The 72,089-nt window shown below is 36.8% G+C and overlaps 2 long non-coding RNA genes and 1 other non-coding gene across 11 annotated transcripts; 2 read left to right on the top strand and 1 right to left on the bottom strand.

Moving 5' to 3' along the window:
* The first annotated feature begins 3,315 nt into the window (after nucleotides 1-3,315).
* LOC127123805 (uncharacterized) lies at nucleotides 3,316-10,424 on the top strand. The gene is made up of 4 exons (XR_007803606.1): nucleotides 3,316-3,360; nucleotides 9,492-9,683; nucleotides 9,761-9,828; nucleotides 9,992-10,424. It is a non-coding gene; the product is annotated as an uncharacterized LOC127123805 (long non-coding RNA).
* Nucleotides 10,425-12,707: 2,283 nt separating this feature from the next.
* LOC127123771 (uncharacterized) lies at nucleotides 12,708-24,668 on the top strand. Of its 9 annotated transcripts, none has more exons than XR_007803601.1 (4): nucleotides 12,708-12,757; nucleotides 20,071-20,262; nucleotides 23,908-23,975; nucleotides 24,139-24,668. It is a non-coding gene; the product is annotated as an uncharacterized LOC127123771 (long non-coding RNA). The 9 variants fall into 9 exon arrangements; XR_007803598.1 differs by lacking the exon at nucleotides 20,071-20,262 and adding an exon at nucleotides 23,611-23,802 and having other exon boundaries at nucleotides 12,711-12,757; XR_007803603.1 differs by lacking the exon at nucleotides 12,708-12,757 and adding an exon at nucleotides 16,230-16,279.
* Nucleotides 24,669-42,986: 18,318 nt separating this feature from the next.
* On the bottom strand, nucleotides 42,987-43,093 carry LOC127116122 (small nucleolar RNA R71). Its single transcript, XR_007801103.1, has one exon. It is a non-coding gene; the product is annotated as a small nucleolar RNA R71 (small nucleolar RNA).
* Nucleotides 43,094-72,089: the final 28,996 nt, after the last annotated feature.

Raw genomic sequence — 72,089 nt, forward strand, 5'->3', positions numbered from 1 at the left:
ATTTACCTAAAGTCTTTTATCATACTTAATCTCCTGTATGTTGTTTTGTCTCAATCAGATTAATGAGTGAAGAAACAACGTTGGTCCATCGACTATCACTTCAGATCTGAGCATATGGATGCCAATAATTTGGCTTTATATTTCTACAATTTATATTATGTTTTGCGTTATAGTTGTGATGTGAAACCTACATCAAAATCGACTGTAATTTCTTTGATTAAAATGAGCAAAAGAATCTACGATAAAAATGGTTATAATGAGAATTTTTATTTTTATTTTTATTTTTATTTTTTATAATAGTTTATTTTGAATTCATTTTATATGTCTCATAAAATAATTTTTTAAATATTTTATTTGAATATGTAGGTTTTATCCTGATATGTCCCATTTTTTGTTAGATTCAGAAATGAAACTATCATTAAATAAATATGAAGGTAATATACATGTTTATGTTAACATGTGTTACAAAGATTTTGGATCAAGTTTGTAATTTTGCCTGCATGAAATTTGATGGTTTTCTCCTTTTTTGTTTCAATTGCGATTTAACTTTACAATAAATTATCCAAATTATGCAATGTAAATGATTAATTCATATAGGATTATTGCTGCTAAAAGATGAAAGGAGTAGAAAAGGAACTATGAAAAAGAGTTAGAAAAGAGAGTTGAATTACTTAAAATTAAAATTGATAATATAACTATTGAGAATTTGATGGCGATGGTAAAGATATAATCTTAAATTCATTTTTAAAGATCTATATAATAAAAAAATTCTTTTATGGCTATAAAGCTATGCAATTAAATGTACACATGAGATGTCGAAAATGAATCATAATTAAAAGGAATATGCTAAGATGAAGATGAAGATATGGGAGAAGATGAAGATAAAGATGATGATATGAGAAGATGAAAGTGATAAGGTTATGTAATAAGTATATTTCCCAGGATGTTTGGTCAAAGACAAATGCCTAGCCGAGTGCCCCGGCGCTTGTAACATTGAAGTGATGAACATGTGTTTGTACTGAATTAAATGGATTTTACAATACCAATGAATCATAAATATTATTTATCGTATTATATCATAAAATATTTATTATTTCTTATAGAAATTGTTTTAATTTATATTCTCCATACCATTAACGAAAGATAATATTGTAAAGTCCTTCATAATTTCTACTTTTAATATTATGATAAATAAATATAATAGTACCCCTTAAAAGGATAAACCCGTGTAACTTTTTTTTGCAGGTGATTTATCAAGAAGTTCCATTGAATATTAACATGCTTTTAATGACAATAATTATTCAAGAAGAATGTTACTTGAAAACGTGTGATGTCACATGCAATTATACATTTATATTTATAGTAGCAAGTGATAGAATAGTAAGGATATCGAACCCATAGGAAGTTGAAAGTAACTTAACTTTATTTGCTAAAACTATCTTTTGTAAATGATAATGAAGAAGACTAAAATAATGTATGGTTATCACAGGTTCAGTTTGATGGCAAGCAAATTCAAGAACAAGATAACAAGAGTAAATATGTTCTATGATGGAGAGCATGTTGGACAATGATCTATTAATATGATGTGTTAGACATGTGCACATTATGTGTTATGTCGTGCCAAGAAAGGTCAGAAAGTTATCTAATGGTGTGTCTCTACATCGTCATAAAGATATATAATAAATTAAGGGGACAAATCTATAATCCTTGAATGTAACTTTAATGCATGTATGGTTTTATTCTGAATATCCTCTAAGATTGAAGCTAAATATCTCTAAACAAGTTAATCTAGTGAATAACTCTATCGTACTATTTTCAATAAATTTTAATATGAAATCCACTTATTGTTGGATATCTCACAGCAACAAGCTTGCAACTCTTTCTAAATTGATCATTCAGAAAAATAATTTACAACAGTTTCACACATAATAAAATGAATCATTGGAAACACATAATTCAACTTAAATGACTAATTGATGTAAACTTCATATAGGTCACCATAAAAGGTTTTAGCTCACAATGAGTTTAGTACATACATCAACACTGGTTCCAAACTTGAACATTCCGAACCACATAATGAAAAAGTGAATACCTAAGAGTATATTTTCATTTTCGTGCAATTGTTAATCAACAAGAGACAGCTTCTGTCACGCCAGATACTTGTATATGCACTTGGAATGATGAGAATGGGAAGTTCTTCAGCTTGTTCAACTCACTCTCTTCACCGGTCTCTATGTATTATCTCTCTAGAATTTTGAACTACTTTCCTTTCTTCAAAGATGTCCTTTTATAGTTATATCCCACTAGGGTTTTACATTGTCTTGGATCATGGCCTTTGTGAGAATTCATGAATTGTAGCTAAAAGAATCAAAATAATTCCCTATAATTCTTCTATTTCGTGCCCCTGCAGAATCTTGTATGATTAGCATGTGGGGGACAAGGTGTAACGTGACAAACTTGTGGCTAAGGGATTTATGCGCTCGTGGTTGAATCTATCCTTTGTAGCAGCAAGGCGCTGTAGTGGATGTAATATGGTGGAGAGTTTTGTTTTCAAGAGTTTGTTACTTCCTCTTGACCTTTTAATAAGATTAACTTCTTAAAAGATTAATGTTTATGACGGTAGATTTTAGTTACCGCACATTTGAAAGGTAGAGAGTTGTGGCTTTGGGAAAAACAACTTTTTCTCCTTCACTTAATGATGGTAGAATTTGTTGCTTTTGTTTTGCATGGTGAGATTTGTCTTTTAAATTGTATCACCGAGTTGGATTGTAAGATGATGGTGTTAGGTATAACTAGAGAAATTGCATGTAATTCCTTATAATAATTTGAAGGAAAATATTTTTTTCTCCATATATTTTGTAATATATACATTACTTACCATTTTTTGGTTACGTAGCCTAATGGCTCGAGTCCACTTTAGTTAAGTTGAACAAGTGGGATCTCGCGGGTTCATACTTGTGCCCCTACACCTGATGTCCCTATACAGTAGCTACCAACTGAGATGTCTTAAGAGAACCATTACTTATCAATTGTGTCCCTTCATGTAATGGATAATTTTTATGATAGTGCTCACATACAGAAGAAAAAAAGTTTATATCAACAACCTAAATATTACAATTAAATATAAAATTAATATATTATTAAATTACATATTTAATATTATTATTGTTAATTTTAAAAATATCAAACGTAACCATCAACTTTAGGCTTCAAAACACATTGGGCCTACCCAACACACACTTTACCCAAATAATTTCATATAAATTTGTGATTGCATTCCCATTTGCCCTAGTAGCAAGGATCGGTGTTGCATCACCAAAATGAGGCGATTTGTTTCTCTCTTTGATTTATCTCTCACCGGTATGAAACCTTTTATTATATATTTGTCATGCTTTCGTATATATGATATGATTACACATATATACTTGATATGATCACACATATATAATTGCATATTGAATTGATTACGGTGTTGTTTCAACACATCAATTGTGTTTTCATTAGACTCTAATCACTACTATATGAAAAAAAAATCCAATTAGTTTGTTTTATGTTATAAATGATTTTGTGAATATTTACCTAAAGTCTTTTATCATACTTAATCTTGAGTATGTTGTTTTGTCTAAATAAGATTAATGAGTGAAGAAACAAAGTTGGTCCCTCGACTATCATTTCATATCTGAGCATATGGATGCCAATAATTTGGCTTTATATTTCTATAATTTCTATTATGTTTTGCGTTATAGTTGTGATGTGCAACCTACATCAAAATCGACCGTAATTTCTTTGATTAAAATGAGCAAAAGAATCTACGATAAAGATGGTATTAATGAGTATTTTTATTTTTATTTTTTACAATAGTCTATTTTAAATTAATTTTATATGTCTAATGGAATTATTATTTTTAATATTTTATTTGAATATGTAGGTTTTATCCTGATATGTCCCATTTTTTGTTAGATTCAGAAATGAAACTATCATCAAATAAATATGAAGGTAATATACATGTTTATGTTAACATGTTTTACAAAGATTTTGGATAAGTTTGTAATTTTGCCTGCATGGAATTTGATTGTTTTCTCCTTTTTTGTTTCAATTGTGATTTAACTTTACAATAAATTATCCAAATTATGCAATGTTAATGATTGATTCATGTAGGATTATTGCTGCTAAAAGATGAAAGGAGAAGAAAAGGAACTATGAAAAAGAGTTAGAAAAGAGAGTTGAATTACTTAAAATTAAAACGGATAATGTAACTATTGAGCATTTGATGGCGATGGTAAAAATATAATCTTAAATTCCTTTTTACAGATCTATATAATAAAAAAATTATGCTATGGCTATAAAGCTATGCAATTAAATGTACACATGAGATGTCGAAAATGAATCATAATCAAAAGGAATATGCTAAGATGAAGATGAAGATATGGGAGAAGATGAAGATAAAAATGATGATATGAGAAGATGAAAATGATGAGGTTATGTAATAAGTATATTTCCCAGGATGTTTGGTCATAGAAAAATGCCTAGCCCAGTGACCCGACGCTTGTAACATTGAAGTGATGAACATGTGTTTGTACTGAATTAAATGGATTTTACAATACCAATGAATCATTAATATTATTTATCGTATTATATCATAAAATATTTATTATTTCTTATAGAAATTGTTTTAATTTATATTCTTCATACCATTAATGAAAGATAATATAGTAAAGTCCTTCATAATTTCTACTTTTAATATAATAATAAATAAATATAATAGTTGTAACACCCACATATAATATATTCCTAGAATACATATTATACATAGTGTAATACTGGTACTGAAATACATAAGTGTCTAGAAGCACAGTGTACATATATAAATACATGCCCAAAATAACATAATGTGGCATAAATGTACATAAGAGTGCCCAAAATAAAACTACTGATCTAGATTATTAGACAATGATCTCAAAAATATCTACACGGCAGAAGAAAAGCCACTAGTCCTCAGGTAAGCAAGACATCACTCTATCTTGCCTTTACCCTTATCCTGCTCAGAACCACCTGAAAAATAATCAACAACATGGGGTGAGATAATAATCTCAGTGGGTTCCCTGTCTTATGGGTTCACTCGGCTCTACAAGGTTTTCTAATCAATATTAAACTCATATCTAACTCAAGTCAACAAGGGAACGAAGACTTGAGCGATGGGGAACTAACTCGCAATTGTATGGCAACATGCATCTGAGTTCTCATAACTCAACCACGATCATTATTCAGATCACGACGCATCAATTCCCCAACGGACTTACGTCTAAGCCAGGCCCGATTCATGCATGCTCGCATGATTCGACTTTCGCGGTGGATATCAGGTCCTCTATGAGGCTTAGTCCCCAATTCAAGCGACCGTCACCCGTATGGGACTCTAACCCACCTAGGGTATCTTTCACCGTATGGGACTCCAACCCACCTAGGTGTCCACCTTTCTCCCATGTCCGCCATGGTTGGGGCTCAAACCCAATTGAGGCTCGAATCATTGGTCCCACATCCCAATTCTTACACGTCTAAGCATACCAATAGAGATGTGTACCATCACAGAAAACACACGTTCTGAATACATGATCGGTTCTACAATCATCGGTTCCACGAACCATAACATAATTCATCAATCATAGGTGACTTCATTCACCATAATACACAAAAATAACATAGCATGTTCCATACAATGCGTCTCATTCTCAATCATGGCAACAATTCGTACACGACCTCCACATAAGCGTCGTACGAATGAATACCGTATTCTCACATTATCTAGATTATAAACCTCACTCATGACCTAATTTCAATCCTAGGTTACCTCACTAGACTCATCATGTAATTTTCACCATTAACATGTATTCAACATAAACATAGCATCACAATTGATTAATGGATGGAAGAATGCATTTAGAAACACTTAAGAAATGGATTTTGAGGTTTTTAACTTGAGTCAATCGATTGTTTGGGGAAGCCCAATCGATTGGTTCCACTCACATTTCTATTTTTCAAAATTTGCTGAGTGTCAATCGATTGATCCTGAGTGTCAATCGATTGATCCTGCTAAAAATTTCCATTGTTCATATACATCAAGTTTGTGCAATCGATTGACATGCAGTGTCAATCGATTGGTCCTGTAAAAATTTCATTTTTCTGCTAAACCAAAGGCTGTCAATCGATTGATAGCAAAGGCCAATCAATTGGTTCACTCACATTTTCCTTTTTCCACTTCTCAAAACACCATTTTCCTCTGTAACTCCATTTCCAATCAAACCCACACTCCTTCTTCCAACACATCCATCTCACTACATGCTCATATACACATGTACAACAAGAATCCCAAGTTCATAACTACAAGGATTTCAACATCATAACATAACCATAACAAATCATATTATCATACCAATCACAAAACACATCAAGACACATGTTCATGGAAATCAACAAGAGCAAGAACATATTCATCTTATAGCATGGATATTCATGATTTGTCTAACATTCTTCAACCCTAACTTTTCTAGAAACCTAAAGTTTCTAACTAGAACCCAACAAGAAATTGAAGAGGAGAAGTTGTTGAAGATGAGATGAGGATGAATATGATGGTGTTGGTTCCAAGCTCTTGCTCTTTCCAAGTTTCTTCTTCTACTCAACTAATCTTGTTTTCCTTTCCTCTCTTGAGCTTTCCTCTTTCTCTCCATTCTTTCTGATGCATAGAAAATGAAGTGGCTTAAGGTAGGTAGTAGGTAAGAGATAATAACATGTGGTCACCAATTACCACACGTAACATGTGGTTAGAAAAGATTACAGGTAATAACAAATATCTCAAATGACACCACACTTGTAGTATTTGTTCTACCGGAGCTATTGACCCATTATTAGTGTTACCAAAATGTCCCAATTAATAAAAGGTCAGATCCAAATAATATTAATTAAGTCAACCTGAACTCACTATTTGCTCTATTTATCCCAATTGGCAACTTTTAGAGCACATAGGAACTCAATTAATCTCAATTAATAGGAGTTTAGACATTTAAGGAAATACAGGGTATTACATCGGTACCCCTTAAAAGGATAAAACCGTGGATCTTTTTTTGCAGCTTATTCATCAAGAAGTTCCATTGAATATTAACATGCTTTTAATGACAAGAACTATTAAAGAAGAATGTTTCTTGAAAATTTGTGATGTCACATGCACTTATACATTTATATTTATAGTAGCAAGTGATAGAATAGCAAGGATATCGAACCCATGGGAAGTTGAAAGTAACTTAAGTTTATTTGCTAGAACAATCTTTTGTAAATGAGAATGAAGAAGACTAAAATAATGTATGGTTATCACAGGTTCAGTTTGATGGCAAGCAAATTCAAGAATAAGATAACAAGAGTAAATATGTTCTATGATGGATAGCATGTTGGACAATGATCTATTAATATGATGTTTTAGACATGCGCACATTATGTGTTATGTCATGCCAAGAAAGGTCAGAAAGTTATCTTATGGTGTGTCTCTACATCATCATAAACATAGAAAATAAATTAAGGGGACAAATCGATAATCCTTGAATGTAACTTTAATACTTGTATGGTTTTATTCTGAATATCCTCTAAGATTGTAGCTCAATATCTGTAAACAAGTTAATCCAGTGAATAACTCTATCAGACTATTTTCAATAAATTTTAATATGAAATCCACTTATTGCTGGATATCTCACAGCAAAAAGCTTGCAACTCTTTCTAAATTGATCATTCAAAGAAATGATTTACAACAGTTTCACACATGATAGAATGAGTCATTGGAAACAAATAATTCAACTGAAATGACTAATTGATGTAAACTTCATATAGGTCACCATAAAAGGTTTTAGCTTACAATGAGTTTAGTACATACATCAACACTGGTTCCAAACTTAAACATTCTGAACCACATAATGAAAAAGTGAATACCTAAGAGTATATTTTCATTTTCTTGCAATTGTTAATCAACAAGAGACAGCTTCTGTCACGCCAGATACTTGTAGCATGCACTTGGAATGATGAGAGAGGGAAGGTCTTCAGCTTGTTCAACTCACTCTCTTCACCGGTCTCTATGTATTATCTCTATAGAATTTTGAACTACTTTTCTTTCTTCAAATATGTCCTTTTATAGTTTTATCCCACTAGGGTTTTGCATTGTCTTGGATCATGGGCTTTGTGAGATTTCATGAATTGTAGCCAAAAGAATCAACATAATTCCCTATAATTCTTCTATTTCGTACCACTGCAAAATCTCGTACGATTAGCATGTGGGGGACAAGGTGTAACGTGACAAACTTGTGGCTAAGGGATTTATGCGCTCGTGGTTGAATCTGTCCTTTGCAGTAGCAAGGCGCTGTAGTGGATGTAATATGGTGGAGAGTTTTGTCCTCAAGAGTTTGTTACTTCCTCATGACCTTCTAATAAGATTAACTTCTTAAAATATTAATGTTTAGGACGGTAGATTTTAGTTACCGCACATTTGAAAGGAAGAGAGTTGTGGCTTTGGGAAAAACAACTTTTTCTCCTTCATTTAATGATGGTAGAATTTGTTGTTTTTGTTTTGCATGGTGAGATTTGTCTTTTTAAATTGTATCACCGAGTTGGATTGTAAGATGATGGTGTTAGGTATAACTAGAGAAATTGCATATAATTCCTTATAATAATTTGAAGGAAAATATTTTTTTTCATATATTTTGTAATATATACATTACTTACCATTTTTTTGGTTACGTAGCCTAATGGCTCGAGTCCACTTTAGTTAAGTTGAATAAGTGGGATCTCGCGGGTTCGAACCTATGCCCCTACACCTGATGTCCCTATACAGTAGCTACCAACTGAGATGTTTTAAGAGGACCATTACTTATCAATTGTGTCCCTTCATGTAATGGATAATTTTTATGATAGTGCTCACATACAGAAAAAAAAAAGTTTATATCAACAAACTAAATATTACAATTAAATATCAAACTAATATTATATTAAATTACATATTTAATATTATTATTGTTAATTTTAAAAATATCAAACGTAACCATTCACTTTAGGCTTCAAAACACATTGGGCCTACCCAGCACACACTTTACGCAAATAATTTCATATGGATTTGTGATTGCATTCCCATTTGCCCTAGTAGCAAGGATCGACGTCGCATCACCAAAATGAGGCGATTTGTTTCCCTCTTTGATTTATCTCTCACCGATATGAAACCTTTTATTATATAGTTGTCATGCTTTCGTATATATGATATGACTACACATATATACTTGATATGATCACACATATATACTTGCATATTGAATTGATTACGGTGTTGTTTCAACTCATCAATTGTGTTTTCATTAGACTCTAAAAAATTCCAATTAATTTGTTTTGTGTTATAAATGATTTTGTGAATATTTACCTAAAGTCGTTTATCATACTTAATCTCGTGTATGTTGTTTTGTCTCAATCAGATTAATGAGTGAAGAAACAAAGTTGGTCCATCGACTATCATTTCAGATCTGAGCATATGGACACCAATAATTTGGCTTTATATTTCTACAATTTATATTATGTTTTGCGTTATAGTTGTGATGTGCAACCTACATCAAAATCGGCTGTAATTTCTTTGATTAAAATGAGCAAAAGAATCTACGATAAAGATGGTATTAAATTTCTATTTTAAATTTATTTTATATGTCTCATAAAATAATTTTTTTTAATATTTTGTTTGAATATGTAGGTTTTATCCTGATATGTCCCATTTTTTGTAAGATTCAGAAATGGAACTATCATCAAATAAATATGAAGGTAATATAAATGTTTATGATAACATGTTTTACAAAGATTTTGGATCAAGTTTGTAATTTTGCCTGCATAAAATTTGATTATTTTCTCCTTTTTTGTTTCAATTGCGATTTAACTTTACAATAAATTAACCAAATTATGCAATGTTAATGATTGATTCATGTAGGATTATTGCTGCTTAAAGATGAAAGGAGAAGAAAAGGAACTATGAAAAAGAGTTAGAAAAGAGAGTTGAATTACTTAACATTAAAACCGATAATGTAACTATTGAGCATTTGATGGCGATGGTGAAAATATAATCTTAAATTCATTTTTAAAGATCTATATAATAAAAAAAAATTGTTATGGCTATAAAGCTATGCAATTAAATGTACACATGAGATGTCGAAAATGAATCATAATCAAAAGGAATATGCTAAGATGAAGATGAAGATATGGGAGAAGATGAAGATAAAGATGATGATATGAGAAGATGAAAATGATGAGGTTATGTAATAAGTATATTTCCCAGGATGTTTGGTCAAAGAAAAATGCCTAGCCCAGTGACCCGGCACTTGTAACATTGAAGTGATGAACATGTGTTTGTACTGAATTAAATGGATTTTACAATACCAATGAATCATTAATATTATTTATCGTATTATATCATAAAATATTTATTATTTCTTATAGACAATTTTTTAATTATTATTATCCATACCATTAATGAAAGATGATATTGTGAAGTCCTTCATAATTTCTACTTTTGATATAATAATAAATAAATATAATAGTACCCCTTAAAAGGATAAAACCGTGGATCTTTTTTTTTGCAGGTTATTTATCGAGAAGTTCCATTGAATATTAACATGCTTTTAATGACAAGAACTATTAAAGAAGAATGTTTCCTGAAAACGCCTGATGTCACATGCAATTATACATGTGTATTTATAGTAGCAAGTGATAGAATAGTAAGGATATCGAACTCATAGGAAGTTGAAAGTAACTTAAGTTTATTTGCTAAAACTATCTTTTGTAAATGAGAATGAAGAAGACTAAAATAATGTATGGTTATCACAAGTTCAGTTTGATGTCAAGCAAATTCAAGAACAAGATAACAAGAGTAAATATGTTCTATGATGGAGAGCATGTTGGACAATGATCTAGTAATATGATATGCTAGACAAGCGCACATAATGTGTTATGTCGTGGCAAGAAAGGTCAGAAAGTTATCTTATGGTGTGTCTCTACATAATCGCAAACATATAAAATAAATTAAGCGGACAAATCTATAATCCTTGAATGTAAATTTAATGCATGTATGGTTTTATTCTGAATATCCTCTAAGATTGTAGCTCAATATCTCTAAACAAGTTAATCTAGTGAATAACTCTATCGTACTATTTTCAATAAATTTTAATATGAAATACACTTATTGCTGGATATCTCACAACAATAAGCTTGCAACTCTTTCTAAATTGATCATTCAGAGAAATAATTTACAACAGTTTCACACATAATAAAATGAGTCATTGGAAACACATAATTCAACTGAAATGACTAATTGATGTAAACTTCATATAGGCCACCATAAAAGCTTTTAGCTCACAATGAGTTTAGTACATACATCAACAGTGGTTCCAAACTTAAACATTCCGAACCACATAATGAAAAAGTGAATACCTAAGAGTATATTTTCATTTTCTTGCAAATGTTAATCAACAAGAAACAACTTTTGTCACCCAAGATACTTGTAGCATGCAGTGGGAATGATTAGGGTGAGAAGGTCATCGGTTTGTTCAACTCACTCTCTTCACCGGTCTCTATGTATTATCTCTCTAGAATTTTGAACTACTTTCCTTTCTTCAAAGACGTCCTTTTATAGTTATATCCCACTAGGGTTTTGCATTGTCTTGGATCATGGGCTTTGTGAGATTTCATGAATTGTAGCCAAAAGAATCAACATAATTCCCTATAATTCTTCTATTTCGTATTACTGCAGAATCTTGTACGATTAGCATGTGGGGGACAAGGTGTAACGTGACAGACTTGTGGCTAAGGGATTTATGCGCTCATGGTTGAATATGTCCTTTGCAGCAGCAAGTCGCTGTAGTGGATGTAATATGGTGGAGAGTTTTGTCCTCAAGAATTTGTTACTTCCTCTTGACCTTCTAATAAGATTAACTTCTTAAAAGATTAATGTTTATGACGGTAGATTTTAGTTACCGCACATTTGAAAGGAAGAGAGTTGTGGCTTTGGGAAAAACAACTTTTTCTCCTTCATTTAATGATGGTAGAATTTGTTGTTTTTGTTTTGCATGGTGAGATTTGTCTTTTTAAATTGTATCACCGAGTTGGATTGTAAGATGATGGTGTTAGGTATAACTAGAGAAATTGCATATAATTCCTTATAATAATTTGAAGGAAAATATTTTTTTTTCATATATTTTGTAATATATACATTACTTACCATTTTTTTGGTTACGTAGCCTAATGGCTCGAGTCCACTTTAGTTAAGTTGAACAAGTGGGATCTCGCGGGTTCGAACTTGTGCCCCTACACCTGATGTCCCTATACAGTAGCTACCAACTAAGATGTCTTAAGAGGACCATTACTTATCAATTGTGTCGCTTCATGTAATGGATAATTTTAATGATAGTGCTCACATACAGAGAAAAAAAAGTTTATATCAACAACCTAAATATTACAATTAAATATAAAATTAATATATTATTAAATGACATATTTAATATTGTTATTGTTAATTTTAAAAATATAAAACGTAACCATCCACTTTAGGCTTCAAAACACATTGGGCCTACCCAACACACACTTTACCCAAATAATTTCATATAAATTTGTGATTGCATTCCCATTTGCCCTAGTAGCAATGATCGGCGCCACATCACCAAAATGAGGCGATTTGTTTCTCTCTTTGATTTATCTCTCACCGGTATGAAACCTTTTGTTATATATTTGTCATGCTTTCGTATATATGATATGATTACACATATATACTTGATATGATCACACATATATACTTGCATATTGAATTGATTACGGTGTTGTTTCAACTCATCAATTGTGTTTTCATTAGACTCTAAAAAATTCCAATTAATTTGTTTTGTGTTATAAATGATTTTGTGAATATTTACCTAAAGTCGTTTATCATACTTAATCTCGTGTATGTTGTTTTGTCTCAATCAGATTAATGAGTGAAGAAACAAAGTTGGTCCATCGACTATCATTTCAGATCTGAGCATATGGACACCAATAATTTGGCTTTATATTTCTACAATTTATATTATGTTTTGCGTTATAGTTGTGATGTGCAACCTACATCAAAATCGACTGTAATTTCTTTGATTAAAATGAGCAAAAGAATCTACGATAAAGATGGTATTAAATTTCTATTTTAAATTTATTTTATATATCTCATAAAATAATTTTTTTTAATATTTTGTTTGAATATGTAGGTTTTATCCTGATATGTCCCATTTTTTGTAAGATTCAGAAATGGAACTATCATCAAATAAATATGAAGGTAATATAAATGTTTATGATAACATGTTTTACAAAGATTTTGGATCAAGTTTGTAATTTTGCCTGCATAAAATTTGATTGTTTTCTCCTTTTTTGTTTCAATTGCGATTTAACTTTACAATAAATTAACCAAATTATGCAATGTTAATGATTGATTCATGTAGGATTATTGCTGCTTAAAGATGAAAGGAGAAGAAAAGGAACTATGAAAAAGAGTTAGAAAAGAGAGTTGAATTACTTAACATTAAAATCGATAATGTAACTATTGAGCATTTGATGGCGATGGTGAAAATATAATCTTAAATTCATTTTTAAAGATCTATATAATAAAAAAAAAAATTGTTATGGCTATAAATCTATGCAATTAAATGTACACATGAGATGTCGAAAATGAATCATAATCAAAAGGAATATGCTAAGATGAAGATGAAGATATGGGAGAAGATGAAGATAAAGATGATGATATGAGAAGATGAAAATGATGAGGTTATGTAATAAGTATATTTCCCAGGATGTTTGGTCAAAGAAAAATGCCTAGCCCAGTGACCCGGCACTTGTAACATTGAAGTGATGAACATGTGTTTGTACTGAATTAAATGGATTTTACAATACCAATGAATCATTAATATTATTTATCGTATTATATCATAAAATATTTATTATTTCTTATAGAAAATTTTTTAATTTATATTATCCATACCATTAATGAAAGATGATATTGTGAAGTCCTTCATAATTTCTACTTTTGATATAATAATAAATAAATATAATAGTACCCCTTAAAAGGATAAAACCGTGGATCTTTTTTTTTGCAGGTTATTTATCGAGAAGTTCCATTGAATATTAACATGCTTTTAATGACAAGAACTATTAAAGAAGAATGTTTCCTGAAAACGCCTGATGTCACATGCAATTATACATGTGTATTTATAGTAGCAAGTGATAGAATAGTAAGGATATCGAACTCATAGGAAGTTGAAAGTAACTTAAGTTTATTTGCTAAAACTATCTTTTGTAAATGAGAATGAAGAAGACTAAAATAATGTATGGTTATCACAAGTTCAGTTTGATGTCAAGCAAATTCAAGAACAAGATAACAAGAGTAAATATGTTCTATGATGGAGAGCATGTTGGACAATGATCTAGTAATATGATATGCTAGACAAGCGCACATAATGTGTTATGTCGTGGCAAGAAAGGTCAGAAAGTTATCTTATGGTGTGTCTCTACATAATCGCAAACATATAAAATAAATTAAGCGGACAAATCTATAATCCTTGAATGTAAATTTAATGCATGTATGGTTTTATTCTGAATATCCTCTAAGATTGTAGCTCAATATCTCTAAACAAGTTAATCTAGTGAATAACTCTATCGTACTATTTTCAATAAATTTTAATATGAAATACACTTATTGCTGGATATCTCACAACAATAAGCTTGCAACTCTTTCTAAATTGATCATTCAGAGAAATAATTTACAACAGTTTCACACATAATAAAATGAGTCATTGGAAACACATAATTCAACTGAAATGACTAATTGATGTAAACTTCATATAGGCCACTATAAAAGCTTTTAGCTCACAATGAGTTTAGTACATACATCAACAGTGGTTCCAAACTTAAACATTCCGAACTACATAATGAAAAAGTGAATACCTAAGAGTATATTTTCATTTTCTTGCAAATGTTAATCAACAAGAAACAACTTTTGTCACCCCAGATACTGGTAGCATGCAGTGGGAATGATTAGGGTGAGAAGGTCATCGGTTTGTTCAACTCACTCTCTTCACCGGTCTCTATGTATTATCTCTCTAGAATTTTGAACTACTTTCCTTTCTTCAAAGATGTCCTTTTATAGTTATATCCCACTAGGGTTTTGCATTGTCTTGGATCATGGGCTTTGTGAGATTTCATGAATTGTAGCCAAAAGAATCAACATAATTCCCTATAATTCTTCTATTTCGTATTACTGCAGAATCTTGTACGATTAGCATGTGGGGGACAAGGTGTAACGTGACAGACTTGTGGCTAAGGGATTTATGCGCTCATGGTTGAATATGTCCTTTGCAGCAGCAAGTCGCTGTAGTGGATGTAATATGGTGGAGAGTTTTGTCCTCAAGAGTTTGTTACTTCCTCTTGACCTTCTAATAAGATTAACTTCTTAAAAGATTAATGTTTATGACGGTAGATTTTAGTTACCGCACATTTGAAAGGAAGAGAGTTGTGGCTTTGGGAAAAACAACTTTTTCTCCTTCATTTAATGATGGTAGAATTTGTTGTTTTTGTTTTGCATGGTGAGATTTGTCTTTTTAAATTGTATCACCGAGTTGGATTGTAAGATGATGGTGTTAGGTATAACTAGAGAAATTGCATATAATTCCTTATAATAATTTGAAGGAAAATATTTTTTTTTCATATATTTTGTAATATATACATTACTTACCATTTTTTTGGTTACGTAGCCTAATGGCTCGAGTCCACTTTAGTTAAGTTGAACAAGTGGGATCTCGCGGGTTCGAACTTGTGCCCCTACACCTGATGTCCCTATACAGTAGCTACCAACTAAGATGTCTTAAGAGGACCATTACTTATCAATTGTGTCGCTTCATGTAATGGATAATTTTAATGATAGTGCTCACATACAGAGAAAAAAAAGTTTATATCAACAACCTAAATATTACAATTAAATATAAAATTAATATATTATTAAATGACATATTTAATATTGTTATTGTTAATTTTAAAAATATAAAACGTAACCATCCACTTTAGGCTTCAAAACACATTGGGCCTACCCAACACACACTTTACCCAAATAATTTCATATAAATTTGTGATTGCATTCCCATTTGCCCTAGTAGCAAGGATCGGCGCCACATCACCAAAATGAGGCGATTTGTTTCTCTCTTTGATTTATCTCTCACCGGTATGAAACCTTTTGTTATATATTTGTCATGCTTTCGTATATATGATATGATTACACATATATACTTGATATGATCACACATATATACTTGCATATTGAATTGATTACGGTGTTGTTTCAACTCATCAATTGTGTTTTCATTAGACTCTAAAAAATTCCAATTAATTTGTTTTGTGTTATAAATGATTTTGTGAATATTTACCTAAAGTCGTTTATCATACTTAATCTCGTGTATGTTGTTTTGTCTCAATCAGATTAATGAGTGAAGAAACAAAGTTGGTCCATCGACTATCATTTCAGATCTGAGCATATGGACACCAATAATTTGGCTTTATATTTCTACAATTTATATTATGTTTTGCGTTATAGTTGTGATGTGCAACCTACATCAAAATCGACTGTAATTTCTTTGATTAAAATGAGCAAAAGAATCTACGATAAAGATGGTATTAAATTTCTATTTTAAATTTATTTTATATGTCTCATAAAATAATTTTTTTAATATTTTGTTTGAATATGTAGGTTTTATCCTGATATGTCCCATTTTTTGTAAGATTCAGAAATGGAACTATCATCAAATAAATATGAAGGTAATATAAATGTTTATGATAACATGTTTTACAAAGATTTTGGATCAAGTTTGTAATTTTGCCTGCATAAAATTTGATTGTTTTCTCCTTTTTTGTTTCAATTGCGATTTAACTTTACAATAAATTAACCAAATTATGCAATGTTAATGATTGATTCATGTAGGATTATTGCTGCTTAAAGATGAAAGGAGAAGAAAAGGAACTATGAAAAAGAGTTAGAAAAGAGAGTTGAATTACTTAACATTAAAACCGATAATGTAACTATTGAGCATTTGATGGCGATGGTGAAAATATAATCTTAAATTCATTTTTAAAGATCTATATAATAAAAAAAAATTGTTATGGCTATAAAGCTATGCAATTAAATGTACACATGAGATGTCGAAAATGAATCATAATCAAAAGGAATATGCTAAGATGAAGATGAAGATATGGGAGAAGATGAAGATAAAGATGATGATATGAGAAGATGAAAATGATGAGGTTATGTAATAAGTATATTTCCCAGGATGTTTGGTCAAAGAAAAATGCCTAGCCCAGTGACCCGGCACTTGTAACATTGAAGTGATGAACATGTGTTTGTACTGAATTAAATGGATTTTACAATACCAATGAATCATTAATATTATTTATCGTATTATATCATAAAATATTTATTATTTCTTATAGAAAATTTTTTAATTTATATTATCCATACCATTAATGAAAGATGATATTGTGAAGTCCTTCATAATTTCTACTTTTGATATAATAATAAATAAATATAATAGTACCCCTTAAAAGGACAAAACCGTGGATCTTTTTTTTTGCAGGTTATTTATCGAGAAGTTCCATTGAATATTAACATGCTTTTAATGACAAGAACTATTAAAGAAGAATGTTTCTTGAAAACGCCTGATGTCACATGCAATTATACATTTGTATTTATAGTAGCAAGTGATAGAATAGTAAGGATATCGAACTCATAGGAAGTTGAAAGTAACTTAAGTTTATTTGCTAAAACTATCTTTTGTAAATGAGAATGAAGAAGACTAAAATAATGTATGGTTATCACAAGTTCAGTTTGATGTCAAGCAAATTCAAGAACAAGATAACAAGAGTAAATATGTTCTATGATGGAGAGCATGTTGGACAATGATCTAGTAATATGATATGCTAGACAAGCGCACATAATGTGTTATGTCGTGGCAAGAAAGGTCAGAAAGTTATCTTATGGTGTGTCTCTACATAATCGCAAACATATAAAATAAATTAAGCGGACAAATCTATAATCCTTGAATGTAAATTTAATGCATGTATGGTTTTATTCTGAATATCCTCTAAGATTGTAGCTCAATATCTCTAAACAAGTTAATCTAGTGAATAACTCTATCGTACTATTTTCAATAAATTTTAATATGAAATACACTTATTGCTGGATATCTCACAACAATAAGCTTGCAACTCTTTCTAAATTGATCATTCAGAGAAATAATTTACAACAGTTTCACACATAATAAAATGAGTCATTGGAAACACATAATTCAACTGAAATGACTAATTGATGTAAACTTCATATAGGCCACCATAAAAGCTTTTAGCTCACAATGAGTTTAGTACATACATCAACAGTGGTTCCAAACTTAAACATTCCGAACCACATAATGAAAAAGTGAATACCTAAGAGTATATTTTCATTTTCTTGCAAATGTTAATCAACAAGAAACAACTTTTGTCACCCAAGATACTTGTAGCATGCAGTGGGAATGATTAGGGTGAGAAGGTCATCGGTTTGTTCAACTCACTCTCTTCACCGGTCTCTATGTATTATCTCTCTAGAATTTTGAACTACTTTCCTTTCTTCAAAGATGTCCTTTTATAGTTATATCCCACTAGGGTTTTGCATTGTCTTGGATCATGGGCTTTGTGAGATTTCATGAATTGTAGCCAAAAGAATCAACATAATTCCCTATAATTCTTCTATTTCGTATTACTGCAGAATCTTGTACGATTAGCATGTGGGGGACAAGGTGTAACGTGACAGACTTGTGGCTAAGGGATTTATGCGCTCATGGTTGAATATGTCCTTTGCAGCAGCAAGTCGTTGTAGTGGATGTAATATGGTGGAGAGTTTTGTCCTCAAGAGTTTGTTACTTCCTCTTGACCTTCTAATAAGATTAACTTCTTAAAAGATTAATGTTTATGACGGTAGATTTTAGTTACCGCACATTTGAAAGGAAGAGAGTTGTGGCTTTGGGAAAAACAACTTTTTCTCCTTCATTTAATGATGGTAGAATTTGTTGTTTTTGTTTTGCATGGTGAGATTTGTCTTTTTAAATTGTATCACCGAGTTGGATTGTAAGATGATGGTGTTAGGTATAACTAGAGAAATTGCATATAATTCCTTATAATAATTTGAAGGAAAATATTTTTTTTTCATATATTTTGTAATATATACATTACTTACCATTTTTTTTGTTACGTAGCCTAATGGCTCGAGTCCACTTTAGTTAAGTTGAACAAGTGGGATCTCGCGGGTTCGAACTTGTGCCCCTACACCTGATGTCCCTATACAGTAGCTACCAACTGAGATGTCTTAAGAGGACCATTACTTATCAATTGTGTCCCTTCATGTAATAGATAATTTTTATGATAGTGCTCACATACAGAGAAAAAAAAGTTTATATCAACAACCTAAATATTACAATTAAATATAAAATTAATATATTATTAAATTACATATTTAATATTATTATTGTTAATTTTAAAAATATCAAACGTAACCATCCACTTTAGGCTTCAAAACACATTGGGCCTACCCAACACACACTTTACCCAAATAATTTCATATAAATTTGTGATTGCATTCCCATTTGCCCTAGTAGCAAGGATCGGCGCCGCATCACCAAAATGAGGCGATTTGTTTCTCTCTTTGATTTATCTCTCACCGGTATGAAACCTTTTATTATATATTTGTCATGCTTTCGTATATATCATATGATTACACATATATACTTGATATGATCACACATATATACTTGCATATTGAATTGATTACGGTGTTGTTTTAACTCATCAATTGTGTTTTCATTAGATTCTAATCACTACTATATGAATAAAAAATTCCAATTAATTTGTTTTGTGTTATAAATGATTTTGTGAATATTTACCTAAAGTCGTTTATCATACTTAATCTCGAGTATGTTGTTTTGTCTCAATCAGATTAATGAGTGAAGAAACAAAGTTGGTCCATCGACTATTATTTCAGATCTGAGCATATGGACCCCAATAATTTGGCTTTATATTTCTACAATTTATATTATGTTTTGCGTTATAGTTGTGATGTGCAACCTACATCAAAATCGGCCGTAATTTCTTTGATTAAAATGAGCAAAAGAATCTACGATAAAGATGGTATTAATGAGTATTTTTATTTTTATTTTTTATAATAGTCTATTTTAAATTTATTTTATGTCTCATAAAATAATTTTTTTTAATATTTTTTTTGAATATGTAGGTTTTATCCTGATATGTCCCATTTTTTGTAAGATTCAGAAATGGAACTATCATCAAATAAATATGAAGGTAATATAAATGTTTATGATAACATGTTTTACAAAGATTTTGGATCAAGTTTGTAATTTTGCCTGCATGAAGTTTGATTGTTTTCTCCTTTTTTGTTTCAATTGCGATTTAACTTTACAATAAATTAACCAAATTATGCAATGTTAATGATTGATTCATGTAGGATTATTGCTGCTAAAAGATGAAAGGAGAAGAAAAGGAACTATGAAAAAGAGTTAGAAAAGAGAGTTGAGTTACTTAACATTAAAACGGATAATGTAACTATTAAGCTTATGATGGTGATGGTAAAAATATAATCTTAAATTCATTTCTAAAGATCTATATAATAAAAAAAATTGTTATGGCTATAAAGGTAAGCAAATAAATGTACCCATGAGATGTCGAAAATGAATCATAATCAAAAGGAATATGCTAAGATGAAGACGAAGATATGGGAGAAGATAAAGATAAAGATGATGATATGAGAAGATGAAAATGATGAGGTTATGTAATAAGTATATTTCCCAGGATGTTTGGTCAAACAAAAATGCCTAGCCCAGTGACCCGGCACTTGTAACATTGAAGTGAGGAACATGTGTTTGTACTGAATTAAATGGATTTTACAATACCAATGAATCATTAATATTATTTATCGTATTGTATCATAAAATATTTATTATTTCTTATAGAATTTTTTTAATTTATATTCTCCATACCATTAATGAAAGATAATATTGTAAAGTCCTTCATAATTTCTACTTCTGATATAATAATAAATAAATATAGTAGTACCCCTTAAAAGGATAAAACCGTGGAACTTTTTTTTGCAGGTTATTTATCGAGAAGTTCCATTGAATATTAACATCCTTTTAATGACAAGAACTATTAAAGAAGAATGTTTCTTGAAAACGTCTGATGTCACATGCAATTATACATTTATATTTATAGTAGCAAGTGATAGAATAGTAAGGATATCGAACTCATAGGAAGTTGAAAGTAAGTTAAGTTTATTTGCTAAAACTATCTTTTGTAAATGAGAATGAAGAAGACTAAAATAATGTATGGTTATCACAAGGTCAGTTTGATGTCAAGCAAATTCAAGAACAAGATAACAAGAGTAAATATGTTCTATGATGGAGAGCATGTTGGACAATGATATATTAATATGATGTGCTAGACATGCGCACATAATGTGTTATGTCGTGCCAAGAAAGGTCAGAAAGTTATCTTATGGTGTGTCTCTACATAATCGCAAACATATAAAATAAATTAAGGGGACAAATCTATAATCCTTGAATGTAACTTTAATGCATGTATGGTTTTATTCTGAATATCCTCTAAGATTGTAGCTCAATATCTCTAAACAAGTTAATCTAGTGAATAACTCTATCGTACTATTTTCAATAAATTTTAATATGAAATACACTTATTGCTGGATATCTCCCAGCAATAAGCTTGTAACTCTTTCTAAATTATTCATTCAGAGAAATAATTTACAACAGTTTCACACATAATAAAATGAGTCATTGGAAACACATAATTCAACTGAAATGACTAATTGATGTAAACTTCATATAGGCCACCATAAAAGGTTTTAGCTCACAATGAGTTTAGTACGTACATCAACAGTGGTTCCAAACTTAAACATTCTGAACCACATAATGAAAAAGTGAATACCTAAGAGTATATTTTCATTTTCTTGCAATTGTTAATCAACAAGAGACAGCTTCTGTCACCCCAGATACTTGTAGCATGCACTTGGAATGATTAGAGTGAGAAGGTTTTCGGCTTATTCAACTCACTCTCTTCACCGTTCTCTATGTATTATCTCTCTAGAATTTTGAACTACTTTCCTTTCTTCAAAGATGTCCTTTTATAGTTATATCCCACTAGGGTTTTGCATTGTCTTGGATCATGGGCTTTGTGAGATTTCATGAATTGTAGCCAAAAGAATCAACACAATTCCCTATAATTCTTCTATTTCGTACCACTGCAGAATCTTGTACGATTAGCATGTGGGGGACAAGGTGTAACGTGACAGACTTGTAGCTAAGGGATTTATGCGCTCATGGTTGAATATGTCCTTTGCAGCAGCAAGTCGTTGTAGTGAATGTAATATGGTGGAGAGTTTTGTCCTCAAGAGTTTGTTTCTTCCTCTTGACCTTCTAATAAGATTAATGTTTATGACGGTAGATTTTAGTTACCGCACATTTGAAAGGAAGAGAGTTGTGGCGGAAAAACAAATTTTTCTCCTTCATTTAATGATGGTAGAATTTGTTGTTTTTGTTTTGCATGGTGAATTTGTCATTTTAAATTGTATCACCGAGTTGGATTGTAAGATGATGGTGTTAGGTATAACTAGAGAAATTGCATAATATTCCTTATAATAATGTGAAGGAAAATATATTTTTTTCATATATTTTGTAATATATACATTACTTACCATTTTTTTGGTTACGTAGCCTAATGGCTCGAGTCCACTTTAGTTAAGTTGAACAAGTGGGATCTCGCGGGTTCGAACTTGTGCCCCTACACCTGATGTCCCTATACAGTAGCTACCAACTGAGTTGTCTTAAGAGGACCATTACTTATCAATTGTGTCCCTTCATGTAATGGATAATTTTTATTATAGTGCTCACGTACAGAGAGAAAAAAGATTATATCAACAACCTATGTATTACAATTAAATATAAAATTAATATATTATTAAATGACGTATTTAATATTATTATTGTTAATCTTAAAAATATCAAACGTAACCATCCACTTTAGGCTTCAAAACACATTGGGCCTACCCAACACACACTTTACCCAAATAATTTCATATAAATTTGTGATTGCATTCCCATTTGCCCTAGTAGCAAGGATCGGCGCCGCATCACCAAAATGAGGCGATTTGTTTCTCTCTTTGATTTATCTCTCACCGGTATGAAACCTTTTATTATATATTTGTCATGCTTTCGTATATATCATATGATTACACATATATACTTGATATGATCACACATATATACTTGCATATTGAATTGATTACGGTGTTGTTTTAACTCATCAATTGTGTTTTCATTAGACTCAAATCACTACTATATGAATAAAAAAATCCAATTAATTTGTTTTGTGTTATAAATGATTTTGTGAATATTTACCTAAAGTCGTTTATCATACTTAATCTCGTGTATGTTGTTTTGTCTCAATCAGATTAATGAGTAAAGAAACAAAGTTGGTCCATCGACTATCATTTCAGATATGAGCATATGGACGCCAATAATTTGGCTTTATATTTCTTCAATTTATATTATGTTTTGCGTTATAGTTGTGATGTGCAACCTACATCAAAATCGGCCGTAATTTCTTTGATTAAAATGAGCAAAAGAATCTACGATAAAGATGGTATTAATGAGTATTTTTATTTTTATTTTTTATAATAGTCTATTTTAAATTTATTTTATATGTCTCATAAAATAATTTTTTTTAATATTTTTTTTGAATATGTAGGTTTTATCCTGATATGTCCCATTTTTTGTAAGATTCAGAAATGGAACTATCATCAAATAAATATGAAGGTAATATAAATGTTTATGATAACATGTTTTACAAAGATTTTGGATCAAGTTTGTAATTTTGCCTGCATGAAGTTTGATTGTTTTCTCCTTTTTTGTTTCAATTGCGATTTAACTTTACAATAAATTAACCAAATTATGCAATGTTAATGATTGATTCATGTAGGATTATTGCTGCTAAAAGATGAAAGGAGAAGAAAAGGAACTATGAAAAAGAGTTAGAAAAGAGAGTTGAGTTACTTAACATTAAAACGGATAATGTAACTATTAAGCTTATGATGGTGATGGTAAAAATATAATCTTAAATTCATTTCTAAAGATCTATATAATAAAAAAAATTGTTATGGCTATAAAGGTATGCAATTAAATGTACCCATGAGATGTCGAAAATGAATCATAATCAAAAGGAATATGCTAAGATGAAGACGAAGATATGGGAGAAGATGAAGATAAAGATGATGATATGAGAAGATGAAAATGATGAGGTTATATAATAAGTATATTTCCCAGGATGTTTGGTCAAAGAAAAATGTCTAGCCCAGTGACCCGGCACTTGTAACATTGAAGTGAGGAACATGTGTTTGTACTGAATTAAATGGACTTTACAATACCAATGAATCATTAATATTATTTATCGTATTGTATCATAAAATATTTATTATTTCTTATAGAAATTTTTTTAATTTATATTCTCCATACCATTAATGAAAGATAATATTGTAGAGTCCTTCATAATTTCTACTTTTAATATAATAATAAATAAATATAATAGTACCCCTTAAAAAGATAAAACTGTGGAACTTTTTTTTACAGGTTATTTATCAAGAAGTTCCATTGAATATTAACATGCTTTTAATGACAAGAACTATTAAAGAAGAATGTTTCTTGAAAACGTCAGATGTCACATGCAATTATACATTAATATTTATAGTACCAAGTGATAGAATAGTAAGGATATCGAACTCATAGGAAGTTGATAGTAACTTAAGTTTATTTGCTAAAACTATCTTTTGTAAATGAGAATGAAGAAGACTAAAATAATGTATGGTTATCACAAGTTCAGTTTGATGTCAAGCAAATTCAAGAACAAGATAACAAGAGTAAATATGTTCTATGATGGAGAGCATGTTGGACAATGATTTATTAATATGATGTGTTAGACATGCGCACATAATGTGTTATGTCGTGCCAAGAAAGGTCAGAAAGTTATCTTATGGTGTGTCTCTACATAATCGCAAACATATAAAATAAATTAAGGGGACAAATCTATAATCCTTGAATGTAACTTTAATGCATGTATGGTTTTATTCTGAATATCCTCTAAGATTGTAGCTCAATATCTCTAAACAAGTTAATCTAGTGAATAACTCTATCGTACTATTTTCAATAAATTTTAATATGAAATTCACTTATTGCTGGATATCTCACAGTAATAAGCTTGCAACGCTTTCTAAATTGATCATTCAGAGAAGTATTTTACAACAGTTTCACACATAATAAAATGAGTCATTGGAAACCCATAATTCAACTGAAATGACTAATTGATGTAAACTTCATATAGGCCACCATAAAAGGTTTTAGCTCACAATGAGTTTAGTACGTACATCAACAGTGGTTCCAAACTTAAACATTCCGAACCACATAATGAAAAACTGAATACCTAAGTGTCGCATTACGCGAAAAAACGGCGGGAAAAGACATAGAGTCGCCACCGTGCGTTATTTATCCCAAAGGATGGAAAGGAAACGCTCGAAGTAAACCTGGAAAGGAATGGTCTCGCGACCAGAGATGCAAGAATCGGGAGTCGGTTATGCGAAGGGAAGGTATTAGCACCCCTACGCATCCGTCGTTCTCGACGGGATCCACGCTCAAAAGAATAGGAGAAAGGTTGCTAAATAACTGCTCAAAAACACTGCACAAGCTTAGACGAAACACAGATGAAAGACGGAAGAAGAAGACTCGGTAGGATGTCGCATCCTGGTCCTACGTAGTTTTTCAGACACAAACATCAGAGTCGACGTAGTTCGAGGAAACGGGAAACGTGCACGCTAGGATATAGCATCCTATGCATACGTATCTTCTCTAACCAGAGAAAGAATCAGAGCACTCGTAGCTTGGCTAATGCACGCCAAACAAAACACTAAACAGAGACGCTGAGACGTCAAAGCAAACTGGAAATGGAATGCCAATCGCTGGTCTTACATCCAACTCCACCCAAAACAAACTAACGGGAAACCGAAAGCCAATCGCTGGACTTACATCAGACTCCAAGCACACACACAACACGGGAAACCGACTGCCAATCGCTGGACTTACGTCAGACTCCGCACAAACAAACACACACAAGAAACCGACTGCCAATCGCTGGACTTACGTCAGACTCCGCACAAACAAACACACACAGGAAACCGGCTGCCAATCGTTGGACTTACGTCAGACTCCACACACACAAGGGGTTGAAAAAGAAAAAGGGCGCCCGGAGAGATCAGCTCATCTCCTGTCTACGTACCTCATCTGGTATGAGGATCAGGGCGACATAGTTCCCCTTAACAGGGAAAAAACTTCTATCCTAACCAGAGACTAGGGAGATAACAGACTACTAGGGAGACTACGACTCGAGCCTAGAAGTTGTCATGCATACGATCCCTATGTTGAAGTCTCTAATCAGCACTTAACTCGCACAGGGAGCAAGCTAGCCTAAACATCAATCAAGTAAGCAAACACAAGCACGGGAGAGCAAGCACACACACTATATGCAAACAAGTGGCTCATACAAGGTTGGGCTTTAGTCAAGGGGTCATGTCAACCTCGACAAACAAGCCGGTTCTGTTATGGGTGTTTTGAGCTCTTAACCCTAACATTGAGAGTTAGGGTGAAGCAGATGAAATGGGAAATGAGGGTAAGACCTCATAGCTCTTATCCCTGGCCTGGGAGAGCTTCAATCAATGAAAGTGTGGGAGTCCAGAATGAGGAACTCTTCTCCACATGACTGACTCGATAGACAATGATCTTGGGTGTTTATTCAAAATGCGTCAGCACGTTGCGAGCAAGATGAAAGACTCAACTGAATAGCAGGGGATGGATTGCACATCCCTTCTATCTGCCAATTCCTCTTCACTTAGGAGGTCTTTGAATGTACAAGGCACAAAGATAAACAAGCACAAACATTGCCTCTTAAGGAGGGCTTCAGACAGGTGCCTGCCAAAATAACATGACAGGTCTTCCAGACTACATGGAGTTACGGAAATCACCTAAGTGGTATGCCAACCCCAAGCAAAGCAACTCAAGCAATAAGTTAAAGCGGCTAAAGTACCTGTAAGAAAAGCTAAACAATCAGTACTATGTCCAGATAGACAACCAACAGATAACAACAGTCAGACAACCAATATACACAACATGCAAGCTTATGTGCAAGCATTCAAATTGTTTCATCATCTCAAATGACCTACAAACATCAAGGGTTAGTGGACAAAGTAAATAGCAACACTCAAATGATGGGGCAACATCAACCATGGAGATTAGATGCTTGATCCTGAAATACACAGCTCAAATGTGAGTTCAAACCCCTAGGGCAAAGCCTAGGGTCAAAGGTGGAGTAAAAAGTCAAAACAGAAGCTAATACTCAACATGAAGCATGTTTAAACAAGTAAGAACATGTCCTAAAAAGGACCAAATCAAAAGCATTAAGCAAGGTCATCATTCAACCAAGAGAAGGCAAGGCAAGCAAAAGGTGCACACAATTGGTCAACAAGAATCAAAATTCCATATCAAAACAGAAATGACTCAAACAATTCTGGAAAAAACTATGAGCACACAACATATCAAACACAATCATCATGCCAAAAATTATAAATAGAGGAGCTCAATTGGCAAGGCAATGAAAATGGAGAAGATCAACATCAAATTGTGTGACACACATTGTCACACCATATTAGCACATGCCTAAAACAGAAATGAAAAATGATAAAAATGCACAACCAAGCCTAAAAAATCACACAACATGTTGAGAATCATCATATAAAATTTCATGGCAATTGGATCATTATTGAGCATTTCATGATAGAAAGAATGAAGCAATGTCACAAAAGCATACATGTCCAAAGAGTCTAGCACAATTAAAATTCCAGCCATGCACAATTTCAGAAATCCACATCAAAAAATAGAAGACATCTCAAGGATCATGTGGAAAAAAACCTGGAATTATTTGGATGTGTTTTCAATTAGTTATGATTTTTTGAAGTTGGAATAAAAATGAAATACTTGGAAATGATATTGAAATGAAATGATGAAGATAAATGATGAATGCTACATGGGAGAATTGAACCGTGCGCGCCTCAAACGCCTGCGTTTTGGACTAGTCAAAACGCTGCCGTTTCACTAATGTGTTGGCGCCCCGTCACCAGTCAAAGGCCATGTGGCGCAGGTCAATGGAACCGTATCCACTCGTTTGGCCAACAGACAGCTCGCGTGGCACGTGACAGGTAAGCCCTAGCGCTTAAAACCAGATGGCGCATGTACTGTTCACGACGGCGGTGACCACGGTGGAAACCACCGTCTTCTTCATGAAGATGGTGGTGAACAGTGAATTCAAATATATTTTTTTCCAGAATTCGCAATATCATACACCAAATGAAAGCTTACAACATGAGGAATCCAAATCTATCATTATTTCATCCTAATTCTCAAAGAATCATGCAAATCGAAGAGAAAAGAAAATGAACATTCAAACTTTAATTTGTCATAACTTCATCAATATTGCACCAAATTTCATGTTCTTTATACTAGTGGAATCAGCAAGCAATGAACTACAAGTCTATGGCAATAAAAACAAGAATTAAGAGATGCAAAAATTTGACCTCTTGAAGCTCCAACAATGGCAGTAGTGGATTCAAGTGTCCAGCAGCATCCAAATCTCTTCTATCAACCTTGTAATGACTTCTGAAGCACAAATCAACTCTTGGAATGGCTTGGATCTAGCTAGATCTTCAAAACTCCATGTTCATGTTCATGTATGGAATTGCTTGGTTCTTCACCAATTTCTTCAATCAATGGCTTGAATTCCACCAAATGATGATCAAGAATCCAGAATATGCAATAAAAATCAAGTGTTCTTTGAAGAATTTTTGAATTTGGAAGAAGAGAAATTTTGGAGGGAAATTTTCAATCTAGATCTAGAATTGTGTATTATGAAAATTCTGTTAGGATTTACTATTTATATGCTGGCCTAATCCATTTCCTAATTACAATTAAGCATGGTTAATGAGATTTTAGTGAGAAAAGAGGTGTTATGCAAAAATTGGTTTTTTCACCCCATGCATGCAATCCCACGTGAACAGTAGCAAATGGCCATGCATTTTCACTTAAAACCATCTTATGAACATGTTGGAATGATTACAAAGCTCATGTGATGCAACAATTTTGAATTCATGATTTTCCCTCCAAAAATCACATGTATGCACCAATGATCATATGAACAAATTTTATGCAATGCCTTGATGGATTTGGAAAGTTCATGTCATGAGAAGAATTATGCAAAAAGGAGCACTCAATTTGGAGTTATGAGTCAAAAGTTATGTCCTTTTGAAGTTCCATGCACACTTGGCAATGATTTGATCATATCTCCTTAACCATTCATCAGATGCTCATGATCTTGGACTTTTTTGGAAATGGGAGAGAAAGATCTTCAAATTTCATGTTGGACAAAATTTCATTTGAAGCCTCTTTGATGTTGGAAAGTCAAGTTGAAGTTGGTCCAAAAACTTGCCATTTTTGGAAACTTGAAATTACAGGTCACTTTCCATTTTTGGAAACTTTTGATCTGGCTTCAAATCCTTCAAGATAAGTGTTTGACATGATGAATAAACCTCTTTTGGACATGAATGAAGTGTCTCAAATCATTTCTCCACCTCCTAGCCCTCAGTTGACTTTTTCAGTTGACTTTTATGGGCCTTTGATGACTTGGACATGTACTGATGACCTTGAGCCTCTAATACTTGGTCAAATTGCTTCAAAATGATCCTTGGCTCATGTAAGCTCTCTAGAATACTCATAGGGCCTTTATCTCACGGAAAACCCTTGCCTCTTGCACAGATGAATTCTCTTGATGCCAGTCTTGACTGATGAGATGCAATGTGCTATGCAATGTTAATGTAACGTTACTGTAATGTCAATGACCTAAAAAAATGAAATGAATGCATGAATGGGGGGTGCAAATTTGAGGTGCTACACTAAGAGTGTATTTTCATTTTCTTGCAATTGTTAATCAACAAGAGACAGCTTCTGTCACCCCAGATACATGTAGCATGCACTTGGAATGATTAGAGTGAGAAGGTCTTCGGCTTGTTCAACTCACTCTCTTCACCGGTCTCTATGTATTATCTCTCTAGAATTTTGAACTACTTTCCTTTCTTCAAAGATGTCCTTTTATAGTTATATCCCACTAGGGTTTTGCATTGTCTTGGATCATGGGCTTTGTGAGATTTCATGAATTGTAGCCAAAAGAATCAACATAATTCCCTATAATTCTTCTATTTCGTACCACTGCAAAATCTTGTACGATTAGCATGTGGGGGACAAGGTGTAACGTGACAGACTTGTGGCTAAGGGATTTATGCGCTCATGGTTGAATATGTCCTTTGCAGCAGCAAGTCGTTGTAGTGGATGTAATATGGTGGAGAGTTTTGTCCTCAAGAGTTTGTTTCTTCCTCTTGACCTTCTAATAAGATTAACTTCTTAAAAGATTAATGTTTATGACGGTAGATTTTAGTTACCGCACATTTGAAAGGAAGAGAGTTGTGGCTTTGGGAAAAATAACTTTTTCTCCTTCATTTAATGATGGTAGAATTTGTTGTTTTTGTTTTGCATGGTGAGATTTGTATTTTTAAATTGTATCACCGAGTTGGATTGTAAGATGATGGTGTTAGGTATAACTAGAGAAATTGCATATAATTCCTTATAATAATTTGAAGGAAAATATTTTTTTTCATATATTTTGTAATATATACATTACTTACCATTTTTTGGTTACGTAGCCTAATGGCTCGAGTCCACTTTAGTTAAGTTGAACAAGTGGGATCTCGCGGGTTCGAACTTGTACCCCTACACCTGATGTCCCTATACAGTAGCTACCAACTGAGATGTCTTAAGAGGACCATTACTTATCAATTGTGTCCCTTCATGTAATGGATAATTTTTATGATAGTGCTCACATACAGAAAAAAAAAAGTTTATATCAACAACCTAAATATTACAATTAAATATAAAATTAATATATTATTAAATTACATATTTAATATTATTATTGTTAATTTTAAAAATATCAAACGTAATCATCCACTTTAGGCTTCAAAACACATTGGGCCTACCCAACACACACTTTACCCAAATAATTTCATATAAATTTGTGATTGCATTCCCATTTGCCCTAGTAGCAAGGATCGGCGCCGCATCACCAAAATTGTAACAACCCGTATAATATATATCTAGAATAATATCATACAAGTGTTAATAATTAGTATTGATCCAAGATAAATGCCTAATGGCATCAATATATATACATGCCCAAACTAAAAAACATCAATGGAACATGTTATACAATAATGCCTAAACAATAAAAATCTAAGAACTATGTGCAATATCTTCATTGCACACAACTCCACAGCGGAAGATCATGCTAAACAGCATCCCTTGAAACATCCATAAACAGCTTCTCATAGATCCAACATGTAAAGAATTACCTGAAAAATAACAACAATGATGGGATGAGATAATAATCTCAGTGAGTTCTCCTATCCTAAGGATCCACTCGGCTCTACAGGGTTTCTAATCAATATTCAACTCATATCCAACTCAAGTCAACAAGGGGATGAAGACTTAAGCGATGGGGAAACTATCTCGCAATTGTATGGCAACATGCATTTAAGTTCTCACAACTCAACCACGATCATTATTTAGATCATGATGCATCAATTCCCGAACGGACTTACGTCTAAGCCAGGCTCGGTTCATGCATGCTCGTATGATTCGACTTTCGCGGTGGATATCCGGTTCCCCTATGGGACTTAAACCCACTTTTGAGAACCATCACTCGTATGGGACTTTACCCACTTTGAGTCTCTTTCACCGTATGGACCTTATGCCACTTTGGTGTCCACCTTTTCGCCATGTCCGCCATGGTTGGGGCTCAAACCCATTTGAGGCTCGAATCATTGGTCCCAAATCCCAATTCTTACTCATCTAGGCATACCAATTGAGATGTGTACTACCACAAAAAACACACATTCTGAATACATGATCGGTTCCATAAATCTTCGATTCCACGAACCATAACAAAATTCATCAATCACGGGTGACTTCATTCACCATAATACACAAATAATAACATGGCATGTTCCATACAATGCGTTTCATTCTCAATCATGGCAACAATTCGTCCACGACCTCCACATAAGCGTCGTACGAATGAACATCGTATTCTCATACATGTATCACACATGTTCCATAACCCAGATCATCTTTCTAAGTTATTAATCAAGTTATACTCCTAGGTTTCCTCACTCACCTTTGTAAGGTTTTTAATCATGTTACTTCACCTTCCACATAACGACAATATTTAATTTTCATCATGATATAATTCATGGCATTTATAAATCACATAAGATTTTATAACATGGAACAATAATAATAGCCCTTTACGTTGTCTTTCTAACACATCCGTCCGTGTCCAAAACGGAGATATACCACTCAATTAATTCATTAATATATCTTAATCAAGATTTAGATTAATATGTATCCATTGCATAAGTAATCAACAACAACATCATTGGCCTAGTGGTAAGGCTTGTACAATTCTAAGGAGGTCCCCGGTTTGAACCCCATTGGTGACATATATATTCATGTTTCCCAACAACCAATACACTTAATGATGAAGAAGATGACATGATGATGGTGATGAATTCCATGGTTTTCTCTTCTTCTTCCTTCAGAGTTCACTTGTTACTCTATTTGTCCTAATTGACATACTCATTTCTTCTAACTTATCTTTGCTATCAAATTTCCTTCTTCGTGAACTCTTGAAACTTCTTGATTTCCATCACAATCTCATTCTGATATTGGATTAACATTTAAACTTGCTTCCACTTAATTCCTCTTATATACCGTTCAACATCAGTTGGTCACTTCCTTCCCGAAAGCCATGACTTCCCTTCCTTGCACTAAGTTACACAAAACATAAATACAACATCTTATCTCGACTTGGTTAATCAATACTGATTAATCCTTCATAAGAAAATTTATTGATTCCCTGACCACAAACAATATTGACTACTCTTTTCTTATTATGCCTTCAATAAATGTGACAACTTGTAATCAGTCTATCGATAATCTCATCAACCTCACTTGATCTGATAATGCATGCTACAAGCCTCTACTCCTACTAATTCACTTCTCCCGTACTACTCCAATGAGATAGAACCATTAGCACGAGATTGTCTTACTCTTGTCCTTACCTCCATTCTTACGAGTAACTATCTCCCTGGTCCCCATTGACTTGATTGATCTCTTTCCTTCGTCACCTTCCATTGTGGTACTCTGATTCCAATAGTGGGACACCTGGGATTCCTAGGCACTACTGTTTAGCTAACAATCCACAAAGAAACACACTTACCCTCCAGAGTGCCTACCGTCCAAAATGCTACTAGAACCTTGCCAACTCCCATTAGTAGAATAACTTCCTTGATGATTCACAAAAGTTTAGAGTAAGACCAACACTCTTCAGAAGATAGGTATCCAGGAGCTACATTACTACAACCATAAAAACATAGAACATCCAAATTCATCATGTGTTCGATGCAGCTAAACCAAATTAGTTTAACAATATCCAGTTCTGGTTACTATATTCCATATCAAATCCTCTTATAGGGTTTTGATTCACTCAAGATTTCTCCCAACACATGATCTCAACCAATAACAAAGTAACACCGTCAAGGAAACTTTAAATCATCAACAACACACCACTTTTAAGGAACTTAAGCAATCTAGAACATAACTATGAGTGTCCATACACCTCATAGAGTCACACACGATACTTCACACAAATCTAGAGATAACATTTCACTTCGTATCCAAAATCATTCATCTCAATTGTCATGTCCCATCTTCCATAATCTTAGCTCATGCTCTTACTAATATACAGTCCGAGTTACATGTTTAACTTTAGGAATAACTGATTCCCGTTCCCCCCGAGAAGTATAATTTATAAATCCTTCCAATAGGGTAGAGTATCATTGTACACAAAATTACTACTCTCCTGGGGGGTCCTCGTCCGAAGCCATGAATCCAAGAAATTATTGAATGCCATATTCTGACTAACCAATTTACACCTTACCAATATATATACCATATAGCTGACTAATTTCTTCCAGATCACCATTTAGTAGGTCTCTTCCAGACTTACTTAAACTGAGCACGGTTCACCAGGTTGGTTTTCCCACATGTCTGACTTCCATGATATCTCTACAGATGACCAACTACGCACTACGCCTTCAGAAATCCCAATTTAAAACTACCAATCTAACTTGTGGTGACTTGCAACTCCATCCTCAATTTGTACATCCACAATGGTACACTTATGACATTTAAGACACCCTTAGCTCCAATCACGGTGTGAACGTTTATACTCCGGGATCAACCAACCAAACACTCCTCAAGAAGATAAATAACAACCCGACTTCCAATAAGCCAATATTACTCTTGCAATCCAAATAAAATTCACTTAAGATGAACCTTATCATTGCCACACATTTATGATTGGAATCTTTCTTCTAACCCAATACCTACTACACACTTCATCATACTGGGGTCACTCGTCTTTATGACTTGCCACGAATAATCCTCATTGTCTCCCAATGAGCTCTTGCAACATAACATATTCCATATCCTACACTTAGTCCACATGCTCCATCTTGGTTTATCTTTCATTGTCTATCATCAACTCAACTTCTTAGAATACAAGACTCACTACTCAACAAAATGTATGTTACTTTACATCCATCCCAAGACAAGGAATCCATTACACTTACTTGTGACCATAATCTTGCTATCACATACTTCTCTTAATACCAAGGTTTAACTTCCTCCATTCCACTACATACCCTAGAAATCCTCGATGTGAACAATGATCAACTACACGCCCATAACTTCATCTTAAAGAATCTTAATGGTCCCGTTGTGCCTTTATCTAAAATGTACCCCATTACAACAGTTATATTGCAACATCCACACTACTTCCACACTCGGTGTTCACTTGTCTTCCCATGGTAATTCTCTCAGTTCCAATTACAAAACCATTCTAATAGAATTCCTTAAATCCAACTTATTTGCTTTTCTCCTCAACCAGGCCTCATACAACCAAAACTCACTGGAGCTTCCATTACTATATAATGTGCGTTATCTCTCTCCAACACAAACTCTTATAATTGATCCTTAGGTAACTTAACATTCCATAATGGTCTCTTACTAACACTGAACCGCTGACGAGCTATCCCAAATCCGATCTCCCTTCTAAGACTGAACCTACTTGGTTTATCTTCTAACCTCCATTTGGCCCATACATGTTTCACTTGGAATAGGCGGCCATGTCCTTGAGTCTCTCCTTAGACTTCACCACTACCTTAGGCTCCCAACAAAACTGAACGTCCTTATCCCTCAAGTCCTTAACCACTTGCAAGATACCATCCCAAATATATACTCCATGAGTTTCTCTCGTTCTTCCAAAATATTTTAGTGGCCTTCTAAACTGAAACACTAATACACTACCTCACTTCCAGACCTTGTTACATATGCGTAGCATAACCATCCTTTCTCCTTTACCATACGGAGTTACTCAGAATACTTATTCCATATCAGTGAGTATATCTTACTCCCCTTAGCAATTCACACCTTTCTCAAAGCTCTGACAATTCATCCAATAGAGATCCTCAACTTCTCAACCCCGTTAACACTGCAAAATCGCTTGAACGATACATTACTCTTCAATTCCATAATACCCAAATAACAACTCCTCTGAAACTTCAACCGGCTATCCAGTTCTCCTTACTTTCTAACTCTTGGCTTGATCATATCCTCAAAAGCACAAGTTCACCCCACATTTCGGAGTCCTCGTGGTCGCTCAACCATGATCCTACCTACCATGCACATAGCATTAGGTTGATCAGGCCCAATACTACACACAGTGATATTAAGAATCATGTTGGCTAAACACACATACGAGGCAGGAATAGATTTACTTATGATGTTTCAAGGCTAGGTCGAGATCGACCTGCTCTGATACCAACGGTAATAACCCGTATAATATATATCTAGAATAATATCATACAAGTGTTAATAATTGGTACTGATCAAACATAAGTGCCTAATGGCATCAATATATATACATGCCCAAACTAAAAAACATCAATGGAACATGTTATAGAATAATGCCTAAACAATAAAAATCTAAGAACTATGTGCAATATCTTCATTGCACACAACTCCACAGCGGAAGATCATGCTAAACAGCATCCCTTGAAACATCCATAAACAGCTTCTCATAGATCCAACCTGTAAAGAATTACCTGAAAAATAACAACAATGATGGGATGAGATAATAATCTCAGTGAGTTCTCCTATCCTATGGATCCACTCAGCTCTACAGGGTTTCTAATCAATATTCAACTCATATCCAACTCAAGTCAACAAAGGGACGAAGACTTGAGCGATGGGGAAACTATCTCGCAATTGTATGGCTAAATGCGTCTGAGTTCTCACAACTCAACCACGATCATTATTCAGATCACGACGCATCAATTCCCGAACGGACTTACGTCTAAGCCAGGCCCGGTTCATGCATGCTCGTATGATTTGACTTTCGCGGTGGATATCCGTTTCCCCTATGGGACTTAAACCCACTTTTGAGAACCATCACTCGTATGGGACTTTACCCACTTTGAGTCTCTTTCACCGTATGGGCCTTATCCCACTTTGGTGTCCACCTTTCCCCCATGTCCGCCATGGTTGGGGCTCAAACCCATTTGAGGCTCGAATCATTGGTCCCACATACCAATGCTTACTCATCTAAGCATACCAATAGAGATGTGTACCACCACAGAAAACACACATTCTGAATACATGATCGGTTCCACAAATCATCGGTTCCACGAACCATAATAAAATTCATCAATCACGGGTGACTTCATTCACCATAATACACAAATAATAACATGGCATGTTCCATACAATGCGTTTCATTCTCAATCATGGCAACAATTCGTCCACGACCTCCACATAAGCGTCGTACGAATGAACATTGTATTCTCATACATGTATCACACATGTTCCATAACCCAGATCATCTTTCTAAGTTATTAATCAAGTTATACTCCTAGGTTTCCTCACTCACCTTTGTAAGGTTTTTAATCATGTTACTTCACCTTCCACATAACAACAATATTTAATTTTCATCATGATATAATTCATGGAATTTATAAATCACATAAGATTTTATAACATGGAACAATAATAATAGCCCTTTACGTTGTCTTTCTAACGCATCCGTCCGTGTCCAAATTGGAGATATACCACTCAATTAATTCATTAATCTATTTTAATCAAGATTTAGATTAATATTTATCCATTGCATAAGTATTCAACAACAACATCATTGGCCTAGTGGTAAGGCTTGTACAATTCTAAGGAGGTTCTCGGGTTTGAACCCCATTGGTGACATATTTTAATTCATCAAATAATTAATTCATGTCAATAGATTGATCAAATGGATCAATCGATTGAATGAGAATTTCTCTCAAAAATTTCACTAAACCAATCGATTGATTGGAAGGACCAATCGATTGATATGTGAAAAATACAAAGGAAAATTTCAACTTCTTCAAAAACAGAAATCTTCGAAAAATTTCAACTTTTTCAAAAATAGAAAGTTTAAACAATCGATTGATGGTGAGAACCAATCGATTGGTTGCATGAAAAATTCAATCTTCATTAATTCTCCATTAATTCTCAATTACTTCCTCACCTGCAACATGTTCCTTCACCTCCAACAACCAATACACTTAAGGATCACCAACATATATCATTAAACACCATACAACTTATATATTCATGTTTCCCAAAATTCATGATTCTCACATCAAACAATACCAACATCATTAAATCACTAGCATAGAATGAACACATGAGACAGATATAACAACACCATCATCCATGGAAGTTTTTATGATTAAGATAACAACTCATCAACTTGTTATTAACCATTCTACCTAGTTTATGGTTTGTTCAAACCCTAATGTCTACAATCGAAGGTTCTAACTAGAACTCACCTCATGATTAATGAAGATGGTGAGAAGAAGATGATGAAGAAGATGACATGATGATGGTGGTGAATGTTTCCATAGTTTTCTCTTCTTCTTCCTTCCTTCATTTTCTTCTTTTCTTCCTCTTTCTCTTTCCTCTTCCTCTTTCTTTCTTTTTTCTTTTCTGATAACTCTCTCTCTCTCTCACTCTCTTACCTACTTCTTCTTATCTTTATCTCCTTCTTTCTTTCTACACCACACAATTATAACATATACTTTATATATATATATTATAATATTTGGTAGTTACAAAATATCTCAATTGATATTTCATCTTCCAGTACCAATTGACCAATTATTAATGTTACCAAAAATGTTCTCTCTTGTACTTATTAATATTGGTTTGTCTCTTTTATTAATAATTAATCCCTTCAGAGTTCACTGGTTACTCTATTGGTCCCAATTGACAACATTTAGAGCACATAGGAGCTCCAATTGTTACAAATGATAATAGATAGTTTACTTAGGAACTCAATTGATCTCAACTGAAAAACTAATTGAGCATTTAAGGGAATATGTGATATTACAAAAATGAGGCGATTTGTTTCTCTCTTTGATTTATCTCTCACCGGTATGAAACCTTTTATTATATATTTGTCATGCTTTCATATATATGATATGATTACACATATATACTTGATATGATCACACATATATACTTGCATATTGAATTGATTACGGTGTTGTTTCAACTCATCAATTGTGTTTTCATTAGACTCTAATCACTACTATATGAATAAAAAATTCCAATTAATTTGTTTTGTGTTATAAATGATTTTGTGAATATTTACCTAAAGTCGTTTATCATACTTAATCTCGTGTATGTTGTTTTGTCTCAATCAGATTAATGAGTGAAGAAACAAAGTTGGTCCATCGACTATCATTTCAGATCTGAGCATATGGACGCCCATAATTTGGCTTTATATTTCTACAATTTATATTATGTTTTGCGTTATAGTTGTGATGTGCAACCTACATCAAAATCGACCGTAATTTCTTCGATTAAAATGAGCAAAAGGATCTACGATAAAGATGGTATTAATGAGTATTTTTATTTTTATTTTTTATAATAGTCTATTTTAAATTTACTTTATATGTCTCATAAAATAATTTTTTTTAATATTTTGTTTGAATATGTAGGTTTTATCCTGATATGTCCCATTTTTTGTAAGATTCAGAAATGGAACTATCATCAAATAAATTTGAAGGTAATATAAATGTTTATGATAACATGTTTTACAAAGATTTTGGATCAAATTTGTAATTTTGTCTGCATGAAATTTTATTGTTTTCTCCTTTTTTGTTTCAATTGCGATTTAACTTTACAATAAATTAACCAAATTATGCAATGTTAATGATTGATTAATGTAGGATTATTGCTGCTAAAAGATGAAAGGAGAAGAAAAGGAACTATGAAAAAGAGTTAGAAAAGAGAGTTGAATTACTTAACATTAAAACGGATAATGTAACTATTGAGCATTTGATGGCGATGGTAAAAATATAATCTTAAATTCATTTCTAAAGATCTATATAATAAAAAAAAATTGTTATGCCTATAAAGCTATGCAATTAAATGTACACATGAGATGTCAAAAATGAATCATAATAAAAAGGAATATGCTAAGATGAAGATGAAGATATGGGAGAAGATGAAGATAAAGATGATGATATGAGAAGATGAAAATGATGAGGTTATGTAATAAGTATATTTCCCAGGATGTTTCGTCAAAGAAAAATGCCTAGCCCAATGACCCGACACTTATAACATTGAAGTGATGAACATGTGTTTGTACTGAATTAAATGGATTTTACAATACCAATGAATCATTAATATTATTTATCGTATTATATCATAAAATATTTATTATTTCTTATAAAAAAAAATTAATTTATATTCTCCATACCATTAATGAAAGATAATATTGTAAAGTCCTTCATAATTTCTACTTTTAATATAATAATAAATAAATATAATAGTACCCCTTAAAAGGATAAAACCGTGGAACTTTTTTTTGCAGGTTATTTATCGAGAAGTTCCATTGAATATTAACATGCTTTTAATGACAAGAACTATTAAAGAAGAATGTTTCTTGAAAACGTCTGATGTCACATGCAATTATACATTTATATTTATAGTACCAAGTGATAGAATAGTAAGGATATCGAACTCATAGGAAGTTGAAAGTAACTTAAGTTTATTTGCTAAAACTATCTTTTGTAAATAAGAATGAAGAAGACTAAAGTAATGTATGGTTATCACAAGTTCAGTTTGATGTCAAGCAAATTCAAGAACAAGATAACAAGTGTAAATATGTTCTATGATGGAGAGCATGTTGGATAATGATCTATTAATATGATGTGTTAGACATGTGATAACACTAAAATTTACCGTATTTTCGACTCCGATTTCACATGCATTCTAGTCGTTTTATTATCATTTTATTGTGTTATTGGTATGTTTTCAGGTTTTTACTTTAATCGGAGCCCCGATCGAGAAAAGGAGTGAAAAAGAGCCAAAAACCCTAAAATTCCGCATTTTGTGCTTATGGCCTACCCAATGGCGGGCGCCACAGACCAAGCCATGACGTGTCCAAGCTCAACTTCCCTCAACTCCCACGTTCTCCACTACATCCACTAAGGCTCCTCACTTTGGCCTTGTGGCGGGCGCCACAAGAGGAAAACAGTTTCCCTCCATTTTCAAGTTGAAGGGCATCCAAGTCATTTCCATCTTTTTACTTGCTTATAAATAGAAACTCGAATTCACTTTTACAAATATCCAAACTTAGAGCAGAGGAATATCCAAACTTAGAACAGAGGCAAACTCATAAGCAACTTTGTTTCACTTAGGCATATATTCAGTATTTTAAAGTGGTAATCGCTTCACATTGGAGTGTTACCATAATTGTGCAATCGAGTCTGTGATAGAGTCTGTAATCGAGTTTGGAGCACTTTGGAAGGAAGTTAATCATGCCGCCATTTTCATTTCCGCATTGCAATTTATTCAACCCTCCGATTGGAGCAGGTTTTTATTACTTGTCTTTATCTTATTTATTTCTCGCACTCGCTTTACTTTGTTTATTTCCCGCACTCGCTTTACTTTATTTATTTCCTCGCACTCGCTTTAAATTATTTATTTCTCGCACTCACTTTACTTTCATTTATTTCCTCGCACTCGCTTTAAATTATTTATTTCCTCGCATTCGCACTACTTTTATTTACTTTCCGCACTCGCACTACTTTTATTTACTTTAATGCACTTTTACTTTACCATGTCTAACTAAATTTATAAGGTTAGAATGTGAGGATCGTAATTGAACCGATAATCCGTACAATTGTTCGTAGAAACACTTAAGGGCTATTTTAACTTTCAACTTAAGTTTTCCCGCACTTCAATTCCGTTGGGTAAGATCGAAAGCCGTCCAACGTCTATCTAAATTTAATTGTTTTTAAGTATTTCAAAAACAGTGAAAGCGCTTTGTTTAATTCATTAGGAGTTTTTAACATAAGAAGAAAAGAGATTTTAAAACTATTTTCGGACGCGTTTATAAGTTTAGAGTCTGGTTCGTAAGAACCTCTTTTGGTTAAGAAATCCAGGTTACAATACTTTTCAACTTAGTTAAGAGACTATATTTCTTAAAAATAGGTTTACTACTCTAACGCAATGCGCGCCTTTTTATAAGTGACAATAAGAGGGTTTGATTAGGGAGTAAAACTCGGTTCTGAATACGCGAAAGCGACAGTTCCCGTTAAATTAGTTCTTTTCAAAGTAGGAAACATTGCCCATAAGTAGTTCTATTAGCAAGTACTTGGATTATTAATTGATTACGTGAATTACATTCGACCCTGTCTTTATTAATTAAATTTATTTCAATACTTTACTTTTCATTGCACACTACAAAAACACCTATTTTGATTGCCTTTGATAAACACCATAACAACAGATAACGATAGATTGACACTTGGTCTCTGTGGATTCGACAATCTTTTATATTACTCTGACGCGTTCGTATACTTGCGAAAAGCACCGCATCAAGTTTTTGGCGCCGTTGCCGGGGATCAATTTCGTCAAATTTCATTTTCCTGTTGTTATATCGTTTAGACTTAGGTTATTTCCCGCCGGTCAATGCGAAGAACTCGCAGCACCGGAAGTTTAAGCTTAGTATACCCCCTGGCGAAACCTGAACGTTACGCTCGCGCACATTTATTCTTTCATAGAATTAAGAGAGTTATGGTTGAAGATCAAAACCAAAGACCTCTTAAGGACTTCGCTCAACCATCTAACGAATAACCTAGTTCTAGTATAGTAAACCCAATCATCCCAGCTAATAATTTTGAACTTAAACCATCCATGTTGCAACTAGTGCAACAGAGACAATTCGCAGGTCTCGCTACCGAGAACCCAAACCAACATTTAAAAATATTTCTTCAATTAGCAGATACTTTTAAAACCAATGGAGCTTCTCCTGAGGCAATACGTTTAAGATTATTCCCTTTTTCCCTCAGAGATAAAGCCCTATCATGGTTAGATTCCCTTCCATCCAATTCCATTATGACTTGGGATAACCTTAGAAGAGTATTCCTTGCTAGATATTTTCCCCCGAGTAAGACCGCCGTTCTTCGAAACCATATAACTAGATTTACCCAAAACCAAGGAGAATCGCTGTTCGAAGCTTGGGAGAGATATAAAGAGTTGTTACGAGCATGCCCACATCATGGTTTAGAAAACTGGTTAATCATTCAAACCTTCTCTAATGGACTTCATTATAACACAAAGATGACCATCGACGCTGCCGCAGGCAGTGCTCTGATGAACAAACCTTACCCTGAAGCTAGTGCCCTCATCGAAGATATGGCTCAAAACCATCAATCATGGGGAGTCGAACGAGCGACAGTTGAGAAGAAGGAAGCCCAAGGAGGAGTGCATGAACTAAGCTCTATAGACATGATGCAAGCCAAAATGGACGCATTAGCCCTTAAAGTCGAGCATATGTGCACAAACCCGAATATTGTAGCCGCAGTTTCGTCGGATTTTGAGATATGTGGGACCCAAGGACACCAATCCGCAGAATGCAGTCTACTAAACGAAACCCACTCTGAGCAAGTGAACTACACCCAAGGGAACCCATACTCGAATACCTATAACCCTGGATGGAGGAATCACCCAAACTTCTCCTATAAAAACAATAACCCTATCCAAAATAATGCACCTCCGAGACCTAGTTATCAAGCCCCAAGATCAAATCAACCTATGCAGCCTGTGCCACCAAAGCCGAGCCTTGAGAAAATTATGGAAAATTTTATCACCGCTCAAACCCAACAAAACAAGGAGTTCATGAACCAAAACATTCATGTTAACAAATTGATTACTCAGTTAGGAACCAAGGTTGACCAAATAGTTACTCATACCAAGATGCTTGAAACCCAGATCTCTCAGGTAGCTTTAAACCAAGCCCCTCAGACTACACCTGGAGGACAATTCCCTAGACAACCTCAACAAAATCCGAGAGGACAAGCCAATGCCATTACCCTACGAAGTGGGAACGCTTATGATGAGCCACCAAACCCTAGATTGAGTGAACCCGAAACTTCTAAGGAATGTACCAAACCCCCGGACAAAGTAAAGGAACCAGAGGAATCTGAAAACCAGGAAGGTCAAGAGAAAGGAGAAGAACCTAAAGATAAAACTTACGTACCACCCCCGCCATATAAACCACATATACCATATCCGCAAAGACTCAAACAAACCCAGATCAATAAACAGTATCAAAAATTTATTAAAGTTATAGAAAAACTTCATGTAGAAATCCCTTTCACAGAAGCCATCACCCAAATACCTTCTTATGCAAAGTTTCTCAAATACATCCTTACCAACAAACGTAGACTTGACGATCCGAAGCCTTTGGAATGTAATGTTATTTCCGAGGACAAATTAGCAAAGAAAGATAAAGATCCTGGAAATTTCTCCATTCCTTGCCTTTTGGGTAATCATGTCATCGACAAAGCTTTTCTAGACTTAGGAGCTAGTGTGAGCTTAATGCCTTTAGCAGTTTGTGAGAGGTTAAACTTAGGAGAATTACAACCCACTAAGATGTCACTTCAGTTAGCCGATAGATCTGTTAAATATCTGATAGGCATTTTAGAAGATGTTCCTGTTAGGATAGGTCAATTATTTATCCCTACTGACTTTCTTGTCATGGACATCAAAGAGGACAATGATATACCAATCCTTCTAGGTAGACCATTCTTATCGACTGCAGGAGCCATAATAGATGTCAAGAAAGGAAAATTGACATTTGAGGTAGGTGACGAGAAAATAGAATTTATACTTTCGAAATTTCTTATGGCACCTGTGATGGGAGACTCGTGTTATACCTTAGATATCATTGATGAATGTGTTAGAGAATTAGAACAAAAAGAAATTATAAAAACAATTAAGTTACCATCAACTCTCATAAGAGAAGATGATGACTTTAAGAAACCCTGCGTCGATGATAACCTTTATGAATGTTTATCCCTTACCCCAGATCCTATGCCATGCCCTAAGAAACCAACCTTAGAACTTAAGGAACTGCCTAAGAACCTGAGATATGAGTTCCTCGATAAAAAGATGAACCGCCCAGTTATAGTTGGTGCTACCTTGAGCCAAGAGGAGACGAACCAACTTTTAGACGTTTTACGAAGATATCCCTCAGCCTTAGGATATAATATCTCTGACCTGAAAGGTATAAGCCCATCCATATGCATGCATCGGATTTCGCTAGAAGAAGATTCAAAACCCTCTAGGGAACATCAGAGAAGAATAAACCCTATAATGAGTGATGTTGTTAAAAAGGAAGTTCTTAAGTTACTTGAGGCAGGTATCATCTACCAGATCTCGGATAGTAAGTGGGTGAGCCCTGTGTATGTAGTACCTAAAAAGGGAGGCATCACAGTCGTGCAAAACGATAAAGGCGAACATGTAGAAAAACGTTTAGAAGGAGGATGGCGGATGTGTATAGATTATAGAAAATTAAATAAAGCAACTAGGAAGGATCACTTCCCTTTACCATTTATAGACCAGATGTTGAAGCGTCTAGCCAGACACTCTTACTTCTGCTATCTAGATGGATACTTTGGATTCTTCCAAATACCTATCCACCCCGAAGATCAAGAAAAAACTACCTTTACATGCCCTTATGGAACTTTTGCCTACAGACGAATGTCGTTCGGCCTCTGTAATGCCCCAGCTACTTTCCAACGCTGCATGATGTCAATCTTTGCAGATTACCTAGATGGTATCATGGAAGTGTTTATGGATGATTTCTCAGTTTGCGGATTTGATTTCCACAATTGTCTTACTAACCTCGAGAAAATCCTGGAGAGATGCGTGGAGGTGAACCTCGTGCTAAATTGGGAAAAATGTCATTTCATGGTAACCGAAGAAATAGTTTTAGGACATATAGTTTCCGAAAAAGGTATAGAGGTAGATAAAGCTAAAATAGAAGTTATAGAAAACCTAAAACCCCCAAAAACCATCAGAGAAGTCCGAAGCTTTCTTGGACACGCTGGATTCTACCGGCGTTTTATTAAGGACTTCTCCAAAATAACCAAACCGTTAACCGGACTTTTGATGAAAGATGCTGAATTCATTTTCGACGAAAAATGTAATGACGCATTTAATCTTTTAAAGCAAGCATTAGTATCTGCACCCATTATGAAACCACCTGATTGGTTAGAACCTTTTGAGATAATGTGTGATGCTAGTGATTATGCAGTTGGAGCCGTTCTAGGATAAAGGAAAGATAAAAAATTACATGCCATTTATTATGCCAGTAGAACCCTAGATGCTGCCCAACTTAACTACGCAACAACTGAAAAAGAATTACTCGTTGTAGTTTTCGCTATAGACAAATTTAGATCTTATCTAGTAGGAGCAAAAATTATTGTTTACACCGATCATGCTGCCATTCGTTACCTATTAAGTAAAAAAGATGCCAAGCCCAGATTACTCCGATGGATTCTATTACTACAAGAGTTTGATTTAGATATAAGAGATAAAAAAAGGCACTGAAAATGTAGTAGCCGATCACCTTTCTAGGCTAGAACATCTAAAACCTGAACTAGTACCCATAAATGATGATTTCGCCTATGATAGACTGATCGCTAGGGTAGAAACCATTGAAGATAATAATCTAGATCCTCATGAGCATTCCCAAAATTCCTTAGCAATAAGTAACGTACCCTGGTATGCAGATTTTGTTAATTACCTAGCTACTGATATAGTACCCCTGATCTTGACTACCACCGCAAGAAGAAATTATTCCACGATGTGAGAAACTTCTATTGGGACGAACCGCTCCTTTTCAAAAGGGGTAAAGATGGCATTTTTCGCCGTTGCGTTCCAGAAGAAGAGGTAAATAGTATTATCGAGCATTGTCATTCTGCACCTTATGGTGGACATGCGAGCACCTCTCAGACATACGCCAAGATTCTTCAAGCTGGCCTATTCTGGCCTACCATGTGGCGCGATGTCTATGCTTGCATTGTCAAATGTGATAGATGCCAACGCACTGAAAACATTTCAAGACGAGATGAAATGCCCTTAAGAAACATTCAGGAAGTAGAACTCTTTGACGTATGGGGTATAGATTTCATGGGACCTTTTCCACCATCCTTAGGGAACAGGTATATCTTAGTAGCTGTAGACTATGTGTCTAAGTGGATTGAAGCTATAGCCGCACCCACAAACGACACTAGGGTAGTAATCAAACTATTTAAAAACTATATATTCCCTAGATTTGGAACACCACGTGTAGTCATAAGCGATGGAGGATCACACTTTATATCGAGAATATTTGACAAACTTTTAAGACAATATGGAGTTAGGCATAGAGTAGAAACACCATACCACCCACAAACTAGTGGCCAAGTAGAAGTATCTAATAGGGAGATAAAACAAATCCTAGAGAAAATTGTTTCTATTTCTAGGAGAGACTGGTCTCAGAAGCTTCAAGAAGCATTATGGGCCTATAGAACCGCTTTCAAAACCCCTATAGGAACTACTCCTTATCAACTAGTTTATGGAAAATCATGTCACTTACCATTCGAGTTAGAGCATAAAGCCTATTGGGCCATTAAAACTTTGAATTTAGATTACCTAGCCACTGGAGAAAAGCGTACCCTAGACATTCATAAATTAGAAGAACTTAGGCAATCTGCCTACGAGAATGCAAAAATATACAAAGAGAGGACAAAAGCCTATCACGACAAAAGAATAGTAAAGAAAAACTTCAATATAGGCGATTATGTTCTCCTTTTCAACATTAGGTTACGACTCTTCCCTGGAAAGCTACGTTCAAGATGGACTGGTCCTTTCGAAGTATCCAAGATTCTGAGATCCGGAGCCGTAGAAATCAAGAACGAAACCTGTAATCCATTCATTGTAAATGGACAAAGACTGAAGCTCTACGAAGGAGGAGACATTCCAGCATACTACTCAAGCCACACCCTGATTGATCCATCAATCCCTACTACTACAAGTGTATAGATTCTAATCGTCAAGCTATTGACGTTAAACAAGCGCTGCGTGGGAGGCAACCCATGGTTTTTCTTTCATTTTACTATTTCGCATTTATTTAATTTTATTTTTATTTTTATTTTATCATATTTTGCATTAAGACTAATAATTAAATGGTTTGTATTTTCAGGATCACTTTCTTAACTTTTACAGGATGCAGGATTTTGATGACATGCATGTGGCTATAGAGATAATGCTCAGAGGGAGCGCTACATTGCTCTGTATCAGCGCCCTATGTCACCCACACGTTACCCTGATCAGCATTGTATGGAGGCACTGGGTATCGAGCCGAGTATCCGATTCCTTAGCCACCAGCTTCATTGGGACGAGTTTCCTGATGACTTGAGTAACACATATAGGAACCTGACTTTGGAGTTCCTGAGTTCATTCGATTATGACCCATATTCTGGACCAGATGGGTATGCTGCTTTCAGACTTTTCGGAGTTGAGTACTCCTTCAGCCAAAAAGAGTTCGGCAACTTATTGGGCTTCCAGACTACTCCTGATGCTATCCCGGAGACACCTATGGGATATTTCCTGGGTAAGGAGGTTGAGAAGTTTTGGAGTGATATATCAGGTGGCGGAAGCCAGGATCCATCTATGCAGCTGTCTCATGTCATACATAATCCCGCCTTCAGATACTTTCAGATGATATTAGCACATTCCTTCTTGGGAAGGCCGGATGCAGAGACACTAATGAGTGAAGAGGAGATCTTCCTATTATTCTGTGCATCCCAGTCTTTCCCATTAGCATGTGGGAACTTTTTATTATATAGTCTCAGCGGTATCTCCAGATCCACCGAAGGAGTCATCCATGTTGGCGGAATCATCACTCAGATTGTTGTCGCTTTAGGTTTGTCTCGCAAGCTGTCACATCTCCGGATCTACTGTGGGTACACTACCATGGACATCGACTTCTGTTTGACCAGAGGATTGATGAGGAGAGCCTCTTTCCACCCATGTCAGTTCCGATTGCTAGTCGACAGTGAGGCTATCCATTATTTCACACTGCCAGACCCTATGATGACCAGTGTGCATGATCCAGCGAATTGGAGTTATGCTCTAGAGGGCCAGGGAGAGACCGTTGAGGAGTCGAGATCGCCACCCATTGCTGAATACACACCTACACCACCATCTCCCAGAATCACTGTTTTCTCTAATAATCTTTCATTGCAGACACCCAACATCCGCACTCAGATTGTTGAGTGTCGTAGAGAGATCGCAGCGCTTAGACAGGAGGTGGCCGACCTTACTTTACAGATGGGAGTGTCTGATCTCACCCATGCTACTGAAGCCGACTGTCTATATCAGGAGATCGCAGAACTCAAGCAAGAAGTAGCCATGCTCCGTGGTTCCTCTCAGGAAGATGACATCCCAACTACATGATCTCACCATTTAATCTTATTTTATCTCATTTTTTATATTTCTCGTATTTACATAACTCATCTTATATTATCACATTTGGAATATTTATCTATACATTAGTATTTCTATTTTTATCTATATATGTTTTATATTTATTTTATTTGCATTTTAATTTTTCAGTTATTTATTTATTTATATTTAATTTCTGTTTTTGTTTTTGTTTCAGTTTCACTTTTTATTTTCGTTTTTACTTTTATAAAATTATGCAAGTCAAAGAAACTAGGAGAATCACAAGACAAATGCTATCCGGACCCCTCAAAGCCAAAAGACAAGAGAAGCCCAAACCAAAGGACCAAAATCTGGCCCAGCCAGATTTTGCCTTGTGGCGCCCGCCACAGCGTCTGTAAATGGTTGGGGCAGAACCCCTTTCTTCACCATTTTTGCAACTCACAACCTCCCAAACCCATTTTTTCACCTTGGAAAAACATCCTTGAACCCACAAAAAGCTCATACTTTTCTAACCACCACACCACATAAATCATTATTCCACTTTCCATTTTCGATTTCATCAGTCGGATTTTGTAAAAATCCAACCTTTTTCACAAACCACTTCATCTTCTTCATCACTTTTCAAGAGCTTTCAAATGGAGTTTAACGGTTTCATTCTTCGAGGAGGGAAACCGGGGGATCGGCAAAGAAAAATTATTGAACGATTGCAAAATCGGGAAATCCTCCCGACAAGGTATGTTGACGAAGACTGTCTCTACACTTTAGGCATCTATCATAGCATATTTCATTTATTAGATAATTTAGGTTTGCATAATTTCTTTTCCAATAAAGAACCTACCTATGAGCGGTTGACAATTGAATTTTTTAGTTCCTTAATTTATATTGTCAACCCTAACACTGCTAGCACAGTTGGTACTGTCAAATTTAGAATGTTTGCTGTTGAATACCAATTCAGTATCGACGAACTAGCCAGCTTGTTAGGGATCCCTCATGGGGAAGGTGCTATTTGTGAGGGCCCTTTGGATTCCGAATGGTCTGTTGAGGTATTTTCCTTCTGGGAGCGTTTATCAAACACTTCCAAAAACTCTTTTGAAGGAGTTCTTGCCTCAACTATCCATAACCCGGCCATCAGAGTTTTTAGATATCTGTTGGCATGCACTATTTTTGGCCGGGAGAATCCAAATAAGGTTAATGCTAGAGAGCTTCTATTTTTACAAGGAAGCCTCACAAATAGACGTATTAATTCGGTCCCGTTCATGCTTGCTCATATGATTTTAACTTTGAATAAAGCGGGACCGATTTCTTTTGGTGGATTGATTACATCTATTGCTCGGGCGCTTAACCTGAACGATGAGATGGCTACCCTAGACCCCTTACCTCCTCGCACAATTAACCTAAAATTTCTGAGAGACATGAAATTGTGTCGCTCGAGGAGAGAATGAGGTTATATGCTTATGGTTCATGGCGTAGCCATCCCGTCTGTTGTTTTACCGTGCACTAGACGTACAAATGTACGAGATGAAAGGAATTAGACCTATGCTTTAGATGCCCCACCTGTTTTGGGTCCTCTTCCTCCTAACATTCCTGATGAGGCGGGACATAACACTGATGATGAATATGATCGGAGAGAGAGATCTCCCGTATCCCATGTGTCCCCCCATCATCCTTCACCACCACACACTGCACCATCTTCTTCTTCTGCAGGTACCACTCATGGCTTCTATATTACAGAGGAGATGTGGCGTGACCACATGACTAGAGAGAAAAGGTGTGACGACCTACTCTCTACCATCCAGCAACAAATGGCGGATAACATGAACTTCATGCAAGAATCGAAGCGGAGGACAGACAGGTCCTACGACACTGTTCTACAGTCCCTGCAAGTGATTACAAATACGCAAGCCCGTCAGCAACAATACCACCAGCGACACATGGCACTCATCGAAGCCACTCAAGGTTCCATTCTAGGTAACCTTCGAGAGGTGAGGACCGCTCAGGATGCCCTGCAGGCGAGGATGGATCAGAGAGACCGTCGTCGTACCCGATCTCGTCGTCCACCTCAGGATAGCTAGGGCACTAGTGGTCAGCAATAGGTTGCCAGGTAACTCTTCCTTATCTTATTTCGAAACATTGGGGACAATGTTCGATTTAAGTGTGGGAGGAGACTCTATCGTCTTTTCTTTATTGCTTTTCTCGTTTTTTCCTTTATTGCTTTTTCTTTGTTGTTTTTAGATAGTTTATTTATTGTTATTTCCTTCTAGTTGTCTATTTTGCTTTATAGTATAATGCATGAGTTTGACGAGTCACCAAATATAGTAGATCTTTAGTACAATCCTACCTCCCCATACCTTTAGCCCCACCAAAAAAATTTTGCAAAAGAAAATAGTGTTATTCAGAAAGCTTTCAGGTTTTACAGACATGTTTTGAGTAAGGATGCGGTGACTTGGGAGAACTTTGTGAAACATCAGTATTATTTTAGCACTATAGACTTTGTAAATATAGGAATCATTCCCGAAACCCCATATACCATGGCCTTAATCATCATTTCCGTATAAGTCCCCGGTAGTTTATCTTAGCAATCAGCTCCGGCCTACGCATCCTCTACGTAGGGGCCCGATGCAAATAAGTGAATGATCCAGAAAAACAAAAAAAACAAAAAGCAAAAAGGCAACTCCGGTATAGGTGACCCTCACAAAGTCATTTAAACCAAAGGATTGTAAAAATTGCAAGAAAAAGAAAAAGAAAGAAACTCACCCACTGTTGGTTGGTTCAGAGGTATCTGGCACTGAACTCGGTAGGGCGGATTACGATCTGATCCCCCACAACTACAGATAGGTCCAATAAAAGGGTTTACACATATTTATGTGCCAGAAAACCCATGCTCAGATCATAATCACTAACAGGCCACTCTACTATGAAGCATGTACGGATAACGGGCTTAATGTGATCGCGCCTGAATGAAAAGGACACAAAGAGAGATGAAGAGGCAAGCCTAGGTATTGTGGGATAATATGGGTTGGTTAATATAGGAATGAAGTTTATGTCCGTATTTGCGGATTAGTGTCTGTAACACCTCAAAATTTGCCCTCCTCTCTTGGGACTAGCTTAACATATTTGCATATCATTTTAGGACATTAGGCATTGCATGTTGCATATCATGTGGTCTCATTGTGCAAGTCATCCTCCTAGGTCTTGATCGGAAGATGGAGAGGTTATGTGCAAGCTAGGGTTTCATTGGTTTGGATCACTAATCATCTGAGGATATGGTGGTTCAAATTAGGGTTTTGATTCTCAAGGAGATTGAGCTACATCTTGGTTGCAATAATACATCATCATCATCATGGTATTGATATCATCAGAAGATTCAAGTGTTTGATCAAGATACCTTGGGATTAGGGTTTTGACCACTAGTCAACCCTAATCAGTTGCATTGGGCCAATTAGGGCTTGGCAAGGAGATGGGGTCTACAATGGATATGGGGATCATCATGTGATTATATTGAGCTTATGGAGGCTAGGGTTTCATCCTTGAGCCATTTCATCAGAAGATTGGGGCTCAGATTGATCAGTGCATTGCCAAATTCATCTATCAATTGAAAAAGTCAATTGTGGTCAACTGTGCTTGATTTTATGGATTTGGAGGTGGGGAAGAGTTGGATACACTTCATTCATGTTGAAACAAGTTTCATTTGACATGTCAAAGCTCAAGAATGAAGAAAATAAAGTCAGGACAAAAATTTCCAAAAATAGAAAGTAACTTGTAATGGAAGTTTCCAAAAATGGAAAGTTTTTACCACAAAATTACATGTCCAAAAAAGCTTCAAATGAAAATTTGTTCAACATGAAAGTTGTAGATCTTGGTCTCACCTTTTCAAAAAGTCCAAGAACTTGAAATTCCCATGTATGGTTGACAAGTTATGCTCCATTCATTTTCCAAAAAGACCTATAATCAAAGTGGCATAACTTTCACATGGAGTGTCCAAAATGAGTGATCTTTTTATGAGCAAACTCCATTTCACATGTACTTTCATGGTGCATAATCAAAATTCTTCAAAAATGGTCAATGCAAAAGGTCAATTTTCAAGTGCACTAATTAAAATCCAAGGGCAAAATGGTCCAACTTGAGAAATACTTGGAATTTTGGAATAGGAGTTTTTGCGACACATCACAAATGCCAAATGTGACTTGTTCCAACTGTCATGAGCTGTCAAGGATCAATATTTGGCTAGGCTATTTTTGAACTCTCACTTTAAGTGCATTTTTGGCATGGCATAGTGAAAATGAGAAATACAAGGCCAATTGACATGAGACCAAAGCCAACACATTCCAAATGGCATTTAGAAGATGTCTAAGCTGTCACATTGCTGTCATATAGCCTAATGTGAAATGTCACTTTTGCCCTTGCATTAAGAAAATGGCATTACACTAATTAACTCATTTTGGCTAATTTGGATTAAAAGGATGATTAAGGCATGAGTATAAAGCTCTAATTGTAACTGAATTGCAGATCTCAATCACAATTCTCAAGGCTTGTAACTGATTTTCCCTCCAAATTCACAAAAACTCAAGAATCTTCATCAAGCTTCTTTGGATCCAAACTCCTTCAATTCTCAACCAAATCGAGAAATTCTTTTTGCTTCATCTTCCTTACATCTTCCTCTCCAACTGTTTTGGTGATTTGGTGCAAGAAAGCTTCAAATTCGTGACTGCTCAAAGTGTGCATATCAATGGTGATTTGGTGCAAGAAAGCTTCAAATTCGTGACTGTTCAAAGTGTGCATATCAATGGTGATTTGAGATTTCTCACATCTGGATCGTGTTTGAGCTAAGACAACTTCTCCATTCAACTTCAGGAACCTCGGCACGCATCTGTTTGAGGTTTTTATGTCCAGAAGCATCAAGAATCACAGCTGTCTTCAAATTAAGGTGCAAATTCGAATCTCACGATTTCTTAAATTGTTATATGCGTTAGAAAGTTCATTCAACGTAGAACAGCATGCAATTCGTGGTTTGTGATTTGGTTAAGTGTAGGATGAGAAATTGTGATTTGAACTTTTGATGTCAAACCTTTAAGTGCTCGATCCGTGAGATACAGTATGAATTAGGTTAAATGAGTTACATATTTGGAATCTACATGCTCATACGGTTCCAATGGATATATGCTTGTTGATTTTGGTTGATGTTTGATATTCTTCAATTTTCTGGAATTTTCGTGTGTTCTTGATGAAGAACATGAACAATAGTGTTGTTTGATCCAAATATTTGCCTTGCCATTTAAATTGTGTGTTTGGCGCCACCAAGAGCCAATCAGAAGGCTCCTTTGTCACTTAACCAAACGGCGCCGTTTTGCGCCTGGACCTCAAAATTGCAAAATTGCCACTGATCCATTTAATTTATATTATTTCTTAATTTCTTTTTCATTTGTTCTACATTTAATTACATGACCTTAGAAAAATCATAGAGAGCTCAGTTTTCATCCAATTTTTGTGAAATTTTTTGTACCATGCTCATGATAATGTGTATAATTTTATGATGATTTTTGTGAAATTTTTGCACGTGTAGAAATTTAATTGGCCTATTGATTTTGTTCATGTGTCATTTTTTGCATGTTTTGCCAAAACCATCATGAAATGCTCATACTTGTAAAGAAATGAATGAAAATTTTTGTGCTTATTCTGGACATGTTGATGGTGATTTTCATGTAGAGTTTGTGATTTTTGGATACTTGGTGATGGAGATATGTTTTTTGAATAGAGGTGTGACAATTTGTGTCACACCAAGCTAGGTCATCTTTCTGATTTTATTTGCCTGGCTTAGAAGTGTTTAATTGCTCCAATTTTTTGCATGAATGAACATTGATATGTCAAGATAACATGTGATTTTTTCTGGAATTTTTGGTTGCATTTTCTAATTGATTGATAATTTTCTTCTCTGTATGCTCATTTGGTAACCTTGTGTGACACATGTTGGCATTTTGTTTGTGAAATTCTCATAGTGTATTGGATGAAGATGAAATTTGACATGTGGATTGTAGACACATTATAGGACATCATGGTTTTGATCCCATTCATTTCTTAATTGTTGTCACTGTTTTATGATTTATGGAATTTGATGCTTGTGTTGATGCCTTGAATTGGCTTGTATAAATGTGTCTGGACTTCTTGATTTTCATTGACCTACTTTATTTTGTCCAATTGAGCTGAAAATTGACATGCTATACATTGAATGGGTCCTGTTTAGGTGTGATTTTTTGTGGAATTAATTGAATTGTTTTGATATGGATTTGGTTGAGATAGTTCTGTTTGGTCATTTGAAGTTGCAAATTACATGATTGATGTTAAATTGTGCATGAAATGATAATGGTGAATGGTATGAGCATGGGACCAATTGCATTTGCTTTTAATTTGTTTGAATGTGATTTTGGTTGGTTTGCACTTGCTGTTTTGATTTTTTTACCCCCTTTGGACCCTAGGCTTGGCCTAGTGGTCTAGTTTCTCACATTTGGTGTGGATTTTCAGGTTGAAATACAAAAGGCTTAAGGGAAAAAGTGCAAGTTGATTAAATTGAGTTTTGTTTGATGTTGTAAACTAACATTGATTTTGTGGTGTAGGGTTTGATGCTTGAGCTTGAGCTCATGGCTTGCACTTATGTGCATTAACTTGTATTGTCTGTATAGATTGACTTTTGCTGTTTATTGTTGGTTTGTCTGAGTACTGATGATACTTGATTGATTTCAGGTACATTTAGTCGCTTACAGTTCTTTAAGAACTTGCTTGCTGTTGCTTGGTTTTTTAACCAGTTGAGGTAGAATCTCTATACTTCATGTAGTCTGGAAGACCTGGCTTGTTATTTAGCCAGGCAACTGTCTGAAGTCCTCCTTAAGAGGCGATGTTTGTGGTTGTTTACTTTTGTGCCAAGCAGGTGAAGACCTCTATGAGGCAATTGGCGGAACCCAAGGGATATGCAATCTATCCCCCGCTATTCTGTTGAGTCGTCCCTCTGCTCACACCATTGTGTTGACGCATTGGGACATTAACCCAAGATCTTGTGCTGTTGCACGATCGAGTCAGAGTCTTAAGCGTAGAAGGGTCCCTCCATTCTGGACCCACGCTCCTTTGTCTGAAGCTCTCCCTGGTCAGGGATAAGAGCTGTGAAGTCTAATCTTCACTCACCTCTCATCAGCTTCACCTTAGCCTCTCAATGGCAAGGTTAAGAGCTAACACTACCCCTGTACAGATGACTTGCCTAGGCAGTCAAACCCATTGTTTGAGCCTCACTTGACTGGATATAGTGTGTGCTTTGTGAATACTTGCTTGAAATGCTTGTTTTGATCTGTTGATGCTTGCATGCTTGTTTTCCTGGATAGGATTAGCTTGCAGTTGTGCAAGTAGGTAGAAACCACAACATAGGGCAATGATGCATGATAACACTAGGCTCGAGTACAGCTCCCTGGTAGTGTGTCTCCCCTTTGTCTCTGGTTAGAGTTTCTTTCCCTTTCAGGGGAACTACATCGCCCTGATCCTCGTTCCAGACGAGGTATGTAGGCAGGAGACCGTGCGAGGTCTCTCCGGGCACTTTTTTTTTTGTGTGTGCTTGACAGTTATAGGCTCGAGTTCCCGACTCCCTATTAACTTGTTGGTTGTTGTGTGCTTGGAAGCTGATGTAAGTCCATCGAGTGGCATTCGGGTTCCAGTGTGCGTGTGTTTTGGTTCGGATGCTGATGTAAGTCCAGTGATTGGCATTCAGGCTCCATGTTTGCCTGTGTTTGTGTTTGCTTGTTTGGCGTGCGTGAGCCAAACTACGGCAGCTCTGATTCTCGTTCCAGACGAGATACGTAGGCATAGGATGCGACGTCCTATCGAGCTCTCTTCCTCTTAACCCCACCTGTGTTGTCTTCGGTGTGTGTGTGTGTGTGGTGTTTTAGCAACCTTTTCTTTTCTTAGAGCGTGGATTCCGTCGAGTACGACGGACGTGAGGGGTGTTAATACCTTCCCCTTGCGTAACCGACTCCCTTACCCTTTCTCTTTGGTCGCGAGACCATGCTTTTTCCAGGTTTCTCTAAGCGTTTCCTTTCCCTATCTTGGGATAAATAACGCGCAGTGGCGGCTCTGTGTGTTTTTTTGTTTCAGCCCGCCGGTTGTTTTTCGCGGATGCGACAGCTGGCGACTCTGCTGGGGACTGGGATGTTGACCTGTGTTGGTCCATCTTCCCTAAGCGAGTCCTTCCTAGCGTTCTAGGATAGTTTAGGTTGCTTGTTTTGCTTTATTTATTGCATTTATTATTCTAACCTGTATATATTTGCATAAATATTTGCATGCATCATACCATCATGTTGTTGCCGTCCTCTGTGCAGGTGGTTACTCTGTTTTGGGGTGGGTGTTCTGAGTGGGGCTAAAACCCAGGCCCGAGTATACACCTAGGATTAGTGTGGTCTCATGTTGCCTCCTTCATGTTAGGTCAATATGTGCCTGGCAGCATGATGTACCACAAGCCGGACGAGGTTCATTTGATACTGCTTTCCTCTGTGGAGTATCCACTTTGGTTGAGTTACTTCATTTGAGCTGTTGACTCTGGTGACCGATCATTTCCCGGATCTTCGGTTTAGACGATCTTAAGAGAGCTACAATGGCACACCCGAAAGGGCAAACCCATTGAGTATCTTTGCCCGATTGTCGAGACTATTATCCTCCTTAGGGTGACCTGATTAGAATTTACCTGTGAGGGGAGGGTGATTCTTTCAGATGCATTACTCAGATGGTGACTTTTGTTCCGTTGATCAGAGTATTTATAAGTCGGACTTATGGCCGTTTATTGCTGAGACAACGGAGTGTTGTCCGAGTTATTTATCAGTGGGGATCCGTTTATTTCAGGATTCCCCGGGCCGATTCAGATGATTGTTGGTGTTTGTTCAGAGATGGTTTGATGATGATGATGGTGTATCTGTCTTCCGTTTATTTCGGAACCCTTGAGGTGGATTTGTGGTTACGTTTTCCCTAAGATGGTTGTGATCAGTTCAGAGATCCGGGCTGTGGTTCAGAGCAGATGATCAGATGACTTGGAGGATGGCAATGCATTGCATTCATTCATCAGCATCATTACATATTGCATTTACCTGCATCTAACACATGTTTATCCATATGCAGGGACACTTTTGATCGAGATCCTGGTTGAGAGATTTCTGCTCAGATATGAGGACCGGTTTGAAGCATGATGTGGCCTACAGTTTCTTTGACCCAGAGATTGGTGTGCTGAAGGAGATGATAGCATTGATTACACCCGACCATGTGGGGATGTTCAGAGAGGCATATGGTAGTATTCTGAAGATGGTTTTCAGACTCACTGACAGTGACAGGAGCGCCATTCACACTCTTCTCCAGTTCTATGACCCGGGCTTGAGGTGTTTTGTCTTTTCGGACTATTTGTTGGGACCTCTGATGGAGGACTATGCTGGCATCCTGGGTATGCAGATCCGTGATCAGATTCCTTTCCATGTTACTAGGGTGGAGCCTGATGTCCTTGGGATTTCCCGTGCTCTTTATTTGAGTCCGGAAATGGTCAAGGAAGGTCTGAAGGAAAAGGGGAAGTTACCTGGATTTCATCTGAGTTTCTTGGAAGCTAATGCCAAGGAACATGCGGCTATGGGTAACTGGAAGACGGTTTGTGCCTTGATTGCTGTGAGCATTTATGGAGTTATTCTGTTTCCTAATCAGAAGAACTTTGTGGACCATAATGCTATCAGGTTGTTTCTGCAGAGAAACCCTATTCCTACTCTGATCGGAGATGTCTATTACTCGGTTCATAACAGGAACGAGAAGCGACGTGGGGGTTTGATCCGGTGTTGTGCTCAGTTGCTCTTCAGGTGGTTTATGGGGTATTTGCCTTCTCGGGGCGCTTTTTCTCATATTGATCCCACTGTCAAGTGGTCCTTCAGGTTGATGGGTTTGTGGGCTGATGACATTGCTTGGACTCATAATGGTATGGCTGGACGGGATTTTATATACAGTTGCGGGAGTCTACCTAATGTGCCTCTGGTAGGAGTTCAGGGTTGCATCAATTACAACCCGGTGCTTCTCATGAGACAGATGGGGTTTGCTGTAGAGGGTCCTCCTCTCGGGCGAGAGATCCAGGAGTCCTTTTACTTCCCGATTGATGGCAATCAGGCCAAGCTGAGGCAAGTATTGGATGAGTGGCGAGATATCCAGAGAAAGGGCAAGGTTCCTTATGGTAAGGTCAACAGTCGGTATTTTCCCCTATTCGATGATTGGCTTCGGAAGAGAATTGAGATTACATTTCTACCATTTCCAGGAGGTGATCCTCGGTGTCCTATGATTGAGGGTCTGAATTCTTCTGTCAGTATGGAGGAATTCCTCGAGATGAAGAAAGCCAGAGATCAGTTGCTTGCGGAGAAAGCGGCATTGGAGATGACTGTTGCTCGGTTTCAGATGGCCAATCAGGAGATCAGGGTGAAGATGGAAGATCAAGACAAGCGACATGCCTTAGAAGCAAAGCGCTTTGAGATGGATACTGCTTACTATGGAAAGGTTAGTCAAGCCTTGGCATCTTCAACAAAGGAGCACGACATCACCAAGGAAAGATTGGCTAGAGCTTCAAAGGTCATCGAAGATGAGAAGAGAAGGCAAATCTTGGTGAGAGATCAGAGGGACGACAGAGTCCGGGTTCTCATTGCTGAGTGGGAAGCCAAGCTGAAGGTTAAGGAAGCAGAGAATGTGAAGATCACCGCTGAGAGAGATCGTTGTGTTGCCGAGAAAGATCACTACATGGCTGAGAGAGATCATTATTTCAGGCAGATGAAGATTCACCAGAAGGAAGTGGGGAGACTACAGCAGGAGAACACCGAGCTCAGGTTCGCCGTAGAGTTCGCGAAGATGGAAGCGGAGATAGGGCCATCTGTGGGACCCTCATCCGGCTAGATCTTTCTTTTGTGTGGATTACCGTCAGGCTTGTTGACGGAATTCATTTGCTTGTATTTCTTTCCCAATTCTGGAGGATTGTATTTGAATTTTATCTGATTTGATGTATGACTATGGCCCTGTTTGTGCACTTCTGCTATGCGATGGTTATTTTCATTCTGTGATTAATCTCCAAGCTTTATTTGCTTTACCGTATGCACTTACACAAGCACACACATGGTTGGGGTTATTTTTGCTGAATCATATATCTCTGATCTGTATGATGAATCAAGTGCTGAATGTCAGAATATTGCTGCCGGATTATTGTTTGTCTCAATGAAGCCAAGATCAAGAGACAAAGTGTTCCTCATGTGGATAAACACTGCACTCATGCATTGATCATAATAACTTGTGTTTTATTTTGCAGGTATCTGTTGCTAACGTGCTTGATTGTTTCAGGAATCATTGCTCGTGCTCGCAGAACTGTACCTTTGCACTCAACCCGACCTCACAGATACTTCACACGACGCAACACTCCCAGGCTAATGGATCTTCCAAGTACTGATCTCCTCGAGCTGAAAGATAAAATGAATGAGCTGATCAACATCATGCAAGGCTTTGCGGTTGGTCAGAAGGCTCTGGCAGATAAGGTCGAGAAGCTCGAGCGGGCTTCTACAGCAAACAGTGGTATAAACCTGGATGGTGTCTCCAACCAGGGGCTGGGATCTAGAGACGGCGGTAAAAGGACAACGGTTGGTATAGTGAATAACAACGCTGGTTTTGGTGGTGCTGGTGGTCAACCTGGGCCGGGGCAGAATCTGAAAGATAATCTTTTGCCTCCATTCTACGGGTTTGATGACGACAGAGAAGAAGATAGAGAGGCAGATCAGTTCTCAATGCATAATGAGCCTTTCGGTCCATACGGTGCTCCGCCACAGAACAAGGAGATTCAGCTGCTGGCTGAAAAGATTAGAGCTCTGGAGAGCTATGCCACTCCCGGGGTGGTCAATATGTCAAATATGGGACTGGTGGAGGGGATTGTGATCCCGCAAAAGTTCAAAGCGCCCGCTTTTGACAGATATAATGGGAGTTCCTGTCCTGAGACTCATCTACAGGCATTTGTCCGCAAGATTTCTGCATATACAATGGATCAAAAGCTGTGGATGTACTTCTTCCAGGACAGCCTGTCCGGAGGTTCCTTGGAATGGTACACCAAGCTAAAGTCCTCAGATATAAAGAATTGGCAGGATCTTGGGGACGCATTCTTTAAGCAGTATCAGTTCAACGCTGACATGGCCCCGAGTCGTACCCAGCTGCAGGGTATGTCTCAGAAGAATAATGAAGGGTTTAAAGAATATGCCCAGAGATGGAGGGAGTTGGCTGCCAGAGTGCAACCTCCACTTGTTGATAGGGAGATGTCTGATCTCTTCATGGGGACCTTACAAGGGGCTTATGCTGAGAGGATGGTTGGTTGTCCGGTGACCAACTTTTCTGATATTGTGGTGGCTGGGGAAAGGATTGAGAGCTGGTTGAAGCTTGGTAAGATACAGAGTAACGCCTCTTCTTCAGGATCGAAAAAGCCGTTTAGTAATGGTGGCCAGAGGAAGAAAGAGGGTGATATCAGTGTTGTCTATGCACAGAGGGGACCCAGTAGGGATCGTTACTTCCAGCATACCGCTGCGGTAACTATTCCTGCTGAGCATCAGCTTGCACCGCAACAGCAACAGCAGCAATCTCAACAGCAACAGAGACAACCGTTTCAGCAGAGGCCACAGAGGGTCGGGTACCAAGTCAGGGGCCGAATGAATGACAGGCAGTTTGATAGGCCTCCGGTGACTTATTCTTTCTTACTGAAAAAGTTGATGGATTTGGGGTTAGTACAGTTGAGGACCCTGGCGCCTTTGAGACCTGATCAAAGGTCGGCCAGCTATGACGAGAATGCAAAATGTGAATTTCACTCAGGTGCGCCCGGACATAACATTGAGAACTGTAAAGCTTTTAAGCACACAGTTCAAGACCTGGTGGATTCGAAAGCCATCAACTTCGCACCATCTCCCAATGTTAATGCTAATCCCATGCCCGCGCATGGTCAAAAGGGGGTGAATGCTGTTTCTGAAGAGAATAGAGTTGGGCTGTCTACTGTGGATCAGTTGAAGACTCCTCTGGCTGAGGTTAAGAGGCTGTTGTTGAAAAATGGGGTTCATCCGGGCTGCGAAGATGATTGTGCTGAGTGCACTGGTTCTGTTAATGGGTGCGAACTTCTGAGGAAGACTGTCCAGGGTCTGATGGACAGTGCACTGGTTCTGTTAATGGGTGCGAACTTCTGAGGAAGACTGTCCAGGGTCTGATGGACAATGGGGATATTGTGGTTGAGAAGAAGGTTGATGAGGGGAAGATGGAAGTCTCCACCATAACAATCTACTTTGATCCGGTGGATTTGTCCAATTTAGCTGAAGCGGCTCCAGTTACCATCACGGTACCTGGACCAATTCCGTATGACAAAGATGATGCCGTGCCGTGGCACTATGGTGGGGAGGTGTACTGTAATGGTGAAAAGTTGGAAGATCAGACTGCTAGTGAAACCACCGTTCTAAAGGTGGATAATGCCGGTACCAGTGGTTTCACTCGCAGTGGCAGATTATTTGCTCCTGATGCGTTGAGGAGAGGAGAAGAAGAGAAAGAGAAAAAAGAAAAGTCCGAGGCTTTGGCCAGGGCAAAAGGAAAAGTTGTGGTTGATAATAGTACTCCTGTGATGACACCGGCGCCAGTAGGGTCGGATGAAAAACTTGATGATGATGCTGAGGAATTTTTGAGAATCATCAAAAAGTCGGAGTACAAATTGGTGGACCATCTGCAGCAGACTCCTTCCAAAATCTCAATTTTATCATTGCTGTTGAGCTCTGAGGGGCACAGGGAGGCTTTACTGAAAATTCTGAAGAAGGCCTATGTTCCTCAGGAGATTACAATCAACCAGTTGGAGACAGTGGTGTCTAATGTTCATGCTAGCCATGGGTTGGGATTTACCGATATGGATTTGACGGTGGATGGGAGGAATCATAACCGGGCGCTACACATTGCTATGGAATGCAAAGGAGCCGTGCTTTCGCATGTGCTGGTTGATACCGGCTCCTCTTTGAATGTGTTGCCGAAGAAGGCTCTGGCGAAGCTTAATTGTGATGGGCTGATTTTGACTCCAACAGATTTGATAGTGCGGGCTTTCGATGGGTCAAAGCGGGCCGTGTTCGGAGAGGTGGAGTTGCCAGTGAAGATTGGCCCGGAGGTGTTCAAGTCGACTTTCTATGTCATGGATATTCAGCCGGCATACAGTTGCTTGTTGGGTCGTCCGTGGATTCATGCTGCTGGGGCAGTGACCTCGACTTTGCACCAGAAGCTGAAGTACATCTGGGAGGGCCAAGTCGTCACTGTGTGCGGAGAGGAGGACATCTTTGTCAGCCACTTGTCCTCGTTCAAATATGTGGAGATGGACGGTGAAATCTGGGAGACACCCAGTCAAGCTTTCGAAACCGTTAAGGTAGAGAATGCTCTTTTTGCCAAAGAGGAGGAAAAACCGTCCATATCTTCATACAAGCAGGCCGCTGAGGTGGTGAAGAGTGGAGAGGCTCCTGGTTGGGGCAGAATGATGGATGTCCCTGCGAAGAAAGATCGCTTTGGAGTGGGGTACCAGCCGGGCCGAGGCTCAGGGCAGGGCAGAGGACATCGTACATCAGTCACCTTCACTAGTGCCGGGATGCTGGATCCGGATCACATCTGCATGATGGGTGAAGATGCTGATAGCGACTGTGACATGGATCGGTGGATAAAGCCGTGCGCACCAGGGATGGGAATCCAGAACTAGAAGGCTGAAAAGATCATCCGGGTCACTCTGCTGGAAGAGTAATATTTTTCCTGTTTTCAGTCTTATATGCATGAAAGCCATACGTGTTGCCCGACACGTAATGGTCCATTGTAAGGGCCACCTCATGTTTAAATTTGCAAATTTGCATCATTAATAAAAGGATGTTTTTCAGTTAAAAGCGGTGTTCCCTGTTTTTCATTTATTTTTGCAGTTTAAAAAATAAAAACAAATAAAAATGGCAATGTTTTCGTTTTTCTTTTTTATTTGTCACACCGGTTCTAAAGCAATGCATGAATCAACATTCATGCAGATGCGATTCTTCCCCGGATCTCATTGATAACAATCCTGTTACACCCTCGTATGACTTCGACAATCCAATCTATCTCGCTGAAGAAGAGGACGAAGAAGATTGTGAACTGCCAGGGGAATTGGCCAGGTTGTTGAAACAAGAGGAGAAGGTGATTCAGCCGCATGAAGAGCCGATTGAGGTTGTAAATCTGGGTACCGACGAGGTTAAGAAAGAGGTGAAAATCGGGGCTGCTTTGGAGGAAAGTGTCAAGAGCAGATTGGTAGTATTGTTGAAAGAGTATGTTGACATCTTTGCCTGGTCTTATCAAGATATGCCAGGGTTGGATACCGATATCGTTGTGCACAAGCTACCGTTGAGAACAGATTGTCCTCCAGTGAAGCAGAAGTTGCGCAGAACTCGACCTGATATGGCGATGAAGATTAAAGAAGAAGTGCAGAAGCAGTGGGATGCTGGTTTCCTAGCTGTCACTAATTATCCGCCATGGGTCGCGAATATCGTGCCAGTCCCGAAGAAAGATGGTAAGGTGAGAATGTGTGTGGACTACCGAGATCTGAATAGAGCTAGTCCGAAGGATGATTTTCCGTTACCTCACATTGATGTGTTGGTAGACAATACAGCTCAATTCTCGGTGTTTTCCTTCATGGATGGATTTTCTGGCTATAATCAAATCAAAATGTCGCCAGAGGATATGGAGAAAACAACGTTCATTACACCGTGGGGCACTTTTTGTTACAAGGTGATGCCATTCGGTCTCAAGAACGCCGGTGCTACTTATCAGAGGGCCATGGTGACTTTGTTTCATGATATGATTCATCATGAAATAGAATGTTATGTTGATGACATGATCGCAAAGTCCCAAACAGAAGAGGGTCATTTGGTAGATCTGGCCAAGTTGTTCGACCGGCTGAGACAGTTCAGACTGAGGTTGAATCCGAACAAGTGCACGTTCGGAGTGCGGTCCGGTAAATTGTTGGGGTTTATTGTAAGCGAGAAAGGAATCGAGGTTGATCCTGCAAAAGTAAAAGCAATAAGAGAAATGCCTGAACCGAGAACAGAGAAAGAGGTTCGTGGTTTCTTAGGTAGATTGAACTACATTTCACGGTTCATATCTCATCTAACCGCCACGTGTGAACCGATATTCAAGTTGTTGAGAAAAGATCAAACGGTCAGGTGGAACAATGATTGCCAAGCGGCATTTGAAAAGATAAAAGAGTATTTGCAGGAGCCTCCGATTTTGATGCCTCCTGTGGAGGGAAGACCGTTAATTTTGTACCTGACAGTCCTCGAGGGGTCTATGGGGTGTGTATTGGGGCAGCATGACGAGTCTGGTCGAAAAGAGCATGCCATATACTACCTTAGCAAAAAGTTTACCGACTGTGAAACAAGATATTCACTGCTCGAGAAAACTTGTTGTGCTTTGGTCTGGGCTGCTCGCCGACTAAGGCAGTACATGTTGGTTCATACCACTTTATTGATTTCCAAGATGGATCCAATCAAGTACATTTTTGAAAAGCCAGCATTGACCGGACGGGTTGCGAGGTGGCAAATGATTTTGACGGAATATGATATTCAGTATACCTCTCAGAAGGCGATCAAGGGGAGTGTATTGTCTGATTACCTCGCTCAGCAACCCATTGATGATTATCGACCGATGAAGTTTGAATTCCCTGATGAGGACATCATGTTTCTCAAATCGAAAGATTGCGAGGAACTAATCCCGGAGGAGGGGCCTGACCCTGAATCCGAATGGATTCTGATGTTTGATGGGGCCGTTAACGTGAATGGAAGCGGTGTTGGTGCTGTTTTGGTTACGCCGAAAGGATCCCACATCCCCTTTGCTGCCTGGTTAACATTCGAGTGCACCAACAACGTGGCTGAATATGAAGCTTGTATATTGGGGATTGAAGAGGCGATTGATTTGAGAATCAAGAACCTTGTCATATATGGAGATTCAGCTCTGGTGATAAATCAAGTTAACGGAAAATAGTATACGCATCAATCTCATTTGGTTCCGTATCGAGATTATACGAGGAGATTGTTGACGTTTTTCACCAAGGTAAAGATGCATCATGTGCCCAGAGAAGAAAATCCTTTGGCAGATGCTTTGGCTACTCTGGCTGCCTTGATCAAGGTGCAGAGGTGGAATCAGTTCCCCAGTGTCGAAGTAGGTCGACTGGATAGACCGGCTTATGTGTTTGCTGTTGATACAGCATCTGATGATGAGAAGCCGTGGTATTATGATATCAAGTGTAACACCCTTCTAAAATACCCCAAAATATTTAATTAAAATAGCAATATATCAATCAGAGTAATTATGCAATTAAGGGTGTCACACAATCATTTCACACCATTTTCCAAAGTATCCTGTCATGCTCATTTATTTAATCAAAATAAAACACTTGCATAATACGCAGCGGATAGAAATCTCATCAATCATTGTAAAACATGTAACACATTACATGTAAAATGGTTCAACAACCAACAGTAAAACAATTAAAACATCCCATCCCGATGTTACATCTATCAGAGCATGACCCACTAAGGAGACTACACTAGACTCCAAGCACTAGCTTCTACTCAATCACTGCTCGTTACCTGAAAAATAGTTGTAAGGGTGAGTTCCTCAATCGATATAATAAGCATTATAAAACATCATGTAATGCTAAGTAATTTGACACATTAATCACCCCAATCACATCACACATTCGGTAACGGCACATCAATTCAATTATCATACTCAATACAAATACAACTCATGCTCATACTCAATATCAACACAAACACACATATAATATTGGAATACATCCATTCATATTATACGCCATACACATATTATGCAATGAGACTCCATGCATGCGGTACCGACTATTTGTGAACATATAGTTCACCTCACCGTCCAAATCCAGGCACGGCTACCAAGCCCACTAGTCCCACTCATTTGAGACCCAGTGACTCACTCACTAATTCCTCACCATGGGAATTAGCTACCACCCCAAGGGCCATGCTATGCACGCTAATTCATCTAGCATGCAAACATCAACAACAGTCCATAATGACTAACTCACTAATTCCTCACCATGGGAATTAGCTACCACCATAAAGGCCACAATATGCATGCTAATCACCTAGCAATGCTAAATCATCAACCACAATTCAGGAATAGACATATGCTCACACTCTAAGCCATAAAACAGTCTATTCACAAATGCACACATAACTGATACATTCACAAGATCATGCATACCATCACACATCATCAATATTTTATCACATAAGCATATCAGATCATGCCAAAGAATAACCACAGTATTAGCACACTCTACTAATACCTATACTACTCAAAACAACGGGAATGATCCCTAATATATCGTACATCAGCTAAATCACATTACCCAGCTGAACAACCAAAAACTGCACAACAACAGCACAGAAAAATCACCATCCTGCCCATACGCGTACTGCCTAGTCCCATACGCGTATGGCCCATTTCTCAGCCAAATCCCATACGCGTACCACCTATCTCATACGCGTACCAACAGAGACCAAACCACGTTCAAAACATCATCTTCCTCATCCATACGCGTATTGCCTAGTGCCATACGCGTACCAGACCATCTCATACGCGTATTGCCTAGTGCCATACGCGTATGACCAGAAACCAGATTTCCAGATCTGCTATGGTCTTCTCTGCTACGAGGTCTACCAATTCCCAACCTCCTACAATCCAATTTTTCACAGTAATCGTTCATACCATCTAACACGAATCATACCCTAGTCAATTTCACCAATTCTAACATTTTTACATCTAATTCCTACGAATTCCTCTCAATTATAACCCAATTTCGTTCATCCAAAGGTTCACAATTTCATCATGCATCATTCAATTCAGAGGTAAATCAATGGTTTATCACTACCCATTACATATTATCCCATAATACCCATTAAACGATGATAAACCCCCCTTACCTGAGTTAATCCGGCGAATCTTTAAGCTTCAAGCTCTTCCTCTCTTCAACCCTTGTTCTCTGGCTCTCTTTGCCCTTTTCCACTTTTCTGCCCCTTTTTCCTTTTCACGTGAAAAATAAACCTTTATACTGAATGGGACCTTTTCTAAATTCCAACTTTTATTCCAATAAAATAATAATCCAATAAGAAAATTCTAATTATTTAATTAAATTAATAAATATATTATTAACTTAAATTAAATAATTATCTTATTTCATCGGGGTGTTACATCAAGCGCTATCTAGAGACTCAAGAATATCCTGAGGGAGCATCAAAGAAGGACCGAAAGACTCTGCGGAGGTTGGCCATGGTGTTCTACCTGAATAAGGACGGGGTTTTGTATAAAAGGAATTTTGATTGGGTCTTGCTCCGATGTGTTGATGATAAAGAAGCAAGCCAATTGATGAAAGAGGTTCATGAGGGATCGTTCGGTACCCATGCCAGTGGGAATGCAATGGTAAAGAAGCTGCTGAGAGCAGGTTATTACTGGATGACAATGGAGGCCCAATGTTTCAATTACGTGCGGAAGTGTCATAAATGCCAGATTTATGCTGATAAGGTGCACGTGCCTCCAAATCCGTTGAGTTTAATGTCGTCTCCATGGCCGTTTGCTATGTGGGGCATTGATATGATCGGAAAGGTCGAGCCTACAGCTTCGAATGGGCACAGATTCATATTAGTGGCTATCGATTACTTCACCAAGTGGGTAGAAGCAGCCTCTTATACGAACGTGACGAAGCAAGTCGTTGCCCGATTTCTCAAGAGAGACATCATTTGCCGATATGGGGTTCCTGAGAGAATCATTACTGATAATGGTTCTAATTTAAATAATAAGATGATGGCCGAGCTGTGCCGGGAATTCAAGATTGAACATCACAATTCTTCTCCCTATCGTCCGAAGATGAATGGGGCGGTTGAGGCAGCCAACAAGAACATAAAGAAGATTGTGCAGAAAATGGTGGTAACCTATAAAGACTGGCATGAGATGTTGTCGTTTGCATTGCATGGGTATCGAACGTCGGTGCGTACATCTACTGGGGCAACTCCGTTCTCATTGGTATATGGAATGGAGGCTGTATTACCTGTTGAGGTTCAGATTCCCTCTTTGAGAGTCCTGATGGACGTGAAATTGCAAGAGGCTGAATGGGTAAGGACCCGGTACGAAGAGTTGAGCCTGATTGAAGAAAATAGGCTAGCAGCCATCTGTCATGGGCAGCTATACCAGCAAAGGATGAAGCGTGCTTTTGACAAGAAGGTGCGACCTCGGGTATATCACGTGGGTGATATGGTGCTGAAAAGGATCCTTCCACCTCAAAACGATCGAAGGGGCAAATGGACGCCGAATTATGAAGGTTCGTTCGTGGTCAAGAAGGTTTTCTCTGGCGGAGCCTTGTTGTTAACGACTATGGATGGTGAAGATTTTCCATCCCCTGTGAATGCGGACGCAGTTAAAAAATACTTCGTATAAAGAGACCCGCTGGACGAAAAGAATAAAATAGTCCAGGCAAAAATGGGCATCCCGGCGGACCAAAAAACAGAAAGAAAAGGTTCGGGCAAAAATTAGGGATAAGAATGAAAGAACTGTACACCCGGCAAGTCGAAAACCTGGAAAGGCGACTTGGGCAAAAATGGGTATCCCGATGGACTGAAAACCCGAAAGGGCGGTCCAGGCAAAAGAGGGATTGAAACGAACAACTGCGTCTAGCATGATCGTTTGTGCTTTGGTTAAAGCATCATGGATAATACCCGGTGGGGATCAATCAGAAACGTCTTGTTCAGAGGGCAGAAAGCATGGAGAGTCTGAGGACATATGGGGTGTAACTGAGTTGGAACTCGACGAGATCACGGGTTTCACATTGCCATTAGGATAGATTTTTCCTTTTGTGCGCGATTACCTCTTTTCAGGAATTGCTTCCTTTGTATTGCTCAATTTGAGCCACACTTTTCCAATCAATAAAATGCATATTCAGTCAAATAATTTTGTTTTTGTTTTTCATTACCGCTTTGATTGCAAAAACATCCAGATATTTTTGATAAAGAATCTTGCATTTTAAGACATACAGGTCCTTCCAATGCATGTTTATAAGATTGAAAGCTTGAAATCTTATTCGGAAGGTTGAGTGACCCAAGTGTTGAAATCTTGACACGCCTGGGGCACGGTTTTATCTAACGATCTGTTTTGCAGGAACTGTTAGATATTTTTCACTCACTTGCAGGTTGTGATGTGGAAGCTTTGACAAAACAAATCCCCAGGGAGTCCAATCAGGGACGAATGAATGTGAAGGGATGACGAAGAGACGTTGAGACGTACGACGATCCTTGAATGATATCAAGAAGACTCTTCAAAATCGGAAGATTGGAAAGTCTATAGAAAATCCCCGCAGGGTCCAATCAGGGACAGGCAAGTGGGAGAACAGTGCAGAGACGTAGAGACGTCCGACGACCCTTGGAATTAATCAAGAAGACTCTTCAAAGTCGGAAAATTGAAAAGTCTGTATAGTCCCCAGGAGTTCGCTCTCCGTCGAGCGCGGAGCGGTTGGGAATACAAGATGATGGAGCAGAAAAGGTCCAGACGAGTCTGGGAGTTCTCAAAAGTGGAAAGCTGATACGAGATTGGGAGGCGGATACCGTGGTTCGATGAGTCGACGGATGTTCTGTACCAACTTTTCTCATTTCCCCAGCTATATCCCCAAGCAGAGTTGTGAGGGCTAACTCCCCAGCAGATCCAAGGTCTGTGGATCCCCTAGCTGAGTCAGGATGGTTATCCCCGGCGGGTTTAAAACGGTGTTTCCTCAGCAGCCAGGCCTGAAGGTTGCTATTCCCCGAGTGGAGCGGGTTTCAATAAAATATATCTCCAGTAGTGTTCATCCTACCAGTGGATTGGATGAGTTTATGTAGCAGACCGATATCTGCATCCCCAGCTGAGTTAATTCTATCTATGGATTGCATGGGTTGTCCCCAGCAGAGTGGCATTTGCTTCCCTAGCAAGGTCAGGATGGTTATCCCCCAGCAGGTGTCAGATCGATGCTTTCCCAGTCGCCAGGCCTGTAGGTGGCTGTTTCTCGGCAAAGTATCTGTGAGCATTTTCCCAGTGAAGTCGTCAGGTATCTGTGAGGGTTTCCCAAAGCAGAGTTGGGATCAATATCCCCAGCAAGTCGAAGACTATTGTACCCCCACAGAGCGTTGGTGGTTCTTATCCCCAGCAGTTTCTCGAGCGGATTGGGTGCAAAGGAAGTTCTTCCCCAGCAAGGGCTACCTTTTCCCAGCAGCAACGCTATTCCCCAGCAGGGTGGAATCGGAGTATTGACGAGTTCCTCAGCAGAGTGTCTCGTGCTCCTCAGCAGAACCCCTTGAGGGGACGTTTTTATACATTCATCATGTAAAAATAGCATAGCATGTTGCATAGAAAAATAATAAATCGCGTAGCATTTCCATGATTATGGAGCATTACGCAGAAAAAGTCATACATCATATTGCAAGCATAAGCTAGTCTCAAGCCGTGGTTATCGTTTGAGAAGTGGTTTTATCCAAATGTGAAGGTGTTACTCCGAGGAGTTTAGCCTCATGGTTAATCGAAGGTATTCCCCAGTAGTGCGATACTGGGAGAATTTGTTTTCTGTCGGCCAGAGATGGGAAATGTTGTGCGATCAGCGCAATTCAAGCCGTGGTTACCGCTTGGAGTTTTGTTTCGCCAGATGGTGAAGAT

This window comes from Lathyrus oleraceus, chromosome 1 (assembly GCF_024323335.1).
Source record: "Lathyrus oleraceus cultivar Zhongwan6 chromosome 1, CAAS_Psat_ZW6_1.0, whole genome shotgun sequence".
In the NCBI taxonomy this organism is placed as follows: Eukaryota; Viridiplantae; Streptophyta; class Magnoliopsida; order Fabales; family Fabaceae; genus Lathyrus; species Lathyrus oleraceus.